The 71465-nt window shown below is 52.4% G+C and overlaps 2 protein-coding genes across 2 annotated transcripts; one reads left to right on the top strand and one right to left on the bottom strand.

Moving 5' to 3' along the window:
* The first annotated feature begins 13806 nt into the window (after nt 1-13806).
* On the top strand, nt 13807-50898 carry LOC119096717 (formimidoyltransferase-cyclodeaminase). The gene is made up of 11 exons (XM_037219615.1): nt 13807-13922; nt 14675-14862; nt 22175-22261; nt 23364-23627; nt 25133-25295; nt 25781-25888; nt 26407-26495; nt 38401-38542; nt 49361-49522; nt 49885-50067; nt 50447-50898. Exons 1-11 carry the CDS (start codon nt 13869-13871, stop codon nt 50627-50629), a joined length of 1623 nt encoding a protein of 540 aa, XP_037075510.1. The 5' UTR covers nt 13807-13868; the 3' UTR covers nt 50630-50898.
* A 626-nt stretch (nt 50899-51524) lies between these two features.
* Nucleotides 51525-54361, bottom strand: LOC119097561 (cyclin N-terminal domain-containing protein 1-like). The gene is made up of 6 exons (XM_037220594.1): nt 54244-54361; nt 53181-53361; nt 52668-52836; nt 52317-52427; nt 51825-51932; nt 51525-51599 (listed from the first exon to the last, which is right to left on the bottom strand). The coding sequence occupies exons 1-6, from the start codon at nt 54359-54361 to the stop codon at nt 51525-51527; spliced, it is 762 nt and encodes a 253-aa protein (XP_037076489.1).
* Between the last annotated feature and the right edge of the window lie 17104 nt (nt 54362-71465).

Genomic DNA, 71465 nt, shown 5'->3' with positions numbered 1-71465 from the left:
CAACGGACAAACACCACTGAATGCAACAAAAAATATCCGTGAATATTGTGCGTAGCTCTAAGGGAACACTCTACGTATGCTCCAGGAGACATTGAGAATGCTATGAGAAGTTCCCAACACCTTAATAGGAAGCTTTGCTCTGGCTGAAAGACGCATTGACTTGCCCGTGCCTGCCTTCGGTGCCGACGTCCCCAAAGCGCGCCAACACGCTCAGGCCGACTTCCAGAGCCGCCGCGTGCCTGTTGGGAGACCAGCAGCCTGAAGACCACAGCATATATCTGAACACGTCAAATCAGACGCCGGCATATGCACCCTATGATCGGTCATCATCTGTTTTTGTGTCTCCATTATCTTTGTTTGAAGTTGTGCTGGAAAGCGTGCCAGGGTGCATGCGCCCGCCCCTCCTATTGTCCTCGTATATCGAACGGCCGTAGATCTTGCCCGTCCGCTGAGGATTACGACGTTCAGATTGCTTAGCTGCCAAGCGCATGTGCAGCGACGCCATTATCTCTCTATTTCTGACCTGGTTCGTCGAACTCATGCAGCTTTTTGTTACGGTCACATTAGTTGAGCTGTTCACTTCAGCAAGCGTCATGTAATACACGTGTTCAGCCTGTAATCACGAAGACAAATACGTTTTTGCACAAGTTATCGGTCTTGAGCTAGCCCTTAATCTTGTCGTTTTTTAGACAATTTGCACCCGGTAGTGTCAACGTTGACGTTATCTCAAACTGTAGAACAGCCGCAATTCAAACAGAAGTGGTTTCCTCGACAAAAACCAGACACCAATGCAATGAGGCATCTTAATGTTAGGCACGTTCCCCACCAGCTGTAGCTCATTTGCACGTCAAATTAAACCAAGCTTTTAAGCACCTCCAGTTTACTGAATACTGTGTGGTAGTCGTGTACTCCATACTTCATGGGATATACCGACCTGGTGTTCCAGGCACATAATTTACCTCCCGGCATCGTGCTAGAATATGTACAGTCACTCATCTTGCGCTCAAATGAGCCCGCCCGTTTATCGTCACCGGAATCTGCCACTAACACAGCGCAACATGCAGGGCGCTTGATATAAGCAAGAAAAGCCTCGAGCTCGTCGTTCTTCTGCATTATGAATTAATTGCTGTTATGCTGACAGTTACTGGTCTTTAACACACCAATATAACAACAATGTACATAGTACATAACCTCATGGCACTGGTTAAACGATATTATGGAGCAAACTATATTTGTTTCATGGCGTCGTTGAGCCAGTGCGTCCTAGTACGTTGAAGTTCGATAGCTTTAAGCACAAGAGCTCTGAACGCGTATAGGACAGCTCAGCTTGATCAGGAAGCCCGGTCCATGGTGAGATTAGCGTTGATATCATGGGTTGTTCGGCGTGAGGCACAACGGTGGATAGTGACAAGTTCATGCGTTAAGTATTCCTATCTGTGCGTTATGTGGTATGAAAGGAAGTGTGCGGATCGTCGGCATGGCAACAGAAACGTTCTCATCGTTTTTAACAGCTCGAGATTTAAATACGTAGCAGCGACATCGCAGTTATTTCAGTGCTCATCGAAGGTTTCACTTTAACCAATGCTTTACTCAGTCTACATAATTTCAGTAATTTCGTTGTTCTTCAATACGTCTGGAAGAAACAAAAAGTTTATAAAAGCCGTTGTACATCACTTTTTCATCTCTGCAACGTCTTACAAATAGGTTGGGCTACTATCACAGGGCGGGGAAGAGATGAAATGGCTGATTCGGGTGGCGGTATTCGTTGCTAATGCTTTTAATATCAACACATTATTGTGAGCACGCGAAGTCATTCTCAGCCAAGTTTGTGACGTAGCCGAGCGACGTCATGATGCAGGCGCAAGACCTGCAGGCACGGGACAGCGGGGGTGGCGGCGGGGCAGCCCGGGCGGGCTCCGTGGCAGGAGCGACACCCAGAGCGACGGTCAAAGGCCAGTGATGGGGGCTCGGCCCACTGGCAGCTGACAGCCGGCGCCGGCAAAGGCTGCATGAAATCAGGATGGTTGGTGATGTTCTGAGCACCGCGACCGGTTTAAGTCACCGACGATAGACAGCCGGACCAGCGTAAGCGATCCTGCTATCTGGCGCGCGAGCAGAACATGGATTTCAACGAAACATAAAATGCTACACATCCGCGCGAGGCTCCCCCCCCCCCCCCCGCCCCCGTCCTCCCCTCAACCGGATTCCGATTGGTCGATTCTGATGTTCATTACTCTGATCAGCCTGAGCAAAACCGTCATCAGCCACGAATTGCCCCCGAATTCCTGAGAGCAGCTACGAGTGGTCCCAGACGGCTATGCAGCTATTGGAGCGATCTCCGAGTGAGAAGGCGGATCGGAGTGAGCCGAGCTGACCCGGCTAAACGGCGGCAGATTGTGCAGGCATCTTCGCACGGTATAACTCGCGCTAGGCTCCGCGAGGCCTAGGCCATTCATTGTGCTCAGCTCGCACGTGCGGCTTCAACAGCGCTTCGGATTGCCCCACTGCTTCACACCATCAGGACTGGATGAGATCGCTATCTCCGTTACATTGCCGACAATTCCCATGGGTTGTTCGCAGCCCGGCCGGATATTGTCTTGATTTGAAGAGAGCAGGCAGCCCGATAAAAAACTAGACTCAGCCGGAACCAATTTCTGAAAATAATGGGGCACGTCTACCGATCTAAGCGTGCTGAGGTTCTTTCGTTCCAAATAAAATTCATTGTTCATGCCTTTGACAAGCTTCCAAAGAATGCAACGCATCGCAAAACTGCCCGAAATGCGCTCCGAGTGCGCCTCGGGTGCACACGTCTGCCTACGCCTGGGGACGGGTGCATATTTTTGGGTCGCGCTTCCACTAAATAAGAAAAGGAGGCAGAATATGTTAACACACTCTCTGGATGACATAGCATGCGTATCGCAAAATATATTGGACGCAGCCAGGTGCACCGTGTATAAAATCTTATAAGCTGAATTAGGGAATGCTAATTCACGAGCTCGTCCAGTTCAGTGATTTGGCGAATTAAAAAAGAAACACGAGCGCATTGCCTCCTAAAAGATTGCACATATCAAAGCAGCTCCTCGAATATCATCAATGACGACAGCGAGACGGCATGTAGAGACACAGTGACAGGAACTGAGAGACCGACAGTTACATACTGCGACTCGGATGGAGCTGATGTGCAGGTTATGTGGGGAAGATATCAGGCAATTTGATCAATACATTTGTGTGTGCTAACATTCTAGAAGGCACGCCTCGTTGCCTTATTTTGACGGTTGATTGACCACTGGTCGAGACGGTGAGAGCTGTCATGGATCGCCACATCTCAAGGATACCCTGACGTAGTGCGTAACGGGCTAGGTTGGGCAGAATTGTTGGGAAAAACCGTGTGGATACGGGCCCGGGTAAATCGTTCACAAAATTTCTGGTGCGTTCTCCTAGAGACTGGTTTCACTGTCACCGCTTGTGCTTCTTTTAGACACGATTTGCTTATTCCACCCTACTTTTGTAACTATCAACATAAAAGAACACATATTGGTACTTTAACATCTGGGCACAAGTTGTCCGTTACGTTGGCGTGGATTACTCTGCTACGGTGGCTGGGTCTGGATCAGCGGTGACGTTTTCTTTAAGTTCTTATCCAAACCAGATGGCCGTCCAAAAAGTTAGAAATCAAGTTGTCCGAAAAGTCATGTTTTATACAAATAAGCTACTACCTACAACCAATAACACGCCACTAGCCGCGCTATCGCACTTTCTCATTTGAATGAGATGAAAAGAGAGAAAACGACGGTGGGTAAGTTATGTGTATCTGCATCAAATAAAATGAGATGCGTGCCAGCCTGCATCACGACAGAAAAGATATCGATTGCTTAAAAAGATGCCGGCCACTGTCCGTCCAAGTTCCAAACCGGACTTCGCAAACTTTTGTAATTCCAAAAATGTGGAATCAAGTCGAGCCTCAGACAAGATATGCGCAACAAACTAGATTAGCCAGGACTCCACTTCCAAGTAATATCAGCAAAATGCCCCGGCAAGCATTAAAAACACCTTAACATAAGGCAAGCTTGCTGAAGCTGCATTGCACCTTACCACCACGGACGTTTTCATGCTTTTGCAAACAGCACCTGCTCATATATTGCTGGTAATATCAGTTAGCTGTGCTAGATATCCATAACGTAGCTGTGTGCAAATTGCGTAAAGAAATAAAGGAATGCTTTGAGGAGTAATCCCCAATGACGTTTATTGCTACGCCACACTGCACCGAATAGATGCCGCATGTGCAAAAGGAGTTTCAAGACAACTACACGCTGCGTTATCGCCGCCGTATCATGCAAACAAACACCGATCTTTTTTTCACGCTTTCATTTTCCTTTACGCTGCAGGTTGTCCGAAAGTGTGTGCGTACAGGTAAAGCATGGCTTTCTCGTGCCGCTCAGGTCACGCAATGTCAACAAATCACTGAGGCTGCAGCTGGCGACGAGTCCTGCCTTCGCCAATCTCCCGATTTACGCCTCATGACAACATGAACCACGAGACAGCACTGGATCCCCAGCTGAAAAGGGAACTACACCCTTAATCAGGCCGAGGCACGGCGTCACCCGCGTGCGGGCCGCTGTCGTCGAGTCGGCGCCCGCTGTCGGGCCGAGCCGAGCGCCCAGCTGCACCCCGCCGGCGATATTTGATGCCCGGCTCCAGGGGCGGGCCGATATCGCCGCCCGCGCGAGAGGCGGGCAGCTCTGGCCGCTGCTAAGCCGACGCCTCAAGGGCCGGCGAGGCGTGGGTCGGCTGTCGAGGGCGCCGAGGCGCTGCCAAATGGCCTCAGGCGGCGGGCCGGCCAGCTCTTCATCATCGCCCCCGTCCCGCACGCTTCTTCCTAACGCTTGGCCGAGGTCGCCTCCGGTGCAGGCTGCCCACTCTGGTTTGATCTGTTCGATTAGGGGCGTCAGTTTTCGTTGTTGAAGCTGCAGGCTATCGGCACGCGGTTCGGTGGGGCGCTTACAAGGCTGTCTGTGCTTCAAGGTTAGCGCGAGACAAATGCGTGTGTCACTACCGTAAATTGTTCTTTCTTAATGAGGTATTTGAACACTGGATGGACTGGTGCACGTATCGAAGCTTGAACTTGCCATGAAAATGACCCGTGCGTGTCACTGGGGCTTTACAACGTACTCAGCAGCCAGGGCTGCATAACGTCGCCTGCCCCTCACCCGGGAAATCAGTGCCGGTGTCACGGGGAATCGAACCCAGTTGCCCTGGTTTCTCAGACGCGCAGCTTAGCCCTTGCCCTGATTCGCCGTTTTTCATAACGCGGTCTGATAGGGGGGGGGGGGTTGATGTGATCCCTGACATTTCCTATGTAATTAAGTTAGAGCTTAGCGAGAAACACAAGTGGGCTGCTCTCAATAAGGTCTCGCGATTGGGGCTGGTTTGTATGTTGTTAGATCAATAATTTACCCCATTATGGCGGGTCAAAAATACGTTTTTCTGTAAAATCGCATCCTTCTAGCTCAACAACGCCTTACATACGAGGCCATGCATTTTAACTACACGAAACAGGCGTATTCCCTGTTCCTAACAGGCGCGCAGTGGATGCCTCATAGTCTACTGCCAATTTGAACGCGATTGCACCATATGCTGGACAGGCGTCCTTAGAGGGTTTGCATCATCCCCCCCCCCCATCATGGCGAGGGTTAAAGGGAGCGTTCTACATTTGTATGTGATTTTGAGCTGAAACAGCCGTGTTGAAGATCGTCCGGTGCAGTTAACAGCCCTGCTATTTTTGAGACCTAATGCCGTCTAGTTCCTGAGATACACGCCCGCAAACATGCAAGTCGAGCAAGTTTCAATCACGAATCAGGTTTGGTGCTACACAATATAAGAAGTTGGACATGATTGTGAGTTATTACGGAAATAAGGCTTGTAATCGAATAACTCGAGAAAAGCGCCACAACCGCGCATGTGAATACAGGGATACAATCTTAAACTGGCGGTGTAATGTGCAAGAACACTAAGAGACAAGGCCAAAACACGAACACGTAACAATATACGGCTGAACAAACACTTATAGCATCGCCGCTACCACCTCTCGACGAGTTGAAACACTACATGCGAGTGTCAGGGTGGCAATTTCGTACGGCTAGTTTGGTAGCACCTCAACGTCCTGCAAACGTTCCATCACGCAATCAAATAATAACGTTTTGTGGCGCGTTTTTACCGAAGAGAGAAATTTTGCTGTCTGAGCAGTCTTTTCCATTTAGTACAATCACCACAAGTACAACAATATTTGTAAGTGAGCATATTTCATCACAAGGGAGGGTAGAGGCGGCTGCATCAGTTCTTCCCCTGAGCATTTTCCACTAGAACTACTAAAGATAGGACTAAGGTTCCTATATCGGCATACAGCCATACCATTCGGTTCCATGTGTAGTGGTGGTGTCTTGGAAAGCACGTCTCCGGCTTTTTTGTAAGTTAGTCATGAATGAACACCTTTCATATGACACAGTCTACCACAGCCCGGAGCGAGTTGTGTTGCATAGTGAGGGAAGTTATGCCTACGTGTTTTTTCCCAGGGTAAGTTGCGTCGCAAGCGAGCAGAACATGCCACAATGTGTAGACTATTTGTTGTCATTTCCAGAGGCCCAAATGTATGGGAGTTGCCCAAAATGCCTCTTAGTTAAGTTGTTCTAAAACGATCAGAAAATTATGATTTCAAAAATAGTTTTTGGACTTATCTGTGCTTGGTGTTAGATTATAACGCTATAGCCCAAAGCACAACAATTACGAAACTCCTACTAATGCATGCATCCTACAGGGCCCACATCAGAATGAGTTAACTTCGCGGTTACTACACGTAATTATCCGAGAAAAAAGATGACAAATAGATTAAAGCAGTAAGCCGCATCTTTATCCGCATTTAACTCAAAAGTGTCCGTAAAGGCAAAGCACTTGTGCATTGACAAATTAGCACCACCCATGTCCTCGAGGCAAATTACATATTAACCACACACTGTGCAGCACAAGCTTTTCTAATGAGACAAATCCCTTGTAGAAATACGTAGACAGCAATGCATCTTGTAGGTAAAAAACAGAGTTGCCATAACATTCTCGGGTAGGACAGCAAACATGTTTTCTCAGTTACCAACTTTCTCAAATATTCAGATATCTCACCTCAGAGATCTCTAAAGGGTTACCTTTGTTGATGTAAAGGTAGAGGTGGATGCCTGTGATCCTGTGAATAGCGTGGATGACATTACCATTCACCTGAACAGCGTGGATGACATTAGCTACAATGTACGAAATGAAGTGATGTAGCTTTCGATGAAAACCAGATATGATTTGTTTCCAATAATTAAGAGCTGTGCAACCACCCCTCACACTTGTGTGACGTTTCGCCTCTCCGCTCGCGAGATCCGCATTGGGAAATCAGAACGTTGATCCAATCACATTTCCAGTTAGCTCGGATCTGACTGTTTTCTCCGTGCTGTGATCAACGCCCATGGTCGCGGGGCAAAGCGTGCAAGTGGTCGGTGGCGAGACCGCTGACGTCATCAGATGAGCTAGACGGTGACATACTGCCGAGGGCATCTCGACAGCCCTGCACTATATCACCTCGCCCCTCCAGGCGATAGGCACAGGCGACAACAAAATGGGTCACCCTGCACCACTCGTGGTGACGTCACAGGAGTCTGCTTATGCTGCTCACATATCAACGGAAGCGGGCGTCTGTGATCGGTCAGATCTCAGAATCTCTGAGCGCCATGGGTGGCGGCGGAGTTCATTCATCCGAGCTACCGTGTCCAGGCAGGAGATATGAGATACCGTCAGCATCGGCGCGGAGACGCAGTTTGGGCTGCTGGTGCGGCAGCAGTGCCGACGGCACTGGAACGGCGATAGCTTTCGACCGCGGTATGTTCCTGCCGCCAGAACATGCAAACATGTACTGAGAAGGTGCTGTGCTGCCAGCCAGTGAGCGCGCCGAAACCAGCCCAAGGTTTCCGGTTCTGAGATGGGACTCAATAACCAGGCTGACTCCGGCACGAACCGGTGCCCCGCCATAAGATGTTTACATCTCGAATTCAGAGCCTCGAAGGCAGACATGAAGGCCGCCAGGCCCGGACTCGAGTCCGGAATCGAAACTTTTTGGACGCGAATCGGGCTCAAGTGAAAAGACTGATGTGACAGGTCAAGACCCGGACTCGGACGCGACAATTTGAAAAGCTGAGACTTCTGAATCGCATTCGACCCCCAACGACTCAACGTGACCCGAGTAAACCCTGATTTTCGCATCGGTTTCAGTCACGACTGATAGATACAGTTGGATAGAAAATACAATTTGGGACAAAAATATTTTAGTTCTAGCATAGCCAGATTTGTGCTTGATTCCATTTCGTTGGAACTGATTGTGACTCCTAATCGCACCGAATGGGCCTGATTCCGGCTCTGAATTCAAAAGGTGCCCCACGGCTTGAAGTCGACTCCGGTTTTGATTTAAGGTGATATGTTCCAATTAAGGGAATCGATTCTGATCGAATCGATTCCAGCGCCAAAACGTAGAAGTAGCCCATCGTATGGCCTATGGGCGTCACACAAGAGTAAATAGGTCTTTTACTTCCGTTAGGAAGACAGTTATATATATATATATATATATATATATATATATATATATATATATATATACATATACAGCTATGAACAGCTTCTTGCGCGTGTATGCGGCCAGAGTATTGCATGTTTGCCACCTGCATTCCTGTTTGGATTGACTCACGAACAGTTCCGGCGACACAGCTACGCCTCTGACTCGCGACAAAAGTTCAAATAAATCTATTCCATTCTCACTCAGCACAAGTTTGATTGACTCTTGAGTCATTTCCGGCTCCATCGTGAAAGTAAGCACAAGCCTGGGTATTGGGAATACAAGTAGATATTCACGGACCTATCCGGGGTTGCGTCGGGTCACGTGGGTCAGATCCGTTTCCACAGGTTCAGTTCGGATATTTGGGCTTTGCTGTAACTGGACGGGTTTGGCTAGCCCACGTTAGACTGCGCATCAGTCACCAAGACATTACTATCATTACATTCCTACATTTCGATAGCGATTCAATTCATAACTCGGCCAGATGTTAGGTAAGACTCTACGCTAGATTAAGGTGAGGTCTGGTTAACACGAGCTTATCCCCTATCGAGACTGTTGTGTTTGACAACAGCTATCCGTGACATTGTAACGCTAAACCGTCTTTACTCCGTGAGGCCACGTATGAAACTGACCAGACTCGGGTTCAAGGACTCAGGGAATCAGAGTAGGGCGAGGACTCGGATTCTGACTCGATCCTCAAAGGAGCACACTCGGACCCGCACTCACGGATCGTGGAAATGGCTGGGTTCGGACTCCTGGTACGCAGTCAGATTTTTCTTCAGGGACGAGAAAAAACTTCAAACTCGCTTCGAAATCTTACGAATTTGGACCGAATTCCTGCGAAATTCCCAGTGTCTAGCATAGACCTCCTAGCGGTGCCATGTCCCCCATGTCCACCAGCCACGTACCATGTGCCATGGCACGTCGCTGTCCGGCTCCGACTCATGCAATGTGTCAAGCATGGAGTCGTAAGTGGGACTCTGGCTCAACGCGACAGAAATCCAGACTTAGACTTGCACTCACACTTTTGAGCTCATAACCATAATTAGCTGTTGGGACTATGCCCACCGCTTTCGCCTTTTATTCCATAGCATCGACGGCCCATGTGGGTGGGATACACCGCTAACCCGCTGAACGTCCCCTGGCTTGCGACCGCCCGCATGCTCGCGAGCTGGTGACGGCCAGCCTCCGTCACATGGCGATCGTGAGCCGTCCAGGCCCGGCCGCCCGCACGCTCGCGAGCTGGTGACGGCCAGCCTCCGTCACATGGCGATCGTGAGCCGTCCAGGCCCGGCCGCCCGTATACTCGCGAGCTGGTGACGGCCAGCCTCCGTCACATGGCGATCGTGAGTCGTCCAGGCCCGGCCGCCCGCATGTTCGCGAGCTGGTGACGGCAAGCCTCCGTCACATGGTGATCGTAAGTCGTCCAGGCCCGGCCGCCCGCATGCTCGCGAGCTGGTGACGGCCAGCCTCCGTCACATGGTGATCGTGAGCCGTCCAGGCCCGGCCGCCCGAAGGACGCTCCGTTCAGGCTTCAAACCGCAGTCGGAAGCCCTCCGCTTGACCTCCCGGACGGAAGCCGTCCCAGCATCGGCGCTTAGAGCACCACTGGACCCGCAACAACTCCCTGCAGATCAGCGCTAGCGGCATGCGCTTCGCAACGCTGACATGCGCCTCGCAACGCTGACGGCATGCGTCTCGCAACACTGACGACGTGCGCCTCGCAGTGCTGACGGCGTGCGCCTCGCACGCACAAAATGGTGCATCGCGGTACGTCTCGGCGCTGCAGCGCCTTCACTGTAATGCGTTGCGGTGGTGCAGCCATTGCAATGACTGGAATGCCTCTGTAGCGTTATCCCAAGTCAGTCGCCATGGTCACGTGACCGGGGACGCCACATGGCCGAGGTCACATCGCCACACCGAGCACCGGTCAGCTCGGTTAGCCATCAGCCAAGCAGCCCGCTCAACCGGCTTATTATCTCTCAGCATGCAAGCGACAAACACATCGTTCAATTGCTTGTATTTCTGCCCTAAGACGTGCTCTACTGTGAGTATGTTGCTGCTGTTAACAGGCGCCCGGGTGGCCGGTTAGATACCCTTCGCTCGGATGGGGGGCAACCTGACCGCTCTGAGATCTCAGGAGCTAAGAAAGCTGGACACCAAATCCATAGGGTGCATTGGCCTGTACGTAGACACACTTGGGTCAACGTTTTAGGTTCCCAGGTCATGGCCTTCGGGTAAAATCAGGTCAAGAAGGTCAAACTTCAAGCTGGCGCCCGAAGTGCCCCCAAAACCAAGATACCCGTTCTAAGCAAAAGGTAACCAATACCCATTTAAAGCCACTGGCCTTGTTTGATCTTTCGAATGTCATGGTGACCAAAATCATACACGACTGGTTTAAGTTTTGCATTTGAAAAGCGACAAATATTACGCTAGGCAGCATGTTCCTAAAAACAGAATGTTGACCTGGGTCATTTTAGGCCAGTGAAATATGCTAATCTTGAAAAGTTTATGGGAGATGCATTAAGTTGTTCCTGTTATCAATCAATTAAAAATGAGCACTGAAAACCATCCCATATAGCAAACCCTAGAGTAATAAAGCAGCTTGGTTTTGACCTTAGTCTGTCCTGCATACCTGACCCCAAGTCAATGAGATTTGTTTAATACATCTCGTTTTATCTAAGAAGGCATCTCAGAGATGTATGGCTTCATCTAACACTCCATCGCTGCATTAGATGGAACGATTCCCTAGAAACTGACTTCACTGAATCCATGACCTGACTTTGATCTGCTCTAGGTAAAAGACCTTGAAAGAAACATCTGAATTTTTCATACCGAACCATCCGCTATTCAATTGTCTACGGAATGCTAAATCTGGCGTGGTTACGCCGCGCCGTTCGGACACCATTCCGGAAAAACTTTGCAAATTGACCCCCACCCCCAGCCGAGTGCGCGGTCTTGATCGGCAGAGGTCATGGATGTTTCTACTGCTCGACGGTCTGTCAGGGGTGAGGATGTTTAGAGGTCTTGAACATGTCGTCCAGTGTAACGTTTAATTGTGCCCGACTTTAAACCCAATGTGATTGATTTATGACGCCTGCTTCCGAGAACAAGCCCGTTTATTGTGATCGGTCGATAGCAGTGGACATTTAGGGCAGCAGTGGACAAAACGTCGCTTGCGAATGCAGTGCACAGCACATATAAAGCCCGCGTAGCCTGCATACTTGGCCTGATACTGGCAGGGTTCGGGCTCATATGGCTCTCTGCATACTTGGCCTGATACTGGCAGGGTTCGGGCTCACATGGCTCTCTGCACACTTGGCCTGATACTGGCAGGGTTCGGGCTCATATGGCTCTCTGCATACTTGGCCTGATACTGGCAGGGTTCGGGCTCACATGGCTCTCTGCATACTTGGTCTGGTACTGTCAGGGTTCGGGCTTACATGGTTCTCTCTACCATGGAAATAATTTAGCTCTTTGGCGTTAAAGCAAAATGTCGTGAGCTCCTCATGAATACCTCATTTCACCGATCGCTTTTATGCTTTTCCGTTACCGTACCTCCCCGCGTTCCACAGCAAAATCGATTGGGCCCGCCTCCGGCCAGCAGCCTCAGGACCTCGTTAGGTTATTTGGACGCGAGTTGTCACTGTTGCCGCACACCTATGGGCAACTGAATGGTTGAACGATTTTTAATCTCTTTTGATATTGACTCAGAAAGATGCGGAAAAATCCAGGATCAAACCCGATGAAATTGATTCAGGTGCAACTTGACATGCAGGCTATCATCATGATCTAAGTGTAGCATGGTGTACGTGTAACATGCACGCAACTATGCACGAGCTTTTCACTCGCCAAAACTGCAGGGATGTAAGGGGATAGCGCCGCTTGATCGTTGCGTCGCAGTAAGCCATGTTTTGCCTTGTGATTTGAGTCTTGTTTTGACGTAAGTATTGATGACTTGCCTAGCGCTGATTCGTCATGAGCTATGCTACCATGTTACTACATGAGAGAAGCTCTGAGTAGCTCTGAGTAGCTCTGAGCAGCTCTGAGTAGTTATGAGTCTCTTCTCCTAGATCCTGAAATTTGCGGTAGCATAAGACCTTACCTTAATTGTACCCAAATTTTGTCAGCTACTGAGTCCACTCTGACTTAATCTGCCATCAGGCAGACTGAGGGAGTCGTGTGTCGTATCAGGCAGACTGAGCGAGTCGCGTGTCGAATGAGGCAGACTGCCAAAGTACTGTGTCGTATCAGGCAGACTGAACGATTTGTGTGTCGCATCAGGCAGACTGCACAAGTCGTATGTCGTATGGCAGACTGAACGACTCGTGTGCAGTATCAGGCAGACGGCACGAGACGTGTGTTGTATCAGGCAGATGTACGAGACAAGTGTCGTATCAGGCAGACGGTACGAGACGTGTGTCGTATCAGGCAGACTGTACGAGACAAGTGTCGTATCAGGCAGACTGTACGAGACAAGTGTCGTATCAGGCAGACTGTACGAGACAAGTGTCGTATCAGGCAAACTGAACGTTTTTTCGGCACATTAATGTTTGATACAGGCTCAACAGCAGACAACTTGCTTCGATTGACTTTTACAAACTCGAGAGCGCTTTGACATGGAGGCACTGACACGCACGGAGGCACTGACAAGCAATGTTTGTTAATTGAACAAGGCTGTTTTTGAGCAAATGGCAGTTGATCATTTGCCTCAGAGCAGCCTAACGTTTTTTCTCAAAAATCCAAAATATATTTCATTTCTTGTCGTGGCACGTGGCTTCGCGCACGAAGGCCTGCCTATCCAGACAACGTGCTTGGTTGCGAGCCGGCGGGCTCGGCCACGACTAACCAATCAGAGGCCGTCCCCTCCCCCTCCCCGACACCCTCCAGACGCCCTCGAGGCCAAACAGCACCAGGAGCGGATGGGGCAGGCGCGTCGCTGTTGCAGGCGGGGCGGCGCGAGACATGACTCGACCGCACCCGGTGGCCGGGGATCGGCACGGAGCGCGGGCGGCACGTCAGACCAAGTCGTCAGGGCTTCCGGCGCGCTGAACCGCCGCCTGGACCCAGGTCTGGAATGCCGGGCGTGTGCACGCCTCTGGGAGAGCGATCCAGCTGGAGATAGAGACACGGCGTTACGCCCCTCCAGGCAAACAAACCGGACCAGTTGTCAGTCCTGTCTGTTCGGTCAGGCGTGTGCTGTGGTCGCAGGACAGTTCCCGCGCAATAACGCAAAATGAGCAAGATTGTGGAGTGTGTGCCGAACTTCTCGGAAGGACGAGACAAGTCGGTGAGACATGGCATACGTTGGACAGGATCTGCTGTGGTCCCACTGTGTATTGGCTTTAATATCCCGTTTAGATATACCATATCTACAATGAAAATCCTGCTGCCCGCACGGGGTTTGATGCATGAGCATGGGCTCAGAGCCGACAGGGAGGGGATGGTGTAGGCACGGGCGCCGACTTCTGAGGCCCTCAAAATGCGACAATGTCCCCTAATGGCGCTATAGTTCAACCGGTTTTGATGGAGTGCATATTATGATACCGCAATACGAGTACAATTGCATCTCGGGCTTGAGCGCTTGATAGGTCCCCATAGGCGAAAAAAATCCATCGGCGCCAGTAAGCATTATACATTAATGGCGACTTAGTGCGCGTACGCACAGTAAACACCGTCATCTGATCAACATCACCAGTAATTTACACACGTCTGGGGCTGCTTGAAAAAGTCCGAAATGACATGTAATTTTCGCAGGGATCTCAAGAACCCCGTTCAAAACAATGCTGCTAGAGAGAAGGCACATCTACACACACGCACGCACACACGCGCAAACCTATATACATGCATATATATGTTTATGTATTTGTATATGTATACACACACACACATATACATATATATATATATATATATATATATATATATATATCATGTAAGACCTGAATGGCATGGTGAAACGGGCATCCGAATCCGCCTGCCACCGGGGAGCTGACGCTGACCACTCGCCCATTACGCCCCCTTGCTGTGGCCCTGCCGCAGGTCATCGACGCCATATCGTCGGCGATCGGCGGCACGGCTGGGGTCACGCTGCTTGACGTCGACCCGGGCCAGTCGACCAACCGGACGGTGGTGACGTTTGTTGGTGACCCGGAGGCGGTGGTGGAGGGGGCGCTGAATGGAGCGCGGGCCGCCCACCGTCTCATCAACATGGCCCAGCACTCAGGTCAGTGGAGCGGCCGGACCTGACCCGAGGTCAGGCTGGGGCGTTTGGTTGCATTGGGAGCGGCTTGCTAGCAAAGGTATCGAGGTTATCGCTGGGGGCTGCAGGAGTTCGCGTCGTGGCATGGCTGTGACGTTGACTTGATAGAAATCGCGAAATGTTGCCCAACAGTTTCTGAGCGTATTTCAGCTCGGTTTAGATCCGACGGCCAGTAAACGGCACACTCCTAGTCAGACCCGGACAGTTAAGGGATACTTATACTTCAGCCCGGCTCGACCGGCAGTGTGCCAGTAATCAGAGTCGGCCTTTGCATCGGCTGTCACATCCGACTGTCGTCGGACAGCATGCTCCAATGAGATCCAGCATGCGTCGGACTGCACACTCCGGTCGGGCCTGAAAGCCGGCAGGCAACACGCCCCGCCGCACCCTGCGGGCAACATATCCGAGTCAGGTGTGAAAGTGCACAAACCAAGTGCACCGGTCAGATCCGGCGATCAGCAGGCCACGCGCCGCGGTAAGATTCAGCGGTCTGCAGACAGAATCCCCGGTCCAGTTCAACAGTCGGCGAGCCTTGGGTGACCCGGACAGCGGCAGGCAGCGACCCGGGACCAGATCCAAACGTTAGCCGTCCGCGCACCGCGGCCAAGCCCGCCAGTCAGCGCACACACAGCACACACGGGCGTGTCGACGGGGATGACACCCCAGTGGCTCCCGACAGCGCCGGTCGGCGTGGTCCGGGCAGGTCCGACAGTCGACAGACAGCGCCGACAGGGCCCTGCCCCGCCGCGTCCCCGCCACCAGACATCTGTCTGCCGGCCCGCGACACAAGATGCAACTCGGGAACAGGCTGTGCTCGTTTCTCGGAACTGATTCGGTCAAATCAATATGGCTCTGTCGGCGGGCTTTTGGCCGCCGTGATGCATGCTTCTGGCGGCAGTGGTCGGGACGAAGGGTGGGACGTCGCCATGTGTCGGGACCGGCGGGAGCGCTTGGGCCTCGCCCTTATCAAACGATCGGACACACGGGAGGGGGAGGGGGGAAGGGGGCAGGCGACCTTCGGTTACCGCGGTGACGGGTGACATGAATTGGGATCACCTTAACGAAACTTCAGCACTGCTTATGGGTCCATGATAAGGAATGGCTAACACAGTCATTGGCTAGATGCAAGGCTAGGCTAGCTCAAATATCGCCTCTTTGTTGCTCTGTGCGATTATGGCCGCAGAGCCTAACGTGACAACTTGCTAGGGAGGCGATGACATAACACAGTTATATCGCATAATTATAACGTTATCAAATATTAAGAGTGAGTGTTCGGAGTAGGCGGCCAGGACCAACGCTGTGCTTACTTCTGCCCTCCTTATTCGTGATCTGGTCCCGAGTCACCCTGCACCTCCCGGTCAAAAGTCAGGAAGCACCCTTCTCGTCCGAGTAGAAATTCCAACGCTGTGTGTGTGGTGACTACGGCATATTTTTCTTGTCACTGAAGCCAGCGTACAGCTGTTTTACATTAGAAGGGGACGAGTCACACCCTCATCTGCCTAGACAGGCCAGTGACACCATTACGTAACGTTTATATTAGCCTGCGGCGGTCCTTCAGATTATCTCATGGTGTTCATGCCATCTGAGTCCGTCGTCGAGCAGAACTGTACAACGAATAACTGAACACGAATGCACACTCACGGATGCCATGGCGCCCACGGCGGCCGCACCGCTGGGGGTCGCTGCCAGCATGCTTTTTCGCCACGAATGCCCACGCTCTGCACTGGGAACCCACTTCTTGGCTAGGGCAAAAAGCTCTGTTGAACCGGCTTTTGCAGATGTTTGATGTTCTAGCCGCACCCCGCGATCAAATAGCCAGGAGCGCCCAATCCGCAGCCCAGCGACAGCAGGACCATACGGCAACAGCGCAGAAAAAGAAAGTGAACAAGTCGCTGCAATCCCAGCTGTGGAACAATAAAAGAAAATAAAAGACACGAGCACGACGGATGGTCTCTTTACATATTAGATTAAGCAGCAGTCGTTAGAATAAGCAGAAAGTGGCTATGGGTAAGCGTAGCATGTGCCTAATCACTATCCCATTACCAGTGCCTAATGTTATAAGCAGGTTCAGTGTTGCTTGCATACAGGGGTGGACAAGCTCTGGTCAAATCCATGCTTTGGTCATGCTGGTCGTCTCCTGCAAGTCCATCCAGTTAAGCGCAAGTCTGTGCTGGTTGGGATCAGAAGTCAGTTCCAAATAATGGGTGGTCACGAGTCATACAATCTTGTTTACAGTGTTTATGAGAAAATGATAAGATATATCATCAGAAGAGGGTTTAGTGTTCACTTATGCGCAACATCTTGGTTATGATTTTGTATTGGGGAATTTGGTCAATCATGGGGACAAATCTATAAACTTATTCGCTCCATAATTTAGGGCCCATACAAACAGCTGTAAATCATCCGTAGTTTCTTTTTTGAAAATGTCTGCTCCAAACGTGGCTGGTACCGTGTGTTGTGAGTGAGAGTTTGCCCCACTCTGAAGATGTCATTAAAACTCTCAGAAAGTTGGTTCGCTAAAATGTATGCATGAAAACGAGCATTTGGTATTGTGCGAGGTCACAAATTTAATAAATCATATGCTGCTTGAAGACTAGTTCTGAGCTATAAGGAGGATGCATATTTTCGATCATTCTCGCCGTCTTGTTGCAGAATCGCTGACTTATTTAATTCAAAATCATAATTAACGCAACAATAATTAAGGTAAGTCAGAAATTTGTTATTGTACAGCAGGATTGCATATTTTCGTCAACAAAATGTCTGTTTCCTGTGATGATGCCAACATGATAGTGCCAGGCCAAGTGCTATTAGTGCTAGGAAAATTGTGTTGTAAATTGGAGATGCTTATCGGTGGTCAGCCCAGAGTGCTTCATTTTATTTTTCTCTTCAATTGCAGTGTCCGATGCGTAGCCTGGTGAGTAGAACCTCTCCCAGGCGTGTGGGAGTTCCTCTCTCCCACAGAAAGACGAGGCGCTTGATGAAAATGAGTGATGTGGAAGGCGTTATTGTTGGATTGCCTTTTTGTGAACTGTCGGTAGATGTATGCATGATCATTTAATAACTACATTATATGCTTCCAAAGTGCGCGTTAATAGTGGAACGTTTTTTGTAGGTTGTTCAGCGCAGCTGCAAGGAGCATTGCACAAACCAAAGGAAAGACTTTAGACCTCATCCTTCGCTGAATGATGGCTAGGTGAAAAAACAGAGTTGTATTTATTTACATATACACTTCCATTGTGGAGAGGTGTGTCATTTACGTTATCAGTGCATAGGCAACAATTTCGGATGTTAGAGTTACAATTAATTAGACAGAAACCGGGAAAAGGGTCTCTTGCACGACGGCAATTAATGGTTTATTCTGGTTGATGAGATACTCCTGGCATTCGCTCCAGCGAGATCCCAGGGATCTTGTGTTCCAGTGGAGGACGAATTCATTACATGAATGATTCATTTCGAGGGAGGAGGGGAGCGAGGCCATCCAGCGAGACGTCGCGCGGTTCGGAAGCGGTACTCGACATCCTAGATCGCCCGGTCCGCCTACGCGGGCGTGGGCGGGGGATCTTGGTGTAACCGCGGGCCGTAGCGACGAGTCGCAACGGCCGTACGGAGGAAGGGGGGGGGGGGGGCCGTCCGGCTGGCACCCGAAGGGTCGGCCCGCTACCTCGGGCGTCCCAGAGCCGGGCGCTGAGGACACAGCAGAGCTCCGGCCCGAGAAGAGCAAGAAGGCGGGGAGAGGGAGTCGGCCGTGATGGGGCTAGGCGCCGACGACCGTGCCACTGAGGCCGTTTGGCCCGAGGAAAGGAGCGGGCCTCAGAGAGACTCGCTACATCGAACAGGGTGGTGGAGACCCGTCGGATGGGCTCCACATTTGGGACGACCGGGCTCGGGGCCGCGTCAGGTGATCTATCCCGAGGTCGGGAACTGAGCTCGGGGGGGGGGGGGGGGGTGCTAAGTTTGGCGGGGTGGCGGCCCACCCGAGAAGGCGTGGTCTGCGGGACGTGGGGAGGGGCGAGGGAGCACAGGCGCATGGAAGGGGTTCCGGGGGTGTTACTCACCGCTGTCTTTCGGCTGGGCATAGACCTCGACTACGCCCAGCCGGAGTGGAAAAACTGTGGAAAGTAGAAAGTGGAACAATGGAAACAGTGGACAAAGTGGAAAGGTCACTCTTGGGGCGTCAGAAGGCTCTGGTGGTCGCCCTACGTCGCTGCTCACGCGTACACAGGCGTGGGTTTTGGCAGACAGTGCACACACGGTGAGGGTCCCACGAGTGAGGGTCCAGACCGGGTGAGGGTCCCCGCGAGTGGTGCAAATGAGCTCTTGGACGTCCCACTCCCGAGTTACCTGACATGTGGCGCACGCTCCGCAGGTCGGCTGCCGAGTGCGGCATGTTCCACCACTGTGCCCAAACCGCTGTCCGACCATGGATCCCGGCCCTCCACCAATGTGGAGAAAGCCGCCTATAAGGGAGGGGGAAGGGGTGGCCACGCTGATATCTAGAACCTCAGGCGGAGCATGGGCTTAGGCCGGGCCGGGCCGGGCCGGGCCGGGCCGGGCTCAGGCGAGGGGAGACAGTTAGCTTCGCCGATGTCCTGCGCCACGGCCTCGTCGAACACCTCCAGTTCCTTCATCTCAGCGCGGAGCGGTGTACGATCGCCTGAACACTGTTCAGGGCTGCCTAGTTTCCACGGGGTAGAGGAATTGCCAACGTCCAGAAGCATTTTCGTCTGTTGCCCAGTGCGGAAGTGCTCCAGCAGCGGCCAGCGCCCCGATCTAATCGGTTTGGCTGTCTCGACGACGACGGCGACGGGGCGACGACGCTGTTCAGCTCCAGCCGGATTTCGAACGAACTCGTGGACCGAAGCTCCCCTCGTCCGTATCCCGCAGAAGCACGAACGGCGCGCCGGATGGCGGCACATTACAGGAGGGAGAGCGAGCCTCCAGCGACCAGACGGCGAGCCGGGGTACATTAGTGCAGTAGTGTTTGATGTATTCAATTGTAGGCGTAATGCCGGCAAGTGACAGCTGAAGGCAGACAAGTGACACTTAACACTAGAAATGCGGTTCACCGGAGGCGGAAATGGCGGTGCGGTGCTGACACGGTGGACGACGGACGAAACGTAACGAAAGCTCAGGGACGACGACGGCGAGGGAAAGCAAAAACCCGAGGATAAAGACTCGAAAGCCCCGCAAGTCAAACTCCAAACAGAAACAAGGGGTACGAAAGACGTCAACACGATCCCCGCAAACGGCTGACGGTATGAGGCGGGCCAGGACGCCGGAGGGGAGGGGCACACAGTGTGGGGGTGGGGGTGGGGAAGCAGTGAGTCGGCAGGTCGAGTCCTGCGCTAGCCATCTCGCTCTGACCACGGGCCACACCCGCACATCAGTGGAGTGGCCGTCATATCCGGGACGATCTCATCTGTACCGCTAATAGGATATGTAACTGCCACCGCCTGTCAGGCCCGACAGGAATGCGGACGATTTTGATGAAACCTCGCGGGTATTGGTCGCTTAAGGAAAAAGCTACAGAGGGAAATGCCGCAGTCCAGAATGTGGTTTTCTACTTGTTCAATTCGACATCCGGACACACAGCCAATCTGCCGTCCGCAGTAATGCGCTGTCAATCTGGCCCTCTCTGCAGCTCAGTTGGATTGAGCGCCCGCATTCAGACCCACCCACCCGTGGCGGGGTGGATGTGAACCGCTTTAAGCGCTCGCCATTTGCCTCTGACTGGGATGGTCTACGGGATCCGGGGGCGACACTCGCGCTAAAGGTCCGATGACGTCAGTGGTCAGGACGAACAGCACGGAGCCTTGCCGCACGTTTAACTTTCGCCGTTGAGTTGTTGTTGTCGCCGCTGTTGACCTAGAAATCTCGATCGGATTGTGCGAGGCGAGGCTCACGCAATGAGCGCTGCTTGGCGCGCGCCCGGTCCCCTTAGAAATCCATCCACTGGAAAGGTTTGTAACATTTGTTTGTTGTTTGAAGAACTGCTGGCAATCACGCTGGCATGCCAGAAAGCATTCATTCTGGTGCAGCTAAAATTATGGTTTAGAATGTTTGCTATCCGTTGTGTTTTGCGATACACCACATCTGATAAACAACTTTGCTGGCGCCAAGCTTATCACCATTTACCGATGTATGTCGTTGCCCAGTGTTTCCCGTGTCTCCTTAAGGTATGCTCCAGAAGAACGTTGAGACACCTATGGCGCACACGATGAACCGCCAGATGTGACCCAGAGAAGGTCCTCTGTAGCTATCTGCATCAGCACTCCTTTCTCTTTGCAGCCACTCTCCAGCGAGTATGGGCTGAGTTGAGCTGCTGAGCCCATGAGACCAGCAGGAGATCATACATGTCCAGTGACTCCCCCAGCGCTTGTCACAACACACCGGAGTTGTTCAGTCGCCTCCCAAACGTCATCTTGTTTCGCTCCCGCTGATGTGCCTTCGCGCTGACAGAACATCCCCGAATGGGTCCCCTCGACGTATACCCCTTCATCCCTGTATGGGGCCCTCTGATGTGCCTTCGCGCTGACAGAACATCCCCGAATGGGTGCCCTCGACGTATACCCCTTCATCCCTGTACGGGGCCCGCTGATACGCCTTCGTTCTGACAGGAGAACATCCCCGAATGGGTGCCCTCGATGTGTGCCCCTTATACCTGTGCGGGACCCGCTGATGTGCCTTCGTTCTGATAGGAGAACATCCCCGAATGGGTGCCCTCGACGTATACCCCTTCATACCTGTACGGGGCCCGCTGATGTGCCTTCGTTCTGACAGGAGAACATCCCCGAATGGGTGCCCTCGATGTGTGCCCCTTCATACCTGTACGGGGCCCGCTGTTGTGCCTTCGTTCTGACAGGAGAACATCCCCGAATGGGTGCCCTCGATGTGTGCCCCTTCATACCTGTACGGGGCCCGCTGATGTGCCTTCGTTCTGACAGGAGAACATCCCCGAATGGGTGCCCTCGATGTGTGCCCCTTCATACCTGTACGGGACCCGCTGATGTGCCCGTTCTGACAGGAGAACATCCCCGAATGGGTGCCCTCGATGTGTGCCCCTTCCTACCTGTGCGGGACCCGCTGTTGTGCCTTCGTTCTCACAGGAGAACACCCCCGAATGGGGCGCCCTCGAACTCGTGTGCCCCTTATACCTTACGGGGCCCGGCTGATACGCCTACGTTCTGACAGGATAACATCCGCGGAGGGTGCCCTCGACGTGTGCCCCTTTATACCTAGTAACGGGCCACCGCTGCTAGCTGCCGTCGTTCTGACAGGAGAACATCCCGGATGGGTGCCCTCGATGTGTGTCCCCTTCATCCTGTACGGGGTGTCACCGAGCAGGAGTGCATCCAATGCTCGAAGAGGTGAGTGCTGAGCAGGGCTGATCCCAAACTATAAAACGTCACTGAACGTGTTTAAGTGGCGCATGTTATGCACAGGTGCTACAATTTCAGTGCGTTGAGGAGCTGACATTGTCTTTTTCTAGGTTGAGCGGCTGTGACGGCCTCAGGAACTATATGTGCAGCGTTTAAGATGTACCCGGCCAGCGGCTCCCATGAGTCCTCCCGAGTGACAGCAGAAGGAGCGGACGCGGACTCGCGGCGCTTTCACTATCTTTCCATGCGCTATTTTGACATAGCCTCTTCAATTAGTCGTTTTGGTCACATCAGGTCCCGACCTGCACCTGTGATGGGTGCAACAGGATCTTTTGTTTCTCGTTTGAAGTGCCGTTTTTCATTCACGTGCAAATGATAGACATCAAGTTCATGACGCTGCGCACTCTCAAATGTTGTAAGCTCTACCGCCTTAAAATGTTGATATCGGTAGCGGGCCGCCTTTGTTCAGCTATGCTTATTGCGCTTCTTTGCCGTGTTGTGTACAAAAACTGGAATTACAGGACTGTTCACCGGGGCAGGAATAAGACATTTCGCAAAGCGTGTTTAATGTGTAACTGTGCTCAAGCTTAGCTGCCCCGCACCGGGTGCAGTTGAGCGTGCTTTTGTCGGAGCAGGACACTGTCGCTCTCTATATATTTGACTTTGATGGTTTTGGACGGTTTCCCCGGGCTTTGAGCTTTACTTGGTTGACTGATGTCGCAATCACCTGACCGTTGGCCAACGGGCCTGTCTTGCCTTACGTAGCCTGATTCGTTCTGGTCTGATCTGACCTGATCTGACCTGATCTGGTCTGGTCTGGTCTGACCTGACCTGATATGATCTGATCTGATCTGAGCTCTTTTTATTTGGTTTTGCCTGACCATGGGTATAAATCGAAATTACTGCACCTGTAAATTATCGTAACATTATTTGCAGTCGGGACACAAAGATGTTCTCAAAATCGTTATAGCGTTTGAAGTCGAGGCCGGACGCCTGTAAAACCTGCGAGCTGCCATCTCTGGCCGCCTTCGCCTCGCGGGTGGGGCGGTCTGCGATGTCAGCAGCCGATGACGGCCGCCCCACCGCCTAGGTTCGGCGAGCGGCTGGCGCAGGAGCTGGGCGTGCCCGTGTTCCTGTACGGCGCCGCGTCCTCCCGCGACTACCGTCGCACCATGCCGCAAATCCGCGCCGGCGAGTACGAGGGCCTGCGCGAGCGGCTGGCGGAGGCACGCTGGACGCCGGACTTCGGTCCGGCCGAGTTCGTGCCCGGCTGGGGTGCCACCGTCACCGGCGTCAGGAAGTTCCTCATCGCCTACAACGTGAATGTGCTCGGCACCAAGGAACAGGCCCACAGGTGAACGGATGGGGTGCGGGTTTGGCGCGCTGGAAGGACCGTTGGGGGTGTGGGGGTGGGCTGGGGGGGGGGGGGGGCGTGGACGATTCGCCCGCCCATCTTTCTGAACTTACCCGGGTTGGACTGTGCTATTGCTGGGCGGAACGGAATCAACTGTTTGTCCAACGTTCCCGTGCGTTTACTGTGGCGTGTGCATTACCGCCATGGGACTGACAGCCGGGCTCCAATTTGCATGCGAACTTGATTTAGAGTGTTCTGAAAGCGTTACTAGACTGATTAAAATGTGTCGCTTGATGACCTGATTGAATAAAGCAAATTTCGAAATGGCGTGATTGACCAATGAACAGACTTCTATGTACAAGTCTATGATTCGAGTAACTTATTTATCAAAGTAAAACCATGCAAAGTGCCTCTAGCTCTAGTTCCACCGCAACGAGCATGCGAGTTGTTCGACTGCCCTGCTAGTGCCAGTCAGACCGTGGCTCATCCTCTTACTGATCCGAGAGTGTGATCTGTCGTTTGCGCGCAGGATCCTCAGCTGACCTCTCACGGTATCGTCGCGCTTCGCTCCGCCAGGATCGCTCTGAACATCACCTCATTTCGTCGTGATCTGTCTGGTGGCCATCTCGTTCTGCCAGAATCGCTCTGAATATCTCCTCGCCCCACCAGGGGTGTTCCGATAATTGCCTAGCCCTGACAGGATTACTCCGAATATCACATCGCTGTGGGAGGATCATTCTGAACGTTTCCTCCCCCGCCAGGTCCGCTGCAAACCTCCCGTTGCTGCGCCGGTATCGTCTCAACATCCCTCGTTTCGTCCGGATCGCTCAGGAGATCAATGCAGCTCTACCAGGGTCGCTTTCTGCATCGCCCCGCTCCACCAGGGTCGCTTTCTACATCGTCCCGCTCTAACAGGGTCGCTTTCTACATCGCCCCGCTCGACCAGGGTCGCTCTCTGCATCGTCCCGCTCTACCAGGGTCGCTCTCTACATCGTCCCGTTCCACCAGGGTCGTTATCTACGTCGCCCCGCTCCACCAGGGTCGCTCTCTACATCGCCCCGCTCCACCAGGCTCACTCTCTACATCGTCCCGCTCCAACAGGGTCACCCTCTGCATCGCCCCGCTCCACCAGGGTCACTCTCTGCATCGCCCCGCTCCACCAGGGTCACTCTCTACATCGTCCCGCCCTACCAGGGTCGCTCTCTACATTGTCCCGTTCCACCAGGGTCGCCCTCTACATCGCCTCGCTCCACCAGGGTCGCTCTCTACATCGCCCCGCTCCACCAGGCTCACTCTCTACATCGGCCCGCTCCACCAGGGTCACCCTCTACATCGTCCCGCTCCACCAGGGTCGCTCTCTACATCGCCCCGCTCCACGAGGGTCGCTCTCTACATCGTCCCGCTCCACCAGGATCGCGCTGAACACCATCCCACTCCGCCAGGTTTTCTCTGAAAACCACACCCTCTCCTCCAGCATCGCTCTGAACACCATCCCGCTCCCCCAGGATCGCTCTGAACATCCGGGAAGGAGGGCGCGGCGCGGACGCTCCGGGCCGGCTCCAGTGCTGCCAGGCCATCGGCTGGTACCTGGAGGAGGCTGACCTGGCTCAGGTCTCCATCAACCTCACCGATTATGACGTCACGCCGATTCACGTCGCATTCGAAGAGGTCGGTCCAAGAGTGTTGACTTGCGAGACCACCGACTGGCGCTCGGTTTTACCGCTGTGTGGGTGTTCATGCTGCGTGTGACTCCCGCTGCAGTTGGTGGCGTGTCGAGGAAAACGCGTACTCCGTGTCCAGCCGATTTCACCGATAGAAATCTTGTCTTTCTGGGCCTGGTGTAGCTGCTCTTGACATTAACGATCCAAATACCAAGGCTGCCAGCAGTCATGCTTTAAGGACACTTCCGGTTGTTTGTCAGTCCGCGTGTGTGTCCTCCGATCGCTGACAGCCCCGTTGGTAGCTACCGCACCCACGCCGAGTGGCGAGACGGAGCGGTAGCGCGGCCCCGTCCGCGTGTGTGTCCTCCGATCGCTGACAGCCCCGTTGGTAGCTACCGCACCCACGCCGAGTGGCGAGACGGAGCGGTAGCGCGGTTCCGTCCGCGTGCCGTCTCTGGCCGGGCGGCTGAGGCGGTCCTGCTCGTGTTCCAGTGCAGGACGGACGCAGAGGCCCTCCGGCTGGCTGTGGCCGGCTCCGAGGTCGTGGGCCTGCTGCCGCTGGCTGCCCTGCTCCAGGCGGCCGACCACTACATCCAAAAGGTGGGCGAAGAAGGCGTGGCATGACAGGCCGGTCCTCCGCCTGCGGTGCGCGCCGACGGTGCGGTGCGTTGACATGGCCGCTGTATAGTGTAGCGAGCCGACCGTCCGCTGCGTACCGTCCAGGCAAACGCGCACATTTCAGGTGTCGTGGCTGTAGCCTCGTTATGGGCTGAATTGGTCAACATTGGCGACAGCAGTGGCACTGATGACCAGGGTTAGTCGTTTAGAGGGTTTCCCAAGACGACAATGGCCCGTTAGCCTGGCTGCTTCGCCAACGAGACGCGTGTAGTTTTGGGGATGCCATGTTAAGAGTGTAGGGCATGTCATGTCCATGCCCTTTACCTTAGGGCATTGACATGTTCATGATATTGTACATTCAGGCATGTACATACTTGTGAGGAACAACCCTGATGGGATGGCCAAGCCATCACAATGACAAATAATGAGCATGCACGTACTCTAAATGCACCGAGTATCATTACGCGTCCTAATTTACTGATGTGTTCTCTCCTGCTCAGGAAAGCCTGTTTATTCTGGAAGAGCGTCAGAAGGTTCGGTTGGCTATAGATCGGCTGGGACTCAGCTCAATCGCGCCTTTCGACCCAGAGTAAGTACAAATCACGTGTGTTCGTTGAGGGCACGTGTAGTTAGGGTTGGTGATGGTGACAGCTGGATTTAGTGACGCTCTGACTACGCATGTGTAACACAGCGTTGTGGCCACCGGAATGGCGTTCGACTATAGCCAAGTAGCAAGCTTGTAGTTTGTACCTCGCAAATACAGTGCAGCAAATAATACTTCTCCTGTAACCTCTTACAAACCAACTCTCAACTCTCAGCTCAATGCTAGCACATTCTACCTGACACCTGTGACCCAGACCCATCAGTTCCATAGCATGCAATGTGGGCTAGACTGCAGCAAACCTGACAGTTGGCAGCCTGCATCTGTGAAGTGGCAGCCAAGCGCATTCACACGTAGGTAATCACATTTCCACCAGCAAATACCAGCCATGCTGTCGACGATGGCAATCCGCAATTTAACATTGGGTTGCAGTTGTTACAACAGCGATTAAGTAACATAAGTTAGGTATATTTATGAATACTGCGAATATCATTAACTTAGCTTTCTTAAGTAAGAAGTGTTACGAATTAGGATTGCATTTTCACAAACAAGCCCAGCAAAAAATCCTCTCCACTCGACCCCCGTTTTCCAGTCAGCAAGGGACTGAACTGAACTGAACTGAACAGCTGAGCCAATGATAGGCTGATGTAGGTGCCCACTGACGTTTCCACCAGGATGCCTTAAACTCATCTCGTCTGGGCACTCTGATGAATGAGGAGTCAAAACAGGCTAGCGCGCTGCGTGCAGTGCTATGCGCCACTTTAACCGCGCGTACAGTGCTAGGCGCCAGTTAACCGTGAGTACAGTGCTATGCGCCACTTTAACCGTGCGAACAGTGATATGCGCCACTTAAACCGCATCCCAGTACTACTGAATTTAGGGGCCAAATTCTCACTTGCAAGTTGTGTGTTAAGTGGAAATATGCATTGATGCCATTCCCCGGGATGTCACATTCCGCGACACACAACACGCATATGAGACGAGACGGCTTTGCCGCTATTGCTTTTCATTTCATAAAGCCTCAGCAAAGTGCGTGCTTACAGCAGTTCAGGTAGTAGTGAATGGGGGGGGGGGGGGTCAGGTAGGATCAATTCGTTGCTGTGACAACTGGCAATGAAAAATATGACCATCCCTTCAAGTTTATACGTAGCAGACAACCTTTCGCTGATTTTGAAATAGGACCTGGAATGTAGTACGCCTGTACCATGTGATGTCCTCGGGTTCCTGGCTGCGACTTGGCAAACCTAAGTCCAGGATCAACGATATTGTAGAAATAACAATAACGGCTTTGTGCTTATTTTTTCAAGAAACTTTATTAGAAATGAAATTTCTTACAAAAAGCTTTGTTAGAAAAGTGATCGGCTCACGATTCAGCTCGTGAGATTTACGAAGAATGTGATTGAGTTCATGACTCAAAGCGACATTTTTCCTAGTGGGTCGACTCAGCTCACAACTCATCCCACATCAAAAGACTCCAGAGCCGATTCACGATTCGGCTCGAGTCGAACACAAGTTTGATGCCCACACCTCCAGTGGACGCGACTTCTCTGAGTCACTAACTTTAGCCAGCTCCACATCGCGTATTTCAGACCGATATCGCAAACAATGTTGATGTTGAAAAGCCTTTGTGTGAATTGCCTACCGCTGACGGCCGACCAATAGTGTGATGATACATCGGCCACGTGACCCGTTCGCTAGGCGACTGTACTTTGATATCCAATTGCCTGCTGCGGACGGCCGACCAAAAGTGTGATGATACACCGGCCACGTGACCCGTTCGCTAGGCGACTGTACTTTGATATCCCTTAACTATGGCGGCATGTCCGGACCGTGCTATCGATAAACGTTATGTCGCTCGACGGAGGGCAAGAATGTCGGTCACAGAAGAAAACGGAGCAGCCCAGATAAGATATGGATAGCCAATCATGCTGGCAATGCTGTGTATCTGACGATGATCTATTTCAGGAAAATACTTATCCGAGCGGTCACCCGGTATGCTGCTGGTGTTGACTGTCCTGCTTCCGCGTGTTTATTTACTCAGTCAGTTCAGCGACCCGTACGTGAGAACATTTCATCTTCCTATGAGGTTTTTGTGTCTGTGACCTGTCCGAGGCCTATTGTGGGATTTAATATCCTCAGATACTCTGTGGAGCTGTGAGTTTTGAACTGAGATAGCAAAGTGGGGACATCTCGATAAAGTGCGCTCTTCTCTGTAGGCTTCGCCTCACTTGAAGGTCTAGGGCCATCAAAACCCCGAAAAATCGAGCTAAATCACTGACAGATGTAACATACTCATATGATTCATTTGGTGACCTAATTTAAAAAAAAAAGCTTTTGCTAAACTGCGCGCTGCCGGGTAGTTAGACCCGGCTAGCATTTCATTTTGTACCATTTCAGTGGCTAACGAATGCAACTAAGTTGACCTCAGCTGACTTCTGGGTCAGTCTAAAATGGTATTTTTGTGTCTGGGGTACTATTCCCACAGCTGCACATAATAAAATAAACTTAGAAGCACATTGGAAAAGAAAAGAAAAGAGTATCGTTCTGGAAGGATACTGGCAGACCCATTTTAAATGGTGACCTGATCTGACCTGACCTGACTCTTGTGTGGAGCAAAAATGGTTGGAATGAACTTCCCATAGTCTTAACGCTTACTTACGTGCCTCAATATCCGCCTCGACGCATGACCATATGTTTTAATTACATCTATCTGAACAACCGTTTTGTTTTCCTTTCGTGACCTCTCATGATCTCACATTTAACCTTAGTTCGACAATTTGATGGGAATTTGTCTTGATTTGACGAGACCTTCACAACAGTGTCCTTGTTTTACTCGTGCGACGGCTGTAAGTTGAAGATCCCAGGAGCGAAGTCAACTCCTTCCGGTTGGGCGTGGTTGTCTCAGACCCACGGCCGGGCGCAGGTTAAAGATGGTGTCCCACATTTGTATGGGTTTTGAACTGCAATGGCCATCTTGAATACCATTTGGTGCAGTTCAGTCCTGCCCTCAAGATTTAAACCCCTCTGGTTTCTGAGCCGCACGCAAGCAAAGATGCTCAAATTCGGAGAAACTTTTTCAAGGTCACCCAGACATCCCTGACGCCATAATAACGTCATTCAGATCCTGCCATTCCATTAACCATGCAGTGATCAATGCCAAGGAAACTATCATTGTGGATTCGATTATATCTGACGTTTGTGAGCATTATTTCCAGACCTAACGGCGGTCAGCTGGCTCTCAATCAATATTGTGCAGGGTACGATAACGTAATCAAACAATGAAGTATTGAAGGGCATGCATACTAAATAGATACATTGTACTGTCTTGAGCATTCTTTTCCACTGAAAAATACACCATTAGTTATAAGTGAGCTTATTCGATCATGTCTGATCCTTGCCTGTTATTTCAGTTACTAATAGTGGTGCAGATTTTACTTGGCAAGGACAATTTAGCATTACAACTTAAGTGTTATAAATATGTTATTATTGTGGCAACACTTCACGTGCTGCATTGGGTGAGACCGTTTACAACTTTTCCTGTTTTGATGGCTTATATTCCCCTAACGAAATTTGGTTCAGGAAGAAGCTGATTGGTGTGTGGTGCAAACGTCACATGTGGTATTGCCGAGGCCCTATTTTTGCACACAAATTAGGACTGTTGTAGGTGCGACCGCTGGTCGAGAAGGTCTAGAAGAAAATGTTCCACAATTGAAGATGTTCAGGCAAACATCAGATTTAATGAAAAGGGCTCACTCATGCTTATTGGTGTGTTTTAAGTGCAAACAACTACTCTATACAACACAGTTTTACCGTTTAGTTAATTTGCCCCGCAATACATCATCGCTTAAATACGTCATTCGACGTTGTCAGAGAGTCGGAGTCCGTGCCAGACTAACCGTGTCGATATTGTCACTGAAGCGGAAGGGCTGAATCATATACAGTACTTTGTTTTTTGAGAGGTTTTGAAGCATTAAGAGGGGAATAACTCATGATCTCAAAAATGGCTATCCCATTTCGAAAACCCGTAAAAATGTAACAGCCCATTTAATATCAACTACTCGCAGATTTTATTGCTTCAACGGGCCGGCATAGCCGCGTCAGTCACGCTGCTGACGGGCTCGTATTTTTTCAACCACCGATCGTATCACCATCAAGTTTGCAGCAGTAAATAGCACCTCTGTTAACGGCCGGTCAACAATAGTGTCGTGAGAATCAAACGCAACCTGTTTGACTGGACGTCATATTTATGCAACGCTACAATAGCATCACTATTTAACCACCCCATCCGACGGACGTACAAAAACAATATTTCAAATGGTGAAAAGCCTGAAGATTGTGAATTGAAACCATATTTGGATCTCGGCAGCCAGGCAACACAGCGTCATGAGACTAATGCTGACAGAGGAAAAAACGGACAGCTGTACCGGCTGCGTACTGGCAAAAGCATGAGTCTATGTGTGCGGACCATCGCCTCAGAATCGTGCGCAAGCCTGGGCCATCCCTCTTTCGGAAGTTTTAAGTGCGCCATACCAGAGTTTGGCAACCAGACGAGGTAGACAGGTGAAACCACCTGCATGATGCAGACAAATGTACCCACTCTAATCACGCATCATCATTCTTCGACCCATATGTGGGCCAGCAACAAACTGGGGCCCGGCCATGATGCCTATTTTGAAATCGGCTTAACATACTGACCTTAACCGTGGCAGATCGGGTCGTTCAAACCACATGAGTGCATAACGCATTATATGTTGATCAATATCCATAAAAATAGCTGCCTTCTCTCAATATTTCTATCGCAACACAGCAAATGTAACTGAAGCAAGCAAAAGCTTACGGCAACGTAAACTGCATCAAATTCCTTCACCTTAATGTGTCAAATATTCGCACCTTGGCACTTGGTAGGGCAAAATTTAGCCAATATCCCAGCAATATTGCTGCAAAGATATCCACTCAAAAGTGCACATCGGTGACCAAAACTGTACATCAGCCCGCGTCTGCCTGCTTCGACTCGTGGAAGGGACATTCCATTGGATTGAAGATGAAATTTGTAGGCGGGTTTTGCATTAGACATCACATACTTACCATGTTTTTGATACATAATAGGGTATGCATGGTTTTCAATTTGTGCAAACACCGGAATGGCATTAGGTTTCACACATGTGATGAAAAACAAACATACACATAAACCATACGCAAGCGAAGTTGGGAAGATAGCACCAGCTTCCTACCATGCCTACCCCCTACAGTCCCGAAACTGCGTAACAACCTATCCTGGCCAACCCACGTCACACTTATGCACGAATGCCTTGCAAGGCATGTTTGATGTGAAGTTGATCAGCCTGTCCCAATAGTAAACAAATGCAAGCAAATTTTAACGAGCTATCACAATTAACAATAATTTTACGTTGTATTATGACGGACGGCCACATCTTTGGTCCTGTAAGGGAATTACTAGCTCGAAACAGGTTTATTTATTAAGGCAATTACAGTAGCGGCGACATCTGCCTAAAACTAGAATGGGACAGTCTTTGGATGGCTATGCAAAGCGCGACCACGCTGTTGCCGCAACGGAATTTTACAGTTTTGGATATCGCAACTGTAACAACTCGCCCACGTAACCAGTAGGCCCGGTCACCCCATGCCAAATTACTCAAAGCCGACCGCCCTTACATCGTTTACCTCGTACCATATACAACATCATCTGCCTGACAGTATTCAACAGCTGAAGCGGCTGGCCGCCTGGGCGTCGCGTGGCGGACGGGGCAGTGTTGACTGCCGGCGTGTTAGCGCCGCTCCCCCGAGAGGCGGCTGTCGTCCTGGCGGCAGTTACATCACGCCTGGTCTGAAGCTGGAGAAGTGTGGCGGCCCCCTCCGCCCGGCGGCCGCGCCTCCCGGCTGGTTTGTTGTTCCGGTCCGGGTCGCCGCGCCGGGCCGGCCGGCACATGGCCGCGCCCGGCACAAATCTACGGCCCATCTGGGCGGCGATAACAGCGGGCCCGCACTGCGCGGCCTCCTCTCCGTCGATAGACGCCCGTCGGGATGCGCCCCTCCCCCACCCACCCCCCATCGGCCGACAGCGAGCCGCTCGCACCGCCCGCCCGCCGGCCGAGGCCCATAGGCCGCCCGACGGCGCGCCGCTCGAGGACGGGCCTCGTGGAGGGAGGGCAGTGCCGCGGCTGTTAAGGCAACAGGTGATGGTGCGGCCCTGGGTGGCGAAGCCATGTGTCAAGCACAGATGGTGGGGTGCTTGAAGCGTTGTCAATGCACTGTGGCTGACGGCTGTTGCAGGTATAACGGCAAAATAAAGGGCCACCTACAACGCGAGCGTCTCCAGTTACATGATTTGTCAGCTAGATAGGGCGTTTAATGAAAAGTAAGACACATCTGTCAACGTCACTGAGCACTGCAGTCATATCAACACTTGGTAAACCAGAGGACGGAAATAAATGTATTTAATGTATCCTCAGCGTATCTATGCATTTGGACAGCTGTGACCGTTGCAGTTTCGTTCATGAGGCACGTTTTAGGAACTTGCTGGGAAATGCAAGCCACGAGTGTCAATGTTTTTCATTCATTTGTAACAATGGTGGTGACAGTTAAATAATAGTCGTGAACAGACCCGATGCGAGCAAGAACGTCGCAGTTCGTTTAAACAAGACTACATGCAAGCTATGTGATCCTTTTTTGCAACAGCCATGCGCTACCATGGCCGCCCGCATGAAACACCTAAGGGGACGCAACGCAGCGCTATGTACCGTAAATAATACAAATCAGACCGTCTTACTCGTTCAGGATAGATTTGAGACTGCTGCCGAGAGAGCCCGAGCCAACAGATGGTCAACAGAGCTGTAGCGGACAGCTCAGGAGATACCGAGCCGGTACAAAGCCGCGGTAATCGACATCCTGCTGGGGCTGTCGGGGGAGCGCAGACCCATCGCTTCGCTACCGGAATCTGGCCAGCGCAGGTAATCGAGTTCAGTCCACGCGGGCGTCGATAATCTCCATACACGCGCACAGCGACGCGTGAAAGGCTTCACAGGCTCTGGAGACGAGCGGGACACTTGGCGATTTGTATTTATTTATTGGCGATTTATTGGCGATTTGGTAGATTTATAGGGCCATGTATGCACGTCGTATGCGTTAAGAACACCTTTGTGAAAATACCTTCGTCGAGCGGGGAAGGTTGGTGCATACCTCCCTAAAGCTTTTGAGGATACTTCTCCCGCATGTGCAATTACGCTCAAATTTTCATTAGCCTGTGGGAAACCCGTTGGACGTGTTTCGACACCAAAAACTTGTTCCTAGCTTTTCTGGATGCGGAGCGACGGCGGTTTTTGGGGAACACTGGATGGTGATCTATGCCCTGAGAGGGCGGGCGGGCGGCCACCGATCATGCCGAGGAACGCGCGTGGCGGGCCGCGACTGCTACACAACAGCGCAAAACATTATGAATATACGCTCAAAACGCATGAAAAGATGTGCCATTGTACTTGGAACTTAACAAGAAATACGCCTGTTTAAGTTTCGTGTTGTGAAAAGACATGATCTGGTAGGGATGTATTGTAAAGCTGAAAAGATGCGATTTTGTGGAAAATAAAACCTTTGACCCGCTATAATGGGATCAGTTATGAATCCAATAGAATAAGAACTGTCAATCCTAGGATCTTATAGATACAAATCTACTGATGTCTTGCGCTAAGCTCCATCTTCATTAGTTTGGAGGCGCTAGCGGGGCGCTCCCCCCCCCCCTTCCCCCCCCCATCAGTCCACGTCATGAAAAACGGCGAATCAGGGCGGGAGTTAAGGGGGGCCAGGTCACTGAGTTGAACTGTCGGCAGCGTTTCTGTCCGAGCCCACGGCTGCATTATTTCCAGTCGGTGCTGTCCAGTCAAGCGGCTGTCGTCGCGCGGGCCACACTCCCCCATCAGCTAATGGTGCATGGACGGCGCTCTAGGCAGGCCCATTTCTACTGGCCGAGGGCTGCCCGTCAGACGGGGGGCCCTGGTTTGTGCCCCCGCCGCCTGTTAAGAGCCAGATGAAGGTCAAAGCGACGTGACCCGAAATTTCCGGGTCACGGCCCGTGCTCTGGTGCCTGCAGGCCGGCTTCACGAGCTTAACGGCAGTGATTTCGAGGTCCTCTGGAGCGAAGGACCTGCCCCTGTAGCCGGAGGTCAGGCGCGAGTTTGTCAGTCTGCTCACACACGGAAAATTCTTTGTTGCGTTGCGTCGTCTTGTGTTCGTAGGCAGGTAAAAACAAATATTGAATTTAGCAGATCCAGCAAGCCCAAAATGGGGGATCTAAGCTTGGTCGGCCCGTTTTGACCTCGTGGGGTTTTACAGTTCCTCTGGCCAGCTCGGTCTAATGCTGGTCAACAGCCCAGAATAATCCTCAGTAACCCGCTCTAGCCTGCCTGCAGAAATGCGGCACGACCAAAAAAGAGGCGAAATTAGCCGTCGTTTCAATTGCACAAGCTTGTGAAAATGGCATTCTCAGAAAGCATGACAGATGCCTAGTAGCAAAACATGTGATTGTTAAGCTGCCAAGGGATGAGGCTTACAAAGGTACTTAATACTTAAGTCGAATTCGTCATACTTAATGAAACAAATCAGCTATTGCATATTGTCATCTTGTCATTATTGCACGTTGTCATCTTGTCATTATTACATATTGGCATCTTGCCATTATTGCATATTGTCATATCATCGGCATTGTCATCATTGCATATTGTCGGCCTTAGGTTTGACGTGTGTTGCTTCAATGTCATTATTTTTATGTGATAGCGCCAAAGATGCGTGACACCATTCAAACACCGGCAACGTAACAGAATTAAGAACATTGCTTCTGCTGTGGGGGCATAGATGTCAATGTATGGAACGTCCGCGAAACGGGTATAGCAATTTTTAAGTTTTGAAATGACGTTTTGACGGTCTTGACTCCCCGTCCTCGATACGGAGATATGAAAAGATGGGCGCGTAATAGCCGAGTGGTTAGCGCGCGGGGCTCCCACGTTGGGGCCCGGGTTCGAATCCCGGCTGCGCCATGGCTCCTGAGCGCTGATGTGGCCAATGCAGTCGCTGGCGCTCCACGTAAGAGCGTGACGACGCGCGTCGCGCTCCCTTAAGAGGAATGTGAAAATCAAAAACAGCGCGCCTAAAACAGACCGACATGCCTTCAATCAATTATGGAAGTGAACAACGAATGCAGTGTTTACTCGCACAGTCAAACACTCAATAGGCAACCAAACCGTGCGATATATCGTCAAAGCATTTAGACACCACTGCGCAGAGATACAGAGGATAAAACGCACGTCTAAATGCTCTTCCGGGTGATTCAATAATCTAAGCGCTAGCACTACCTGTCATAGTGGACTTAGACGCAGGTAGATACATTGGCTAGACAGAAACGTATCGGCACATGCAAATTTGTCAAGTCAGATGTGGCAATACTACACATTTGTGTTCAAAACCCTACCGATGAGCAAGTGGAATCGTGTAAAAAACTGATTGATTTCGTTCTGGGTCCAAAAGATGACCGAATGCGAGATCGCTAAATATCGTGCTAGCATGATACACATTTTCTATCCAAGTAATTGCATCATAGATTTTAAATGCACACCATTCGATAAGTCATGCAACTGAGCCTGATTGGTGTCTTGGAGAGTCCTGTAATGAGAGCTTAGCAGGCGGTTTCATCAATCCTGGTTAGCCGCCTGACTCTGGGCGTGACGTGGCAGGTTTGAGGAGCAGAGGTCTGTTCTCGATCTTCCGAGAGCAAGCTGGCCACTGCTTCGGTCTGGGGTACCATCGATTTGGTGAAGGTGCTTGTGGAGGTTTACCCCTAAGACTCCTACGTCGACGCCCTCAGAGACTTGGCATGTGAAGGCGACACTCCAACGCCGTTTGAAGGAAGGCCTTAACTTCCATGCATACAAACCACACGCTTCGGACGTCCTGAGCGGGGATGACAGGGCGGTGAGGTTAAGAGTGTCTCGCTGGTTTGAGGACTAGGCGAACCTAAATGGCGTACGGATTGAGCCCCGTCTGGTTTTCAGACAGGCTCATTTGCCAGCGGTGGACAGGCGTGATCAGTAGCGCAGCCAATGTGTCCCTCCCCTCCTCTCCCTAGGTCCGGATTTTTCATGTTTTACTACAGGTGGCTCCCGACAAAAGTTGGATATCGGCGTGATACGTACTCGCCGAATTCCGGGCCGCTACCCTTGAGGAAAGCCTTGCCGCGCCCCCGGGCTCAATCACCGAACCGGAACAACAGGGTCGCCATGGAACACCAGGGTCGCCATGGAACAACAGGGTCGCCATGGAACAACAGGGTCGCCATGGAACAACAGGGTCGCCATGGGCCCACGAGGCATCACCGGGACTTTTTAGTTCGAAAGCGGTGATTGAGAGAGAGAGAGAGAGAAATCGTGATGGTGACCCAAACCCTTTTCTGCGAGATCGTCCGCAAATTTGCCATCCGTATCCGGCGTCGCATAAGACTGGCCTCTCTTCGGAATCGTTCTAGGAAGATGGCGTTTTATCCCACGCAGCGACCGCAGCAAGAGGCCTGTTCTGCGAGGGCTTTGGAGGAAGAGACATATTATCCAAGACCGACAACATATGAGCACGTCACTCTGACTTTAAGCCCCTGGGCTTTTTCTATGGGGTCACGGAGAGGACCAGGATTTCAAGACAAAACCGCGGACTTGCAGGGTCTTAAGGCACCTGTGGAAGCGATCGTAGCGTTCATCTCTAAGGTTCTCTGCCGACATACAACAAAATTCACGCATAAGATTAGCACGTCCCTGTAACACCGGGGAGCGCATGTCGAGGAGGTGATATCAGGCTTTGTTTTGTTATTTACAACAGATTTTGCTGATCTGCAGTCTTGGAGTGAGTCTTTTGGTATCCATGTATCACTCTCACGTTTTTTGAATCCACGGACGGGCTTGCATTGTTTGGTGCTACATGGAAGCCGAGTTGTGTGACATTAGCAGCGTTCCCTTACTTCTGGAACGCCCGGTATACGTAGGAACAGCGGTCTGACCAAAGGTCACATTCATGAACATATGAAGCGCGGCGCCGCAGGCATGGAAACGACTGACGTCCATTGAAATAGCCACAACTGTAAAGGGTATAAACTGAGCTGCATTTAGGCCCATCAACATGCTCAAATTGGGCGATATCAACGGTCATCACAGGTCTGTTAAAACCACCAACGAGTTTTTGGTTCCTGTCGCCCCTGCTCGCAGCAGCGCCCGCACAGTCCGCAGATTAAATCCGACCCTCGACTTCGCTTCGCCGAATGAAGTCGTAATTTTCGCAGCGATAATTCTGACTCAACTCGCCGTCGACTCCCTGAGTCATCGGTCGGTGTGTGGAAGTTCCGGAGCGCGGGTTTGTCGCTGTCACCGCCGGCCTTCTTCCCGGACGCACAAAGGGAGGCTCGCTCCGCCAAGCACAACCAAACAGACCTCCAGGGCTAGGTCTAGCGGTTAGCACGCTCGCACGCCGACGGCGGACGCTTTGCATTTCGCCGCCTTTGCGTCCGCGAGAGCAGAGTCATCTCGCCGTTAGTGTGGCGCAGTCACGACGCAAGGGTCTGCCGTGTCCAGCAAAGCTTCCAATACCAAGGCACGAGCCGTCTCTTCCCCTCACGATTCTCGACCCCAGGTCATCCCGCCGCCGTCTGGATCCCGCCATATCCAGCCCGCGGCCTGTGCGGGCCCCGGCCGCCTCCTCGTCACGGGCCTTTACCGCCGCGCGTCCGTTACCATGCTCGCCGGGGGTCGCAGGCGATGACAGTCGGCTGCAGACGGACAATCGGCGCCTGTCGCCGCACCCAGTGGACGCTGAGGTCACCGGATGACGTCATGACGGCCGTCGGTTTCAGCCAGCGGATCATCGAGTACCGGCTGCCGGCGCCGGCGGCCGGCCGGCTGGCCGCCCTGCCCGTCTCCCAGTTCGTCCGCCAGGTGGCAGCGCGCTCGGCCGCCCCAGGTGGCGGATCTGTCGCTGCTCTCTGCGCCGCTCTGGTGAGTATCTGTCCCCCTGCTGAAAACCTCTGAGTCGGAGACCTGCTGAGGGTGCCCCATGCCCTGATAGGTGAACATCGCCATGAAGACGCCTGCGCGCGGCGCCGTTTTATGAGTCAGGGTGAGACGTTCAGTGGAGGAAGCTTGGCCTGTCTTGTTTTGTCACCATCTGTATGTGACTGCTTTCCGGTCCCTTTGAGAGACCGCGCTCGGCATAAGTTACCTGCCCACCCGGGAATCAGCGGTTAGCTACCATGCCATTGGAGCCTCGCGTTCTAAACCTAGTTCGCGGGTGCCGAAGAGCTAACAAAGATACTTGTTTCTGCCGACCGTCAGGTAACAAATCTTCCGTTCGGAGTCGCACCCCACCAACCATTATACGTTTTTGGGGGCCAGGCAAACGCACTAGGAAAAGTATGTTGTTGATGGAAGCTACTCTCCTGCTGTGAAAGGGGCTATTTACCCACCCCCCCCCCCCCCCCCCCCCATACAGAGGACCGCGTCCTCTGGCCGTCTCTCCCGTTATAACGAACTGTTGCTCACTGGTCGGCGGTATTTTGTCTTTGGTTTGCCGTCACGTGTTCCTTCTTCGGAGAACTGTTTTCTACCGCGCCTCGCTGCCCCAGTCAGCATTGCGGCCTGCCGCCGGGGCGAATTTCGTCGGGGCGACCGGAACGACCTCCCTGGCCCGGCCTTGGCTCTGGCAGCGGCCGACGGTGAGGACTGAGGTGACAAGACGGGCACGCCACCCATCGCTGGCAAAGCACTGCCGCGGGCGCGTCGGACACGGCACCTCTCACGCGCCGTCGGCTCCGACGGTGCCCGTCGCGAGGTGCTGGGACGCGGAGGAGGTCGGCGGGGCAGATGGCGCTGCGGTCGCGTCGTCTGGCGGCCCTGGCGCCGGCGGGACTGGCCCCCGGGGTATCGATCCCCGGCGGCCGGACGCCGGCCAGAACAGGCCTCCTCCCGGCCGACGGCCGCCCAGATACACTGTTTTGGCGAGCAGCGGCCGGGCCAGACGGGGGTGGGCCGTCCCGCTGACGAAACGGCCCTGGCCTGCCTGGAGACCGCGGGCCGACGGGCGGGCCGCCCGGGCCGGCCGACCGGGCCGGCCGACCGGACCGGACCCGCCCACGACCCGGCTCGAGCGCGCCGAGAGCGGCTGCTCGGATCGGGCAGAAGTGACCCGTGACCCCGGCCAGAATAGTATGCGCTGCTCATGTGTAAAGGCCAACGCAAGACATGACTTGGTGGACGGCGAGATCGGTTATCTGAGTAGCCTTTGCTCATAGCAGTTCGTGGATGCATCGGTGCTTAAGGTAGTCTGCATAGTGAGTCAGCCGCTCGGTACACTGATAAAGCATGCCTGACCTGTGGAAAACCTTATCGCTGTGTCACAGGAAGGCGGCCCTCGTCACACAAAGCCAGGGATGAGCGGCCCCGGAACCCAACCAGAACGGTGTCCCCAAGCCAAAGTCACATGACGATTATCTGTCCGGACGGCGAAACGCCCCTAATCCAGATAGAATGCGCCCCAAGCTCCGGTGGAGAGACGCCCCCCATTCCCCAATCCGAGGCAAAAATACGCCCAGGACTCAGCGGAGAGGCATTACAAGATTAGGATAAGCGGCGTCCTCAGAGTTGGAGTGGAGCGAGGCTGCAGTTTTGTCAGGAGGACGTCCCAATGTCCTTGTAGAGGGACACCCGAAGTCTGTAGGTAATTGGGTGCCCCAAGCTAAAGTACAGGTGTCCCTCAAGTCTCATCAGAGAAGCACCTAAATCGAGATGTGCGCCCTCAAGCGTGGCAAGAGGGACGCGCCAGGAACAAGTAGAAGTGTGCCTCATAATTTTTGTGGGGAGCGCTGATAAACGCAAACTCGGAAGCACCCAGCCTGGGAGGACTTGCACGGTTCCTGAGCAGTGGCACCTTATTTCAGGCAGAGGGCTTCACAGAGGTGATAGGGGACGCTCAGCACCTCATTCACTTCGATTGGGCATAATGCGCCCCCTATCCGCCTTTGAGTGGACTCCGAAGCCAGTAACCAAAGGGAAAACTACAGTCAACCAAAAACCAAGAAGTAGAGTGGTGTTTCCAAGACCAGGACGGCCGTCCTGAAGCAGAGCGGAGCTCTGAGCTCTGGGTGAAGGCCCGTGTTGTCTGCTGGATGTTGGGTCCGGGCCATCACGTGGTAGGCGCGTCGCCAATGAAGCATGCAGTTTCGCGTGTCAGAAGCATGATCAGAACGCCTATCGCTTCTGAAGTAAGAGGGCACGTGAAATATGTGATCTGAGAAGTTCTGATGATAAAGCACGGCTGCTTCTGGGCACTCAGCATCATCAGCCAAATCGGTCCGAAACTTTCCTGCGAAACTACACTGCAAAGCCTTAAGTAGTTGTTAGTTCCCAAATGTTCGCTAGCCAGGGCAAGTTGAGGTGGCCATTGTAAGGGCTCCCAGAGATCACGCGTACCAATTATTCAGGAGGACGACAAGTTTACGAAGAGCAAGTAAGTTAGTTTTGGACGAATGTGCCTAAGTTTTTTATGTCATAGCTAATCTATTTATGCCTTGATCTCTGATCCTTGATCCTTTGCTTTTAGGTTTAAGAAAGGACTTACGACTGTGGATTGTATGAATTCATGCATTATTGATCCGTTCATTCGACGACGGAACTGGACCAGCGAATGACCCAAATATGCATTAGTGGCGAAATGCATTACGGTATTGACGAGCTCAAACTAATTGGTACAGGTAGAAAACCTTAACGAATTTACGCATACATACAGCTTGGCCAACGTATGAGTAAATAGAGCAGAGATGTTTGCTATCCTCACGAAACCAGCACTTGATGCAGTTCACCTTCTGGAGAAGAATCATTGTTGGGGGTAGAGTTGTGTGAGCCGTGGCATGTCGCGTTAAAAAGTGCCTACAATTCGTACAAGCATCAGTAGAGAAGACATTGGGTTAGGACCGTGGGCTCTCACGTGGAAGATCCGAGTTAGAATCTCGGGTGAGGCATGCCCGCAAGGCTTTGCGAACGCTGCGGTCTCGGGTGTTGAGTAGAATGGTCTGCGACCACGTGTGTTGTATTCCTTAGAAAAGTAAGATCGGAGTTTTGGCGATTCGGAAAAATCGAGAAGAGTCGAGGCTATGAGTAGCGCGAGAAACATTACCGGGATTTCGTATGGATATGCATCACCCATCATACGATAAGTAACACGCGTGGACGTTTGAGGTGTGCGTTACAGCCCGTTTTCCTGGTACGTCGAATGAAAGTAATGGAAATATGGAAGCATTTCCTTCTTCAACTCGTTATCGGGTCATGAATCATTCGCAGAGCCCAAATTTGGGGGAAAATAACTTTGTCTTTTTGACTGAGCGATCCAAGGTTGCATGGCTTGGCGTTCCACGTTGGAAATAAACCTGCATGACTTTCTCAGCCCACATTACGAGTCCTTTAGGGAAATCACGACGTAAAAGAAATCCCAGAGCTTATTTTATGCAAACCTCGGCTTTGGAGCATGACTGTGATCTAGCTATTTTGTGGGCGTCTCGCCACTAATGAACCGATTAAATAGCACACTGGCACTCATCGCTCAGATCTGAACGATGATAGATCCTGCTATCTTGGAACCGAATTTCTGTTGCGTGCGATTTCTGGCCCGGTAAAAACAACTGTAGACTGGGTTGTAGCGTAGGACATTTTTTCAGATTCCATGCCGATAGTTATCTGATGTTGCTTGTGTAGACTGGGTTGAAGCGTACGAGATTTCTTCAGACTCCATGCCGATGGTTATCTGATGTTGCTTGTGCAGACTGGGTTGTAGCGGAGGATATTTCTTTAGACTCCATGCCGATGGTCATCTGTTGTTGTTTGTACGCTAGCACAAGAACATCGGGCTAGTAAAATGTCATGCGTTATGTTGTTTATTCCGTCCAAATGAGATTTGTTTTTGGTCGGAATAGGAGCAATGGGATGGTGAATTCTCCATTTCTTGGTATGCGTGTATTTGCACCATCTACAGCAAAATCAATCCAGATATAATTATAAGATTGATTAAGTTGAAAATATTTCATTTGCGGTAGGAGAATTAAGGCAATCTTTGATGGAGCACGAAACCAAAATCGGAGCAAAGAACGCAAAGCGAGAAAGGTGTGTACCGACGTATTAATGACTTGTCAACCAGGCACCCTATGCATTTGCTGGTCGTTAGACCCTCGGAGACCTATGAATAAACCATCGAAAACGTCTGCAAAACATGAGTGTACTTGTTCTGCGGTGACAGCTGGCCCTCATCATCTTCAGGGATTGGTTCCAACGAAAATATCCGCGGCAGCCTGAATCAGACCGGCACACTTTGCAGGAGTCCAGCTCAGGCTCTTGGTCCGAGTTTGAGTCAAAGGGTTTGCAGACATGGTCTTAATAGATAAATTATCAGTTAAATCAATTAATGTATGTTTACGCTATGTGAGTCCTGTAATCATTCATGATGGGCCTAGGCACAGTGAGTCTGCGACGTTGCGTCCTGCGTTTAAATATGTGGTGCGATAAATGCCTGGTGGCAATCCATGGAGATGACGTGAAAGTCAAGCCTTCGTTGTCGATATTTAGATGTGCTTCAGCTGCTAGCCACATATGTCAAGATCAAGTACAGAACAGGCTTTAAGGGGACCTGACCTGACAAAATGAATGATTATGCATGTAGAAATCTGCGATGTTTTCCGATTCATGCCGCACTATTTCGCTGGCTTTCCGCTTTAGCGCTGAAATATTTTGACAATGTTCTGACTTAAACATGGGCCATGGAACGCCGACAGGTTACTGTAATGCCTGCATACAGCAATATTATTGGACATTAACGCTAGGAAATGTGTAAATGCGTTAAGAATTTCCGGTTGCTCCGTTTTTGGGGGAATTAACGTACCATGCTCATTATAGCAGTTTCAGCTTCTTTCAGAAAGAATACAGCTGTTTTTGTTTTGTGTAGGCTTAGTCCCCTGACCCGGGCTACCCGCCGACTCAAAACGGCCTTGCGATCATGAGCTTCGACCACTCCCCAGCGGTCCCACTGCGTCCCGGTACAGCCCCGTGGTCACAGAACCGCGTGCGCGTTCAAACACGATTAAACGGCACAGTTGCCAAGGATTTATTGGAGGCGGAACCTAACGCTCCTGCAGGAGGCTGGTACGGGCCCGGCGGTCGGCTAACGTCGGAGCGATGGATGGCAGATGTTTCGCTGAGTCAGCGTGGTGCGGGGAAGCGCTGAGAGGCTCCTGAGCAGGACAAATATGGCCTGATATGAGGCCAGCTCTAAACGTCCACCCATCCAACAAACAATGCCGAAATGTTCCACCCGCTTTTTTGTCCTGTCAGACATAATACAAAATGACAGCTTTTCGGTTATGTCTTAAATATTTATCCCCTCTTATAACTGCTATCAACGAACTGTTCCTCGAAACGCGCGTCCAGTGTAATCGTTTGCGAATTTCCGTCTTGAGATAATGATGGGCTGCGTGATGAGCCCTCCTCGCATGTCCCTGCCATTTGCCATGTCCCTGCCACTTGCCTCGGTGCGCGCCGTGGAAGTCCCAACCAGCAGTTGACACCAACATCTCTGGCAATGCGTGTCGCTTCCTGGCTGTGTCAATCAATTCATGCAATGTCTGTCATCTATGTCAAGTATATACGGTCATAGGTGTCCATTAATGTGTGCGATATACTACTAGAGGGGCTGAATCAACAAAGAAGTTGCATGTTTGTTTTTCAGAGGGCAGAACAGGACAGAAAATAATTAAACAAGTAGACATTACCTTAACCCTATCAAGTCGCGAACATACAAAATATTGACTCGTTAGTGTGCATGCCTCGGTCTGTGCCGTGTGAGACAGAACACTGCCAAAATATCAGCACCTTTGCCATGTGTTCGCCTCCCGCAGAGCTCATGCGAAGGTCAAAATTCACGCATAGCTGCTGTAGCGTCACGCTGCGACTGTTGGCAACATAAAACAGCCAATCTATTCTGCAAAGCACATGGTGAAGTCCTATGTACTTAATTTGAGATAAATGCGCCGGCAGGCGTAACTCTCTCAGCGTACAGCGAGCATCTACCAGTAACAGTGGGCGCTCTCGGAAGCCGCCTTAGAGATAACTGCAGTCAACATCGCAGTTAGGAATCGTCTGAGGCCGGCGAGCCTGAACCCGTAGCTCCGATGGTCTGGACAGTTAGCTCGAGGTTCGATCACCGCTGTCGGCTGTCAATAGAAGCTGACACAAAGGTCACGAGTCACCACAGGCTTTCTAATCGCCCTTTAGTCATTGTGTGTGTCATCAATAATTTCTTTGACATCGCTGATTGCCGCTCATGACGCAAACCTCTCACTGAAGACTGTTCAGGAGCTCAGAGCTCGTAACCGGTATTGAACCAAAAGAGTGGCAACTATCGGTGTCGACATCGTGGAGACACAGCGCATCCCAGTGCTCTCGCCGTGTGTTTATTGTAACTGACGCCTGTGATCCGTAATCAATAGCTAAACGCGTCGCAGTGCTGGCGGAGATGGCGGTGCTCCATTTAGGTTAGCGTACATGAGGTATTTTACAAATACGCGCCAGTCCGGCGTGTCTCGAATTGCCAGGGAGCTGAGCATCGCAGGGATCCTGCAGAGGCCTATCAGTGTGGGCCACATGACAATCACATTCACCTCAACACCAGTTTGACAAACGTGGTGGTTTTTGTTTCCACTCTCACCACACACACACACACACGCACGCACACACATCGGCGCCGCTGGAGGCGGGCCGCCAGGTGGCGTGCCGCTCCTTGTCGAGTCGGAGAGCGCGCGCACCGGCTCATTTGACGACCAGCGGCTCGGAAAACGCGGCCGGGTAGCGCGACCGGTGATGGATGCGCCCCTGATGACGGATTCGTGCATCCGTGATGGCTGATGGACGGCCGGCTGATGGATCCGAGCTGTCGGACCCATCGACGGCGTCGGCGGCGGATCCACGTGCGGTGCGTCCCAGCTGCACCCGGCGTTCGAGTCCGCCGCCCGCCACTCACCCAGCATAGATCTGATCCGTGACGATTGGTACCATCCGAGCCGCGGGGCTGCCCAGCGTCACATCGCACTGTATTGTGGGGTTTGTTGAAAGTGATGACCGTGGGGAACTAGTTAGAAGTATGGCGACCCTGGCTTCCCCCATCCCGGCTCGTTGGTCTATAATAGCTGAGTCTCCGGCACTCTTCCAGATCACAATCACTCTTGCTGTCTGATGCGTGGTCTGTGTGGTCGAGCTAGCCCGCGTGGTCTGCTCTCCACTAGTTTAGTTTAAAAGTTTCCTTCGCTTTCTGGTTCACCTCGTAACCTGTCCCCGCAGTGGTACGTCGTGAAGATTTATGTACCGAGCACGGCACGATACGGCATACGGTAGTTGTACGATAATGCAGTACGTAGTGTACCGCACCACCCAGTGTGGTGAATTGCGTTGTGTTCTACACGGACGTGTGTGACATACATACCTCATGTTTGACTGCCCCAGTTTTGAGGGTAGCCAGCTGATATGTCCTTAATAAAGCCATGGTTTTCTAACTGGCGAAAGGCAGCACAGAACCTTGCTGCGGTAGTAAGGAAAACTACAGGAGATAAAGCAGTCATCTGAATATAAGATGTCCAATGCTAAAATGTAAGAACGGCTTGCGTGGAACATACTGATTCGGAACGATGGTCGCTATCACTGCACACTTTTGACGTGCTGTGGTGAACGACACCAATTCGTTACGATGGTGACGCCATGTAATGTCCGACTGACCTTCTGGCCTTATCGACATGGAGTGCTTCTGCCTCATACATGGTGTCGATAGTAACGACCCAAGCAAATGAACATTGTGAATTTCCCAGCGCAGCGATGGCCTTATTCCTTTACGTCAGCGCTGGGCCATCGGGTCAGCGTCGGTGACGATCAATATGCAAATGTCTGAGCCCGTGGCTTCGCTTGCAGCTTGAGAGCTTAGTTGAGCTCGCGTCATAGAGACGATCAGCGCTGATGGCGACAACAGCTAACAGGCCCTCTTGCCTGGCACACTGTCGTCACGTGCCTGTGCAGCGGTTGTGTGTGACGCGATGTTGGTATTGTGCGCTCAGGCAGGGGCTTAGGTAGGGGCTTAGAGGCACGGGCTCAGGCAGGCGTTTCCAGAAGCATAGGTAGCGCAATATTTCTGGAATCGCCCAATTCACTGCCCAAGCAGGGGCGAATAAATAAACTCCTTGGGGTCCCTTGCCGTGCCGTGGTACCGCCACAATGCATCCAGATGGCACGGGCCTTTTAAAGCAATGCTGCGTCAAGTCAGATCAACGGACCTGGCAAGTATTTGGGCTTGGTGACGGACATTGTGACGTTCTGGTAACGTCACACGCAGAAACCGGGTTTTAATGTCAACGATCCAAGTCGCGTCAGGTCCTGGCAAGTCAGTTCATGCCAGGTCCTGGTAAGTCAGGTCATGTCAGGTCCTGGCAAGTCAGGTCATGCCAGGTTCTGGCAAGTCAGGTCACGTTAGGTCCTGGCAAGTCCGGTCATGTCAGGACTTGTCAGATCACGTGACTGTCCCCTAAAAACGCCTACTCGCGTCAGATTAGGCCAACTTGTGGCGAACATGAATAGTGTTAAGGTGAGGACAATATTTTTGTGTACCTGGATGTATGAGGGAGAGACGATCGATGATAAAGATCCGTAAAAGCATCGAATGGCCTTTCATAAAAGACAGCGACTCTTCCAAACATATTTCTTTGTTCGTTGCGCCACGCATCGTTTTTTAACAGAGGGCAAATGCAGCACTCACGACTGGCAGAAGCTGGTAAACGACATGAGTTAAAACCCAGATTTCGATGAGTGGTACTGGACGTTGATGGCATAGGGCTGTTTGAGTCCGATGTAGCTGTCCCGCCGCTGGAATTGGTTCCAGCCGGCAGTACTGCACGTCGCGCTCCTCGGAGAGAGAAGGCTTATGCAGGGCCACGCCACATCCGTGAATTCCGACAGGGGATTGATGTAAGTGCCTTGGCAGGGTATGCCTGGCCTATGAAGACAGGCAGAAGCCTGATTCCTATAGGGGATTGATGTAAGTGCCTTGGCAGGGTATACTCGGCCTATAAAGACAGGCAGAAGCCTGTCTTTAAGTTCCTTTACAGTGTAGCGTCCGTTTCCGATGGTATAAATGCATGTTGCGTTCGTACACCACATTCATGGCATGCTTTGAATGCATTACACGTGCGCGTGTTTGGTGGATCAGACCTAGAACCTCAGTAAGGGTGAGCAGTTAGACGACAGAGTTCACACAGCAGCAGCCTTGCTCGCGTGGCTGGGCTCTGTGGGCCGCAGCGAACTCTGGCTCACCTCCGCAGGCGCGACAGCTGTGCTTCGCTGCCGATCATGGCACGGTCGGTCATCGGCTGCGTAGCTGGTAGATGTACCCGCAGGTTCGGCGGCAGCAGCTGGACATACCGCCAGTGACATTTCTCCCTCGCTAGGTGTATGCGGAATTGGTATCAGTATTTCAGGTTTAGTCTGAATATGCACAGAATCACCGCCCCAGCACGCATGATGTGCACCTAGAGGTTAGGCTCCACGGATTTCTGCCTGGTCTTTTTTTGTGATACGCAATATATATATATATATATATATATATATATATATATATATATATATATATATATATATACGTATTGTGATACGTTCCCATGTCAGCGTCGATGTGGTGGCGGAGAGGAGGCGGTACTATCCGTGCTGGCAGGAGCGGGCAGCCCCCGCGCCCCTCCCCTCCCCAGTTTCTTCGCAAACGACACAGCGTTTATGTGGCGGCGGAGAGGAGGCGGTGCTATCCGTACTGGCAGGAGCGGGTAGCCCTGCCAGTACCCCTCCCCTCCTCAGTTTCCTCGCATACGGCACGGCTGTGCATTGGCAATGACGCTGGGAGACGCCTCCCTGACCGGTGACCTTTGGTCCAGACCGAGCCGTCGTCAGCTGCGCCCGGGTTGGGGGGGGGGGGAGTGGGACGGGGTGTGGGATCGGCCGATCGGTCGCTCGCTGGGCAGACACGGCTCATTTTCCCGTCGTTCGCACGGCTGCTCGGCAGAAAGCGCCCAACTCCCGAGATGACCGTGCTCCCGAGCTCCCGAGCGCCGAACTCTCCATGTGACGTGCCCCGAGCTCCCGAGCGCCGAACTCTCCATGTGACGTGCCCCGAGCTCCCGAGCGGCGAACTCTCCATATGACGTGCTCCCGAGCTCCCGAGCGCCGAACTCTCAATATGACGTGCTCCCGAGCTCCCGAGCGGCGAACTCTCCATATGACGTGCTCCCGAGCTCCCGAGCGCCGAACTCTCAATATGACGTGCTCCCAAGCTCCCGAGCGGCGAGCTCCCAAGATGACGCGCTCCGGCCGTCCGAACCCGTCATTGGTACCCTCCGACTCCCTTTCAGCCGAGAGTGACGATGAGATTCCATGCTAGTTTGCATCCGTGGTGTGTATGTATGCGTGTGTGCGTAGTACTTGTGTACCGAATTCCGACCAGGTCATCCGTCTTAGTCCCGTCGCAGACGGGCCTTTCTGAGGCACAAACTGTTTGTCACTTCCAAACAGGCCGTCTGGCGTGCTGACCGATGGGTCGCTCCGTCTAACGCGCATTCGCAAGTGCTTGCAGTTGCCTTGCTATTATGCCTGATTGCCTGGATGCTCGTGGTCCTGTCGCTCTGCAGCCGTGGAAGTCGTTCCCCAGCACCATCTGCCGACATGTTGTGTGTCATTGCTTCATATTCCATCCGACAGGGGGCAGGCCTGGCGAGCATGGTTGGGAGGATGACGTACGGGAAGAGACAGTGGGAACACCTGGACACTGAGATGCGCCGGCTGATACCCGTGTTCCACAACATCGTCGATGGTCTGGTGGCAGCCATCGATGACGACACGTCCGCATTCAACGACTACATGGTACAGTCTTGATAGATCGGAACCTCACGTGTCTCGCCTCACAGCATCGCGCATCACGCGCATGCGCTGGATTCACGTCGCCGTTGTATGAGCGCCGTCTAGAGTCACAGAATTCATTTCCACATCAAAATTGATCAGTCGCTTCCCGCGACGGGGTGTCGAGTGCCTCCCTCCTCCCCGCCCTCCCGGGGGGGGGGGGGGGGGGCGCGGTCTGAGAGTCGGACGGGCTGGGAGGGCGGTCTTAGAATCGGACGGGCTGAGAGGGCGGTTTAAGCGGTGGACGGGCTCCTCAGCACCAGACACCGATGCGGTCGCTCACAGGGCCAACTCCCCGCCGGTGTAACTCCGCCGCCATCCGCCAGGCGGCGCTGAAGCTGGCCCGCTCGACGCCGGAGGAGGCGACGGCGCGCGCGGCAGCCATGCAGGCGGGCCTGCGCTCGGCCGTGGCGGTGCCGCTGGGCTTGATGCGCCGTATCCAGCAGCTCTGGCAGCCGCTCGCCGAGCTGGCGCCCCTCGGCAACATCGCCACCAAGTCCGACCTGCAGGTACCCGCCGCTGTGGCGTCGCTAGTAGTCGCGGACGTTACGCGAGTTGGTAAATAGCCTAGCCTCGGCGAGCCGTGGCGCATCTCAGGCGCGTGCGGCCCGGGCACACATAACTCGTTTGTCGTCAGCAAGGGGGTGGACGGTCGACACAGGACCTCTAAAACACAATCTAAATGTGACCTGGTCCAAATGTAAGCCAGAAGGTTAAGGATAATCGTCGTTTGTGTCGAATATGTCCATGTTGTCATTTATCCCCGGAAACTGACGCTTGAAAAGGTGTGAAATATTTAAATTCCTGAGATGATGCTCAGGCACCGCTCCCAGTTGCGCCTCCGCTGACCCATTGCCCCCCCCCCTCTTTCTCCGTGCGTTTGCGCAGGTGGCGGTCCGGTGTCTGGAGACGGCCTCCTGGGGAGCCCTCCACAACGTGGCTATCAACCTGGATGACGTGGAGGACGCCCAGTTCCGGCAGCAGACACTGCAGGAGGCGGAGCAGCTGGCCAGCGAGGCGACGTCGAACAGCCGCCAGCTGCTGCAGGTCCTGGAGGCCCGTCGTCAGTAACGCCACGCACGGGCCCAGGTCACGGTTAGGGACCGACGGCTTCGGTTCCGGCGGTGGGTCCCGGCAGCGACCAGGCGCTGCCAGCTGTGGGATACTGTGGCGGGCCTCCGACGCCGACGACAGCGGCGCACGGAGGCCGGCCGTCAGCGAGCGCGACCATCAGCGGCCAACGAACAGCGCTCTGGCCGCAAAGCGTCCTGGGCCAGGGTGTGTAAATGGCGGGTAAATGTCCGGCGAATACACGCTCGGTGGAGCGAGCTCAGCATGAACGCGAATACATACAGGCGCGCAAATTAAGAGCTCTTTCTGGGATTGGAAAACAACACAGATATGCTTGATGATATATTAATCAACAAAAGTAAGCTCGGCGTAAAAAGCCACTTACGAAGAAAACGCATTGCTCATCTGAACTAACTTCAACAGAACTATCCTCCGCATCTGCAACCACAGCGCTCGCAAAGGTGTGCCATTCACACTAATATCACCGACAACTTCTAAACAGAATGACTGATGGTAGCCGAATATTGATGAGACACACACACATGATAGCACACACCCGTGTCGACCGTTTCATCTGTGTCCACCAGGCCCGCACCTATAAGCACGCTTCTGTGCCCATTTGGGTGTCGCAGTGTTCATACGTCCGCTCCGCGTTCATTATCCGGTCCCCGTGGCCGTCAACGGGTCTCGCGGCTCGCCAGCTGGCCCGTATGCCATCAGCCGGTCCCTGTGACGTTTAGCCGGTCTCTGGGCGCAGCAGCCGGTCTCTGGGCGCAGCAGCCGGTCTCTGCGCCCAGCAGCCGGTCCCTGTGACGTTTAGCTGGTCTCTGGGCACAGCAGCCGGTCTCTGGGTCCAGCAGCCGGTCCCTGCGACCAGCAGCCGTTCCCGCGTCCCTCAGTCGGTCTCCATGCCAGGCAGCAGATCTCGCAGCAGCAGCTCGGCCAGCTCCAGCAGGTCGCCGGCTGGGATCTGCGTCAGTTCAGCCAGCAGCGCCACCAGCTCGTCGCTGCTGTCGCGGCGCACCAGGAAGGCGGCGGCGGCCAGCACGGCGGCGGCCAGCAGCACGCTGTCGGCCAGCACAGCGGCGTACTGGCGGCGCGCCGCCGGCACCAGTTGCGCACAGCCTGTGGTGCGCCGGTACAGGCGCAGGTAGAGCGCCGAGCGCCGGACACAAGCGGAGCGGAGCAGGCGCACGGCCGCCGACGGCAGTGCCGGACTCAGCGGCTCCAGCAGGTCCGGGCGCCGGCGCGTCACCACGGCCAGCAGCGTCTCCAGCGTGTCCAGGCAGGTCGGCGAGCTTACCTAGGCGGCGCGTGCCGTCAGACAGGTGGGCGGGAGCCGCGGACGGGCGGCGAAGAACGAACGGACGCGTTACGTAGCCAGAAAGCCCGGCGATCGGTAGGCAGAGGTGGAAGTGCCAGGCTCGAACGCAGACGAGTCAAACCTGGCGGCTTACACGGCGGACATGTAGGGCGATGCTTGCGAAATGCAAGTAGCGAGAGGCCTTAACAATTTCGGTAACACGGATCCCATGTTCCTCAAAACTACCAGTAGTTCAGTCCTACTCGTACATGCATCGTTGGTGAACGAGCTTCTAAACATTCGTGTCACCTTTGCACATCACACGCGCTGCCTATGCCATCGCAATGTGCACTATCAAGCTGATGATTGATTGGCATTACATACCTGAAATTTCAGGGTCTTGAGAACCCTGACCTCTGAGTTAACTACGCTCTCCAAGCTGTAGCAGTGCTTCGCCTCCCGAAGCAGGCCCTTCACACGCTTCGTCGTGACAATCTGCGAAGAGAGCTCCGTTGATCGGATCGGTCGTCTCCTTAAGTTTTTTTTACATTCCCTGGTCGCAGATGGTAACTGTAGTGAATGTAGGTTACGAAATCAGATTACACTGAACCAATCCCTGGTCGTCAGGTACTGCGCAGCCCTCGGAGCTCAGGCGACCATGCACTACACAATACAGCCAAGGTTGTCCGTAAAACCCCTTAGATTTCAACCGTCTGTACAAGTAAACATGCTCACCTTGTAATGCAGAGAAAGTTTTGAAGAGATCTGGACGCAGGACAACATTCTGAGAATGGCCTGACTGTGTATTCGCTCCAGCAAGCTCTTCCACTCCTTATCCCTGTTTGCTCGCTCCACCTTTGTGGTTATGTACTGGGACATCTCCATCATGTGCGCCTGCATAAATCTGATAATATAAAACGAACAAAATAAGGGATCAGGCGGCAGCAGCAGCAGCTGTGGTCCGGTCTAAGGCAATTTACGAGCAGCACATCTCGAGCCATTATGTCTTAAGTCATGAACAATCGGGACCTCACGTACTCTATATCAATCAGGATCTCACGTACTCTATATCAATCAGGATCTCACGTACTCTATATCACCTGGCAGCCAAAACAGACAATGTCGAGCACACAAGAATCTATCCAAAAGCCGAACAGCTCGGCGCACGGCTGTCTTTGTCGGCGCGTGGCAGTGCACAAACATGGAGTGACTGTCCATCATCAGCTGCTCCCACCATCACCGACTGACCGTTCGAACAGCTGCAGCGCGCGGAAGAAGACCGGCGAGGGCTGCGAGAGCCGACGACAGAAGAGGAGCAGCAGGTGGCCTGTAGCCGGGGCCCCGAACACGCCAAAGTGGGCGAGCTCGGAGTCCGGCGGCGCGGCGCCCGCCTGATGCAGACTCTGGCCCCACTCCAGCAGCAGCGCATCTGAGGGGCACAGTCACCGTCACCAGAGACGGGGCAGCGGCCCCCTGGTGCAGACTCTGGCCCCACTCCAGCAGCAGTGCGTCTGAGGCACAAGGTCAGCGTCACCAAAGGCGGGGCAGCGGCCCCCTGGTGCAGACTCTGGCCCCACTCCAGCAGCAGTGCGTCTGAAGAGTACGGTCAGCATCACCAGAGACGGGGCAGAAGCCCCCTGGTGCAGACTCTGGCCCCACTCCAGCAGCAGCGCGTCTGAGGGGCACAGTCACCGTCACCAGAGACGGGGCAGCGGCCCCCTGGTGCAGACTCTGGCCCCACTTAAGCAGCAGTGCGTCTGAGGCACAAGGTCAGCGTCACCAGAGGCGGGCAGCGGCCCCCTGATGCAGACTCTGGCCCCACTCAAGCAGCAGCGCGTCTGAAGAGCACGGTCAGCATCACCAGAGACGGGGCAGCGGCCCCCTGGTGCAGACTCTGGCCCCACTCCAGCAGCAGTGCGTCTGAGGGGCACAGTCACCGTCACCAGAGGCGGGGCAGCGGCCCCCTGGTGCAGGACTCTGGCCCCACTCCAGCAGCAGTGCGTCTGAGGGACACAGTCAGCGTCACCAGAGACAGGAAACAGAGGCTCCCTGACGCAGACTCTGGCCCCACTCCAGCAGTAGCGCGTCTGAGGCATATTCATTGTCGTCAGCCACCTTCTGACATTAATTTAGAAGCAGTGTCTATGGAGCACGGCATGATCCAAATCCAAGAGACGGAACACAGTGGCTTCCTAGTGACGCCCAAAATATCATCAGAACAATACGCGCGTCCTGAACGAGACAACATAGACAATATGACCAATCTAAGACATAATTCAAGCAGGGGTGAAAGGTACGTAAGCCCACTTACCCAAGGCTGGGGCGCTGATGAGCTTTGTGTGGTCGAGGGTATATTCATCGTCTCCCAACTCTTCTGTCGCCATCAAAGACTTCTTAGCCTTCAGTAGAGATGTATCTGCCAATAGCATGGGATATTTGACGTGACATTAAAAACGAACGGGCGGCAACCATAAAGAGATATATGATGACATAACATGCAAGGCCACTGACAGTACACATGGATTCTGCCGCATCCGAACTGATCAATGGCGAAGCCTCGGAGCGGAGAAGGAGGGCGGGCGGCGTGCCTCCGTGGCGGCCGCCACCTCCCCGACTTGAGCTGGGGCCTCTTCGGACGCCCAAGTGCCTTCCAGGCGCCTGGAGGGCGGTTAGATTTATAATTTATTGATGCCTTCCATGACAAATTGAGATGCGCCAATGGTGAATTGGCCTCCCGCAAGATTTCCAGAGACACACGGAGTGATCAACGAAAATTGTGCGCCTGTTGGTACTACCATGTGTTCGTACTGTATCGAGAAAATCAATGATATCTTTTCGAACTGACGCCCTGTTCTGCCATGCAACGCACAGGAAACTGAATATCGCTGTCATCACACGTTCAAATGGACTGTGAAAATCTAAGCATGCGTGATATAACGTCATATCTGGATGAAGATGCAAGCCCTTCACGCCATAGAAGAGGGGATGCACTGCATTTGCCACAAATACTTGCCTAAAACCACATAGAGAACGCATCCAGACCAGGGATTTAACCCAGAAAGGACACGGCGTCACGCCCCCCTCCCGCCCTTCCGGGGCAAAAGGTTTACACCAGGATGCTGGGTGATTTAGCAAAAATTCGTTCCAAATTAGCTCGAGTTCAGAGAAAATTTGACGTTCTCCTCCCACGTGGAACCATCTGGTGCGTGCTTGATCCCGTCAAAGCTCGAACATAGATATATACTTTATGACACATTCCTTCACCTATGCAAAAGCCTGTTGAAAGATGCACAAATGGCAGCAATACGACGGTCTGCAACCAGCCCGTAGCGGTGCGGCCTTCAAGTGCAACGGTGACGTCAAGCTTTAGCAGCACCTCTACAGGCGCGAGCACCGGAGCACAACCTCGAATCTGTTACATCGGGAGGATGTCGTGCATGGATTTCCCACACCTAGGGTTTCCACGCGCTCTGTGCAGGGCGGTGACGTCACTGATCCCGAGACTTCAATGCGGCACGGCCGCTAGCAGCGGAAGTAACGTTGCGGGCGGGCGGGACATCGAAAATCTGCGTACAAATAACGAACAAACTATTGGTGGGAGGCACACAGGATCGCGAAAACGATTTCGTAGAATATAATGGCGAGTATGATGGTGTGCTTATCTAACCTTTGTCACTAACCATTAAAATGTAATGGCATGAGAAGTATAAACGTGCACACGTGAATGATGCAAGCCGGAACAGCTGGGCCGTCGGGCTATTGTTTGTGTCGATAGTGAACGGAACTGTTGTTGGTAGGTGTACATGACCAGCGCGCCAATCGCGTAAAATTGAACGTCAAACATGATGATGTGCCTGACAAGCCTACGCCGCCAACCGCTGCAATGAAGTCGGCGTAGAAATTGAAAACGTTCATGCCAAAACTGCTGCATAAACGGGCGGCCGGGACATGGGACCGCCTTCGAACCGATTATCAACAGGCTGTTCAGCCTGTATAGGGTAGGTGTACATAACCAGGAAGCCGGATACGTAGAACTTAGTAGGGAGTATGATGATGTGCTTATTGCAAGCTTATATCCGTAGCCTTTAAAATGAAACCAACGTGAAAAGCGAAAACGCGCACGCGTGAACTGTAGGAGATAGGTAGTTTGAATATCGGGGCTTCTTTCTTCCCAGTAAAGTAGCCAGTAGATTATTGCTGGAAAGTGCATATATCTGCAAGCCCATCAGGTACAAATTGCAAGCATGAACATGCACTTTGCGAGCTCAGTTCAGTTAGCGTGAGTACTGAATGCGCCTACGTGGGGGCTGGGTACTAAGGAAGGGAGGGAGATGAGCCCCAATTTCCTAAAATCTAGCATTGGCCCCATTAACGTTTATGGAAGAAGAAGTCCAAAAAGCAACGCACGTAAACATCTCACCAGCGCGTGGGTGGCTCGACACTCATGACTGTACAGACAGGTGAGAAGTGAGCATTGTCGGCCCGGCGCACAGGTATGGACCGAGCATGGCGGAAGGCACATAGGCACTGACCGGGCATGGCGGAAGGCACATAGGCACGGACCGAGCATGGCGGAAGACACACAGGCACGGACCGAGCATGGCGGAAGGCACACAGGCACGGACCGAGCATAGTGGAAGACACACAGGCACGGACCGAGCATAGTGGAAGGCACATAGGCACGGACCGGGCATGACGGAAGGCACACAGCCACGGACCGAGCACGGCGGAAGACACATAGCCACGGACCGATCATGGCGGAAGGTACGTAGGAACGGACCGAGCAAGGCGGAAGGTACGTAGGCACGGACCGATCATGGCGGAAGGTGCACAGGCAGGGACCGAGTACGGCGCGTCTAGCGCGCATCATCTGGACGCATCTAACGCCAAAAATACTCAGTGGACGAACAGACTCGCTACGCTCGCTGCTCACTCATACCACCATCGACGGCGGCGCGACTACGGGGTGCGAGGCTTTATACGATCAAAGTGCGTTATAATAGCTTACCGCTTAAGGACACCTCGCACATGATCACGCTCGTCATTAAATTCTACCCAACCAGCTTGTTGGTCATATACATTTGGCATTAACACTTTGTTCGTGATGGATACGAAGACAGCCCGATGTTACTGCTGTCTATGGGAATGATAACCGTGTGGGCGTCTTGACTTTTCACGTCATTGCATTGAAATGGTTTTCCGCAAAGCATATAATCATACTCGTCATAAAATTTCACGTCATCCGCTGGCTGGTCAACTGCACCTTCCACTAAAGCTTTTGCATCATTTGAAGGAATGTTTCGGTGTTCCGGTTGCTTCTCAGCATTCCACCCGGCGTCTAACGACCCGCTATGCATTGAAGTCTCGGTACCAGTAACGCCACACTAACGTTTAAGCGAGGATGAAGCGAGAATCGCCGGACAGTCTTGCCTCTTTTACACAGCTTTGCGGTTACATAACCGTGCTCATATCCACAAACCACGCCCCTGCTAAGTCGGTCACGTTCCCGCTCGCAACATTTGTCCGCTACACTGACCCGCCTTCAGCATTATCTTTTGGCAGGATGGCTGTGTTTCAGATGCACCCGGGTCCACCTCCAGCCGCACTACGCACATTTGGCTCGCCCAAATGGACCGAGTGTCATGCTTCGCGTTGGGCCGCGGCGGAAGGTGGGCAGCCACCTACTTCCACACCTTCTGACTCACAGGCCACATGCCATTCACGTCTGCGTTTCACCTCGCTTTACATGAGCATACTGCACATGAGTCGTCTCTTTTAAGAGCAGAAAACAATGCTCATAATGAAAGCACATCTCGGAATTTCAATACATCTTATCAAGTTTTGCGTAGTGAGGGCTGATTGGTCAACAAAAGTACTTACATGACATTCTAATTTGATAAGGTTACATCAGGTGAGGTACATTTGTTAAGTTTCTTACGTTACATCACGTTACATTACTCACGTTACCAAGTTATTTTGCTACTTAGTGACGTCATGATGCTACATTTGGCTAGGTTAATTCGTGCTGCATATTGACTTATTTTCCCAGTGACGTCACGAATGACTGCCAGGCGCAGCCTTGAACGAGGTTCACATTAATCATCATCCTTGATTTCGAGGAGATATGCGTGGTGGCGCGCGAGCGTGGCTGCTTGCGCGTGCTGAACGGCCCCAGTTGTGTGCGTAATTTTTGTGCAACCGTTTTTCAATATCGTGGGGGAAAAACGATATCGTATTGCTGTGTTAAGACCACAATCATCATTCCTCCATTTTCCAAGCATTATTAGTCCGTAATATTCAAAACTGATCTAACGGGAAAAATTACTGTGACTATGGTCATCATCAGAATTATTATATGAACAAGATAAGCCAATAAACACACCAGTACTCTAGCAAACGTCACTTAACTTTCAGGCGCCGTGAACATGGTTTCAAATCCGATTTTCTTGCAAACTGGACCATAGTTATTTCAATAATCCGGTTTCGGTAAGTCTTGCAGCTTATGCCTTAAGTCATGAATAGTTTATATCATTACATATAATTCATATACTGTCATGTGTCGGTAACATCAGCGCTCGTCCCGGGGACGCCTACTCTCACCGCCAGCGCCGTTGACAGTTGCGGCGTGTCTTCTCAATGAAGGGTGGCTCGCGCATACACGTGCCAGCTGATGGTGACGTCTTTGCTGAGCGAATTGGAATTCCGCATGCTTCATTGCATGGTGTGTATGGCATCACTAGGATACCGAACAAACGTAAAAGGCACTCCAATGCCAGCCAGCGGGCCCTGCGCGCTGATCATGCCCACAAGTTGATAACGACCTATGTGTCGGTCACGCACCATCAGTAACGCACAATCTGTTCCGTCGTGGCATGGGCCAGAGGGCCCATTTCCCAAGCAGGGACAAAGCCGGAACCAGCGATTTCCATTGGTCGGGGGCCCCCAGCGCCTTACGGAGGCCCTGTGCTGGCAAGGGGTCTCAAGTCGGCTGGAGGCAGTGCTCGAGGAGGCCCGAAGGACTGGTTGTAGGTCGCATAAAGAATCGTAGCCCATAGGTGCATGACCTGAAATATCAGCCAGAGGTCTTCATACATCTTTTGAGGACTCCTTGAGACAGTGTGGGTGCCAAGTCGGCCAGAGACCACGAACATCGAACAGCTGGCTTCCTGTCAGTCTGAACCATGCGACACATTTTCCAAACAGGAGCAAGACCGGGGTTCGCGATTTGCGTTGGTGTGGGTCCCTGAAACAGTGGTTGGGGCCCTTGTTGCGGTCAGAGGCCCACGGGGCATAACAAGTTATGTCTTGGCTAGTGGCCCCCAGTCGATCACGGGCTTTGAGGAGAATAGGGGCCGGAGGGCCTCTCGGGACTTCAGATCAAGGATCCGATTGGATTCGGGGCTCGGCCCCCCACCCGTTGTGTCGTGGCCTGAAATGTCAGACAAGGCTTTTATTAGAGCCCCCGTACCGGGATTATCTATCATTTTACATAGGACCTCTACACAAAGCCGAACAGTCGGCTCGATGTCCGTCTGGGTCCTTGAGACCCATTTCCCAAGCAGCAACGAGGCCGGGGGCTCGCGATTTGCAATGTTCGGGTTCCCTGACACAATGACGGGCTCATGTGTCGGTCAGAGGTCACAGTGCCTAACAGGGGTCGTGTGGCGGCAAGTGGGCCGAGTCGTCCGCGGCCACACCACGACTGGGCTCTGTAAATCCCAACCGCCGTAAAGTTCGTTTTTGAACATGCAGCTATCGTTCGATATCCCAGTGACATCATCAAGACGCGTAATGAAGGCTATCAGCACTTTTGAAGACAGCCATTGTTTGGTATTCCGGTGACATCATCAACATCGCGTAATAAGGGATAAAGAAACAGTCTCTTGGCTTCGACGTCATCACCAACTGGCACGCTCGTACATGAACCACATTTCCTTGAAAAGATGCGCAGCAACCCTATCAAGGGCACTTGCGGTGCGATGGCGCGGCCTCTGGGCCGACGCCACTCTTTCTGATACATGTAAAACATAAGTTGAGTTGGAGTAAAAAGCAGCATGGTTTTCCGAAAAGAATATCCCTCAAATAACTTATCGTCCAGTTTTCAAGGGAATCGTATGATTAGATCCTTTTGTTTTTGGATAACTGAATAGTAAGCAACATTTACTAGGAGAGTACCGATCACACCTGCATCTCGTGACAAGGGTGCTGGTTTACATTATTTTGTGAGGGCCATGGCCCCCTCCCCCGCCATGTTAAGTTCTCCTTCCCCAACTTTGGCTTGGGGCCCCATATTTTTGGCTGGGACCAGGGCGCAGCCAGCGCCTCGGCAAGGGGAGGGGCGCAGGGTTGACAAGGGACCCCTCCAAAAATCGCAGCATATGGCCCATTTGTTACTGAGAACATGTTTTTCTTGAGAGAGAGAGAGAGAGAGAGAGAGAGGAGAGAGAGATAGAGAGAGAGAGAGAGAGAGAGAGAGAGAGAGGGAGAGAGAGAGAGAGAGAGAGAGAGAGAGAGAGAGAGAGAGAGAGAGAGAGAGAGCGAGAGAGAGAGGAAGAGAGAGAGAGAGAGAGAGAGAGAGAGAGAGAAGAGAGAGAGAGAGAGAGAGAGAGAGAGAGAGAGAGAGAAGAGAGAGAGAGGAGAGAGAGAGAGAGAGATGTATATATAATATATATATATAATATATATATATAATAATATGTGTGTATATATATAATATGTCAGAAACTTTGTCAGAGTTTTTGCCTGGGCTGTACAAAATAGCAACATTCCACGAATGTAGACTGGAGATCAAAATGGGTCAATAGTTGTATTAACATGGCTTGGCCATGTTTGTCTGGATATGTTCAAGATTCTGGCAGAATCGAGTAGTGGTGCAAATTATGTAACGTAGTTTTGAGCATGCGCGCTCCCATATCTTAGCATCAAAAAACTTGATGCCACATGTTACAGTTTCTGTGCGACAGGCAGCGTTGGTCGCGTGGTTAACATCAAGCCCAGGTCAACAGCTTGGCGAAAATGGTGGTGCATCTGAAAGAAGTACCTTTGGACGCTTTAAGGTACCAGCCGTACATTTAAAGATATTCCGGGTGTATATTTCGCCTATGCAGTTTTTAGATTGGTGACAATAGCGTATTGGTATTTACAGCATCGCGAAGTGGTGCTGAAATCTAGGGGTGGAACTGGAAGGGTAAAGGTAAAACCTCTATTTTCCGTGTCGCTGCAGGTGTTAATCTGTCCAGAGGACATCCTCAATTTAAAAAACTCAGTGTAGTCTTTGAGCTGCATGAATTGATTTTGAAAGATATTCAATAACGTCATGTTACCATGATCATCGTTGCGCGCTCGGCGCCCGCCCCCTGGCGTCACGTTCAGTAGTCAACGCCGTTTAGTTTTACAAAGACTGCAGCCCAAGTCATCGCTACCCTTGCTCCCCGAGATTACGGGCATGTTACTGAGGCTCAACGACGCTCTGAGCTGCTGGGACTATGGCGTCGCCAGCCTCTAACTTTGGGATGGGCGTCACCATGGGGAATCGAACCCCGTACCTGTGGTTTCCCAGACGCGCGGTGGTTAACACGGGCGTGTTCACCGCCATACTATGGCACCCGGCGCGCAGGCTCAAACCATTTGATGGTATTTGTTTCACTTGTCGATTCTGCAAGAAACATGGGATGGCCTTGCGCGTCCTGGACTCATCTCGACCTACTCCATTCAACACTATTGGAACCCCTCATTCTTTTCGGCAAAGGGGCCCCCTGAGTACAACACTACGGGGCACATTGTTGTTCCCGGTCAAAGGTTGAAGAGCCGTGCTTTCCCACCGCGATGTGTTTTCCGGCCGTCATTCTGGCGACACGGGGCGGCATCCCCTGGTTGATCCGGAGGTCCTCAGTGGGATGATACGTTATATCACATTGGTCCGCTCCCTGACACGGGAGGCATTCTGACCCGCGTAACCGGTCCCGGATCGACGCATGGACCGTCATTAATGCAACAGCGTCTCTGCTCGCCGCAGGGGGCCAAATAATTGGCACATGGACTCCAGTTGGGCTTGACGGGTCCATGCTGGAATTGGGTTGGAGGGCCTGCCGCTCGGCATTGGGGGCCCTGACTGGCACAGGACTCTTCTATTACATCAATTTGAGCACTCATCACAAATTTGTATGTTTCCTACAATTGTTAGAGAGCCCAACCGACGCAAGTGGCCCTCTGCCATCCGGGCTCCCTTCCCCGTTCCCGTTGAGGTAAATTTTCCCCTGACCGATTCGAGGCCCTTTGTTGACGCAGAATGCACTGTTGAACACTGGGCCCTGAAGGATGCAGGAGCCCAAGCAGTGTAAAATGCGGGCCTGACCTTGTATCTGCTTGGGAAGTGGGCCCCCGGAGGTCAGACCAACATGGAGTTCGTGATCTGTGGCCAAAATATAAGAATGCTCCGTCTCAGGAGCTCCTATCAGTGCAAGAGATCATCTTACCGACATTTACACGTCCACTACATGGCCCTAGGGGCGGGGGTCCTTAATAAGGTCTACAGCCAGCCCTTCAAGCCTTTCAGCCATCCCATCAGGTCCTTGATTCTTGGTCTCGAGAGATCCTTCGGCCCCTCTTCGGGCCACCTGAAACACCGCTCCGACTCGGGGCCACACACCGCCACAGGACCCCTGTTCGGCACTGTGGCCCTTAACCGACACAGGAGCCTCTCATGGTGTCAGGAACCCCGAACATTGCCAATCGCGGACCCCGGTCTCGCTCCCGCTTAGGAAATGGGTCTCAAGGGCTCATACGGACATGTAGCCGACTGTTCGGTGCTCGTGGTCTCTGACCGCCTTAGACACCCGCAATGTCTCAGGGATTCCCCAACGGTGCAGGGGGACCTCCGACTGATAGTTCAGGTCACGATCCTACGGGCAGAGATTCTCTGTGCGACCTACAGTCAGTCCTTTGGGCCCTTATGCCTTCCAACCGGGCCTTTGATTGTCGGTTTCGGTGGGCCTCCTGGACCCTTCTTCGGGCCTCATGGAACACCTCCCCTGGTCGACTCGGGGCCCGTGCGAGCACAGGACCCTCTGCAGGCGCTGTGGGTCCCTGACAGACACAAGGCCCCCGACCAGCATAAATCACTGGCCCCGACTTTATAGCTGATTGGGAAGTGGGTCCTCAGGTCCGTAACGGCACTGAGTCGACTGTGTGGTCCGGGGGTAACTGATCTATCTATAGGCCCATATCGCCTCAGTGGCTCCCCGATCAGCACAAAGGGCCCTCCGACCATTATTTGAGAGTCCGTCTTCGCAGGTCGGGCCCCTGGATAAGACTCCGACCAGCTGTTTATGTCCTTAGGTCCTCCAATCACGCCTTTGATCGTCGGACCCGGTGGGCCCTCTAGGCTCTTCGGATTTGTTCGAATACTGCCGCTGGCCAACTTGGGACCCATTTACAACGCAGGGCCCTGTTAGGCGCTCTGGGACCTCGAAAGAGGTAACTCGCTGGCTCCGGCTTGTCCCTGCTTGGAAAATAGACCGTTGGGCCCATGCCGCCATGGAGCTGACTGTGTGTTACTGGCGGTGTGATCGAAATATAGGCCCTTATCGACTCAGTGGGCCCCTGATCAGCAGGCATGGCCCTCTGTTTGACTTGAAGAGTCCGGCCCTGCTAGCCGGGGTCTCTGAATATATCCAGCTGGCCTTTTGAGCCCTTAATCGTAGGTTCTAAGGGGCCCTGCGGGCCCCTCGGAACCTAAGGGGGTATGTGCCCTCGTGTCCCCATCGCCTTGCCTGAGTTGCTGGTTGGAAGTCTGCAAAAAGCGCAGGTAAAAGATGACGATCACACGAAGAATATCTTCCTTGGTCTTGCTGCATAGTGGCGCCAGCATGGAGGATGCAGCGAGGCAGCTTGATGCCCGCAACCTCAGCTTATGTCCCGAATGATGGGTAACCTTAAAAAGTGGAGGTCAAACCCTTTGACATAGGAGGGTTTTTTTTTTGTCGCTCAACATAACCAGAGACGTTTATTCCCGCAAGCTAAACATGATGCTGACTCCACTGTTGCACTAGTCCCGTGGAGACTTTTATGCCAAACGTCACTTTGTCTACTACCCATGGATGGCTGCCAACCTTGCATTGTTTTTTGCTTGAAATCCGATTTTGTTACTGTCTGGCCTCATTAAAAAATAAAATGTGGTGACGGAATGTTATTTTTGGTGCGGCATGGCTACTTTATAATACAGGCTCAGCTATGAAATGAGTACACAGTGCACATAATAGGAAACACAATTTTGCTAGGACAGATTTTTTATCGGATTTCCTCCTGAAAATGATGATTGTCTGCACTCCGAACCAATCTCCCATTATTGTAATGACGGTGTAACGGACTCATTCCGCCCCGGGCCCTTATAGAAACAGCCCGAAAGCACCTTTACCTTGCCATGCAACTACGCGAACCTGGGCGCCCTGTGACCAGGCTGACGTCAAGTCAGCGACCAAATGGCACTCTTCGGCGAGCCATAGGCGAACGCCTGTCCTGCAAGACAAACCCCCACTACGTGTTTCGCTACGTCACGGATGTGGTCAGCATAACTTCAGCTGATCTCAGCTCTACCAAAGTTGAGCTTCGGCAATATGGATTGGTGTGTCTTTGCAGCAATATAGTTTTTGCCAGCATTGTGCGCGTTGCATCCTACGGATTCGTAGAAAGGCAAAGTTTGTTAGCTGCCGCATCACCAAATTTTTTCCCAAAGATACACCTGTGACCTAGAAATCGGCCATGAGCGATTAAACTCAAATAAATGTATGCCACCATTAATAATGTTGATTATGGTGCAATAATCTTCACGCACCTGGGGCCATAGGACACACAATGGCTTATGAGGTTGGAGTAAAAAGCTCTGGAGTACGGAGGGCCGCCGTGGAAGGGCGCCTTCGGCGCCTTAAAATAGGCCTCTAAATAGCTTTTACGTGCCGATCAGAGGAGGCACGTGCGTCCAATGCCTGAACCTGTCTCGTACCTTATATTTCATCTTGCTTAGTTGCGCACGGACGTGGGTAACTGATCTGTAAGCTACCAACCCTTGTAGCTAATTCAGGACTGCCCTGACGCACCAGTGACGCGGAAAGAGAGGCTGAGCAAAAGGCAGAGCCACGATATTTTTATTTCTGAGCTGTGGTTGCCTCGTGACTAACGGAAGTTAAATAATTAAAGTATAGTTTGAAATGTTCACATGAAACTAAATTCATGGACAAAATATTTGACAGTCTCGTAATTTCTAACGTGGACGCTAAACACAAAGAAGTACTGTATAACCAAAATCAAAATGAAAAGCTATTTCATGGTGGCTGAGACCGCAACTGCGAATTGTACTGCGGGATGTTTCAAGTTTGTGTCGCGCACCCTTATCGTGAGGCTGTTCACCTTGTTCGACTTGTTCTCCAATCGCGATTTGTGCGATGTGAGGTCGTCAGTTGTCGGTGCGCTCAGCACCAAACCTTTGAGGGGACGTACAGCTGTATGGAATCGACTTGAAATTGATGCCACTGCCAGACTTGTGCCCAAAGACATAATCATTCCGCACGAGTCCAGTTTTTTTCATTAAACTTGTCATCGATTGTGTGGAAAAGGGAGGGGGGTGTAGAGCGCGGCAGGCTGTCTGCAGCAGGGTCCTTTATGCGAGGTAAAGTCATGAAGCTGTTTGCTCACTCTATGCAAGCTGCTGGGTGAGGTCACTGGATCATTTTGTCGGCGACCCACAGCTGGCCTCGAATGAACGGCTGAAATCTCGACTGCCGGGTGCTTTGGGCTATACCCAGATTTTGATAGACGCAGCATTTCTGTTTCGGACGCAGCGTGATTTCATGCTGTATGACGCATGTGGATCGTGCATTCAGTGCCATCACGGCCGTCGTCGTGGCGGCTGCTGCTTCCGTTAATTGTGCCATCAGCACAGCGGCTGATGAGGAGATGAGGCAGCCGCTGCCTTGACCGCTGCCACCACTCTGCGAGACTGTCATGAGCGACCATATCTTATGGGCCGGAGCTGCCGACGGCTGCACAAGCTTATGTGCCTACTGGACTGGCGTCCCAAGAAGTCTCACCTCTTTGTGACGCCCGTGCGTCCCCCCCCCCCCCTCCCCCCATCTCGATCGGTCCCGCAGATGCTGTGTTGGGGTCCCGCACGAGGGCGTGCGGTCCAGTGCGGGAGCGGGTCGCCTGAGCGAGCTGGTGCTGGCGTCCCATCACGCGACTGAGACCGGGCCGGAGGTCTGCTGCGGTCTGGTCGCGTGCGTCCACCCCCGGCTGCCACACGTCAGCGGACGCTCGCGGTGTGCTGACCCGGCCGACTGTAACCAGTAGCCGTACTGTTGGGCGGGCGAGGGATCATTTGCGAGTGTGAAGTGTTGCGCAGCTCCAAGCAGTGTTTCAATATTCGGCCACCTGGGTGGCAGGGATGTCAATATTTGCTCATGCTGTGTAACCCCGCTTGGGTTCACTGTTGGTTGTTGCGCCAACCCCAGCTCAAAATCGGCCAATCGGCACCAAACTGGGTGGCGGTCAACCCAGCACCTAAGCGCTTCAGGTTTGAGAAATGGGCCGAGCAGGTCAAAATGGGTTCATGGTCAAAGTGCGATGGAGTTCCGCCGACGCATTGCGTGCAGAGGACGCTAGAGAACCAGAAATCTGAGCCCCGTCCTTCATAAGCCAATGAAAGTTCATTCTTCACTTTAGGATAACCCCATTCCTTAGCTATGACGCCATCACCCAAACCCATTTCCTACTCGGTGGTGATGCGAAGTGCGCTTGTTGTAAGTCGATAATTTTGCAACGCAGGCTTCATCAGATTGTGCGCATAAGTCAGCCGGGTTGATCCACCCTCTGCTTCAGGTTAGGTGCGGTCACCCGGTCGGCCGTGGAGGTCGCGGGCTGGCGGCGGCCGTGAGCAGCGCAGGCATGACCAGGCAACAGGCTCCTCCGACAAGCACGGCAAGCTCGGACTTATCTGAGCAGCATGGCAGGTCCGGTGATCGGTGGTGACTTGCGATCCAGAGGGAGAACTTGGGTGCCGTGTCCCCCGTCTCCAGCAGCGGCAGACCCAGGTGACGCACTATCATAACCGGATAGCAGACAGAAAAAAGCCCTAACACCGTGCTGTCCTCCAGGGTAAATATCGGGAGACTCGGGTGCTGCATCCTTCTCCAGCAACGGCATACCCATGTGGCAGACAGCAGACCCGGGTGCTGCACTTTCCTCTAACAACCACAGACCCATCCCCGCATCCAGGCGCCCCATCCTCCTGGACCAGCGGCAGACCCGGGCTCTGCGTTCTCGTCTCCCCCCTACCCAGCCCTCCAACAGGAGCGGAGTCGGGCTCCGCGTTCTTGTCTCCCCCGTCCCCCCCCCAACCCTCCTCCAACAACAGCGGACCCGGACTCCGCGTTCTCGTCCCCCCCCCCCCCTCCACACTACACACACCCATAGCATCGGCAGGCCCGGGCACCGCATCCCAACGGCGGCAGATCAGGGGGCGCGTCTCCCCTCCAGATTAGATAGGCTAGATTAAATCATTGGCATCATCGTTGGCAGTGCATTGCTAGAAACGGCAGGCGAATAACATTTAAGAACACTATAGTCACGGCCTAGCCTGGCTTAATTGGTCAACCCGCACTTGCCAATCTTTTGTAAATGGTCGCTGTATTTTTGACGTTATGTGAATTCCAGTGGCATCCCCCCAGTGGCGTCACCTTACGCTGTTGCCGGCAAGAGGCTTCTCTATGGCCCACGGGTGTCGATTTGTATTTTTTTTTGTGTGGTTCCTGTCCCCCCCCCCCAATGTTGAGTTGGGCCCCCGTCCCCAATGTTGGCTTGCCACCCTTCCCAAAGTTTTTGGCTGGAATATCACCAAAAATGTGGGTAACAGATGATTAAAACACAAAGACTATCTTGTTTGTGCTTCCTGCGTAGTGGTGTCTCGTACCACGCTCATATCAAAGTCACGGTTGCTCTCACCACAAGATACAAGTCGTAACAGCTGAGCCGATAAACGACGCAATAAACTCCACATGCCTAGCGTGATAAGACACAGCATGGCTTGTGAGGTTAAAGTGGAGAGCTCTTGAATATGGGGATGACCTAAGTCCTTCACGGCTAACCCTGTCCTCGTCCCCCACAACCAAAACGCGTGCCGCCTCCCATGGCCGCCATAGAAGGACGCCATCGGCGCCCTCAGGTGGCCTCTAAAGGCGCCCTCGTGAAGGCGGCACGTGAAGGCCCGCCTTCACGTGCCGATCAGAAGAGGCGCGTGCGTCCAGTGCCTGCTCCCTGTATCCAACCCCGCACGGCTTTTGTACTGCTTGATTGAATACTTTTATAACTTATACTAAGATTAAAAACATATATTGCAACTTGTCCAAATAAAATGAGCCAAATCAGGTGAGAAATAATGGGGGATAGATTGTCGGGCCTTCGGTTCGGCCCTCCAATATTTAACAAAAATTGGCACCCCCGCCATGTCCCGTAACACTGGTGACAGCCCCTCGCTGCGAACAAGATCTTGGGTCTCTTGATTGGCGATGGGGCTGACACCTCTTTCCGAAATGAGTACTAGTAGTTTTATAGTTTGACGATAGGTTACCACTTTTGAGGCTACTGCGGCCTGAGAGGCCAGAATGTCCAGAGAAAGCCCCGCGTTGTATTTCGTCGTCTCATTTTCGCATCTAAAAACTTCAGGCTCAGTTCTTCCTACCTAAGCATTTGCGTCGCAAATCTTCATTCACTTACCTGTACACGCAATTACAAGTGTTCGTACCCATCATTACCCCTACCTATACATAAATTTTGTGCGCACTTCTCGGCCTTGACCACGTGAAACTTTTCTCTTTTACTCAGACTGGTATCGAACAGTAAGGTGTGCGAATTGCGATCAGCCTTAGGAACGGGAGCGTTTCAAGCCTTATTGTGCCAGGGGTGGTTGTAAAAAGCCGTATGTGGTCTGAAATCCTGCCATGTCAGTTTGAACTCCATAAAAGGTGACACAATACCTGCAACATCCGTTTCTGTCAGCACCACGGTGTGCTGTGACCCACATTGGTGACATTACGCCCACCTCGGCACCGGTACACGCAACTGCACCCAGCGTGCAATCGTGACGGACTCACAGTCAGCATCGAAAGGTCTTGCGGGTTTCGGTGTCACGACCTTCCAAAAGGTTGGAGTGTCCGTGGCTACCAAATGTTCTGTTCTGTGACGACATCATATGTTTCGATCAATGTCCATAAATCGTACTCTTCTCGCGGTCTCTCTAGTGATACACTTGACGAGAAATGCCGCTGGTCTTGTAGCTGTCGAACCTCATTTCACCGTAACAGATAAACCCATCGCCTTGTTACATAGTTGCCGCCGCACGGGCTCTGTGTATCGGAAGTAGCAACCTGTGCATGTGACCCTCGGTAACGCTGTTGCAGGTTTGGTAACCTGAGAAACACCAAATGGTTGGTCTTGGGGATGACACGTGTCATGAGCTATGTGTGCGTCTGGTCTTCGAGTTTATGTTTCCATCCTGGGAAGTCTTATCATATCTGCATTTGAGTACCATCTCCTGATTACCCTTTTCTGGTTAGACTTCCGTTTTCTTCCTTCTGTTGTTTTCGTCAGTCTCAGGGGGGGGGGGGGGATGTACTCATAATGGCTGCCAGTGCAACCTCATTGAGAGAAAGCTTGCGGACATTTAATCTCCTAGAGTGAGTGGGTACTGCTGGGTTCATATGCTGCTTTTTCACTGCAGCATATGTAATGGCTCGCCTAATTTCTTCCACAGCTGCATTTGACGATGTACCATTGGTGCATCTGGCGTGAACCAGTACTTGTCTTACTGATGATCCGGGTCTAGACATGATATAATACATAAAATCTTTAAATGGCTTGTGATGAAAAGGCCACTCTATGTGTTATTGTCGTCATCGGAAGCGTGTACATTACCGCCAATGGATACACGTGCTGCATTGAGGGCGTACCTATGCCGTCAGTTATTACTGTCACAACAGCTGACTTATAGGAAATGCTTCTGCTTGCAATACACCAAACATCCCCTGGAAATTTTTGTGGGTTGAATAACGAATGCATTGCTCGTCATAAAGCATCTAGCCCGTATTAAAATTGCACACAATCCACGGTATTCGCCTCCTTTACGGAGTACCCCATCGACCCCGCCCGGGAGCAGGCGAAGGAGGGCAACTCAGGAGGTTCAGTGGCAGCTACTCCCCCCCCCCCCATAAAATTAGCATGATCCCTATGATACTGCATGAAACGGGGGGGGGGGGGCGCTTCTCAGAAATTTGTACACGATGGTATGGCAAGAATCGTTCTGGAGGTGGCAAACCAATATTATTAGCAAACATTCCATTTTCAAGGGAGCCATATGTCAAGAGTTACTATATAAGTTGCTGAAACGTGCTGCAAAATGGACAGGCTTGCGCGTCAGCATGTCGAGCTCAGCTTCCGTGCGAGTCCGCGTTGCATCAGTTAACACCGTTGTCGTATGTGCATATGGGCCACGTTCTGTATTCAGTGATCTGATAGAGTGTACCAACTGACAATCCCTTGCCGTTGTGGAAGCGGTTTCAATAGAGACCGCGCCTGCTTATGAATTCGTCAGATCGGGGGCAATGCAAGGCAGTGCGAGGTCATTTTTCTTTCAGGGGCTCGTTGGCCAAGCTCCCTGGTCTGACTGATCTCGTTCTGTGGGGTTTGTGGTACCGCGCCTGACTTTGTTCTGACCTCCTGATCGGTGCGGTTCCACCTGGGCCATTGTTGCGCCCCTTGAGAAGCGGGTTCTGTGCGGGTCATTCAGTCTCCAGCAGGAGTGTTACTTGTTTAAATCAGTTGGGGGACGGCTCAGGCGATAAGGCTGACAGAACGCATCCCCAGCCCCTTTTCTTCCGGATTTCGGCCACTAAAATTTGCGACCCCATGTAAAAGGTTATTACCTTCTAATCACCTGACATAATTTTTAAAAATAAAAAAGACAGGAAGAAAGTACCCATAAGAAAAGACCAGACAACAGAAGGACATCAGACTTATGCAGAATAGCGTGGGCTGACACGTGTAAACTAGAATGGAGTGCGCATATGACACAGTTTCCGTGGAGAGGCAACGGAAAATGTATCATGTGCAGTCAGGAAGTACCTACACTTAAAGTGCAATTACAGGCGCCAAACCTCGACAGACATTTCGATATTTGGAAGGAAAGATAAGGTAAAGGTCGGTGATGGACGGCTGCCAGAATGGCTGTCTCAATGAATTGCGCCACCAGCGCGTTGGTATGAACTCTTATTTGATATAAGCAAGAAAAGCCTTGCACTCATGATGTTTCGACATTATGAGTTGGAAGTTGCTGAATATGATCGACCTTTCGCTTGCTAGGCGGTACTGTTTTCATGATGTTAGCAATGGTTGCATTGATAAATTTATGCTTTCCCAAGCTGTGTTCATGGTCAGATTTTTTTCGCAACAATCGGTTAATACCACGCCAATATTTCTTCCCTCCGGATT

Source organism: Pollicipes pollicipes, unplaced genomic scaffold (assembly GCF_011947565.3).
Source record: "Pollicipes pollicipes isolate AB1234 unplaced genomic scaffold, Ppol_2.1 Scaffold_4295;HRSCAF=5057_pilon_pilon_pilon, whole genome shotgun sequence".
Taxonomy (NCBI): domain Eukaryota; kingdom Metazoa; phylum Arthropoda; class Thecostraca; order Pollicipedomorpha; family Pollicipedidae; genus Pollicipes; species Pollicipes pollicipes.
Note: the sequence above shows the minus strand (reverse complement) of the source record. Positions and strands in the feature narration are given on the sequence as shown.

What these genes read in the sequence shown, in the direction of transcription:
- LOC119096717 (XM_037219615.1), top strand. Translation starts at nt 13,869, where the DNA reads ATGAGCAAGATTGTGGAGTGTGTGCCGAACTTCTCGGAAGGACGAGAC. An exon ending in ATGGCCCAGCACTCAGGTCA is followed by an intron (nt 14,863 to 22,174) that starts GTGGAGCGGCCG and finishes TTCTGACAGGAG; the next exon opens with AACATCCCGGATGGGTGCCC. An exon ending in CCACCAAGTCCGACCTGCAG is followed by an intron (nt 50,068 to 50,446) that starts GTACCCGCCGCT and finishes GCGTTTGCGCAG; the next exon opens with GTGGCGGTCCGGTGTCTGGA.
- LOC119097561 (XM_037220594.1), bottom strand. Translation starts at nt 54,361, where the DNA reads ATGCTATTGGCAGATACATCTCTACTGAAGGCTAAGAAGTCTTTGATG. An exon ending in GCGCTGCAGCTGTTCGAACG is followed by an intron (nt 52,837 to 53,180) that starts GTCAGTCGGTGA and finishes TTATATTATCAG; the next exon opens with ATTTATGCAGGCGCACATGA. An exon ending in AACTTTCTCTGCATTACAAG is followed by an intron (nt 52,428 to 52,667) that starts GTGAGCATGTTT and finishes CTCTCTTCGCAG; the next exon opens with ATTGTCACGACGAAGCGTGT.